The sequence below is a fragment of the Brassica napus genome, chromosome C6 (assembly GCF_020379485.1).
Source record: "Brassica napus cultivar Da-Ae chromosome C6, Da-Ae, whole genome shotgun sequence".
In the NCBI taxonomy this organism is placed as follows: Eukaryota; Viridiplantae; Streptophyta; class Magnoliopsida; order Brassicales; family Brassicaceae; genus Brassica; species Brassica napus.
The window spans coordinates 19,337,979-19,409,116 of record NC_063449.1 but is presented as its reverse complement, the minus strand read 5'-3'; the positions used below and the strand labels follow the sequence as shown (position 1 = coordinate 19,409,116).

Sequence of the window (71,138 nt, the reverse complement as noted above, 5' to 3'; positions counted from 1 at the left end):
CCAGCAGTCTAGAAGCTATCAAATGTATTTTCCGGTGCCGGTACATCAATTGAAGACAAATAAGGAACAAAGCATATGAAGAAAAGCCACACTCCCAATTAACTCCAAAGATAGAGACTTGGAGGGGGGGGGGGACGGGGTATCTCCAAGATCAATCCCAAAAAAATACCAAACCCAATAACTGAAAAAAAATCTGAATGAGAAACTTACTCTTTAGGACGAGGCATGACGGTGGTTGTGTATTCTTTTTGTTTTCCTGTCCAAAAAAAAAGAAATATCACAATTTTTAGGATGAGGTAGGATGGTGGTTGTGTATTGTTGTTGTTCTCTATTTTTGGATGAGCCGACTGCAATTTCAAAGTACAAGGATAGAAAATAGAGAGGATAGGAGAGATGAGAGAAAAATATAGATGAAGATTTAAATTTTGAAGATATTACGATAGAAAACACAATATTCGCGTATCTAACTTCAAGATTTTGACAACACTTCAAATCAATAATGGCTTGTTGTAATATAGGGGTAACATGGTCATATATGATTGTGTACGGTGAAAAAATAGTGAAATTTTGGTAGATTGTTAAAATAGGGTAAAATTCTTCGGTAAGGAACACTAATTTCTCTATAAATTACCACTAAAAAAAGTTTGAAAATAATGAAAGTAATCAAAGTATTAATGCAACATCGAAAGTTCACAACATAATTTATTATATTTTGTTTATTTTAGACGTCGAAAATCTTTACTCACCCACCCACTCACTTTCTCAATCATTTGGAATTTGACTTCCGTTCCTCTCATCTTCATCTCCCAAGCATCATCATCACTCTTTCAATCTTCGTAAGCCCTTTTTCTCTGCGCTGTTTGTCTCTCGATCTGTGTCTTTTGGTTCTGTGTTATCACGATAGGTTTCTTCTATTTGATGGTTTTCAATTGTAAAGTTTCATTCATTGATCGGTTTCTGTATGTTCTTCTGTTCAATCGACAATTGATCCAAATGATGTCTGATTGTATGTTGGTCGGTTTTAAAACTATGGATGATGAATATGATTGATTACTGGAACTGTTTTGCAATCATTAGAGATTTTTATATGTTTCAGTTGCAAAAGGTTGGATTACAAGATCAGTTAACCATGGATTCTTATGGAACTGACACGGTTAAGGACTTAGACCAAACTAGCGAGGAAGAGTATGCAACACAGTCCAAGTTAATCAAAGAGTTTATTACTATTCCCAGCATTGACAAAGCTTGGATCTTCAACTCTGGTTCTGGTAATGAATGGACCACCTTTCACATATCAAACTTCTTTGGAATAAATCTTTTTCACTTCTATACTGCAGGTCCTCAGGCTATGGTTGCCATGAGTCAAGCAAACCTTTTGGCTAATAAGAGGAGGAAGTTTATGTTATCGGGACATATCTCAAAAGAGAGTAGTAACCTGTCTGTAAACTTTCACTGGGCGCCATTTCCTGTAGAGATGACCGGCGCATCTGCTTTTGCCCCCTCTCCATCGGGTCTGAAGCTCCTTGTAGTCCGGAATCCTGATGATAAAGAATCTCCTACAAAGTTTGAGATATGGAGTTCATCTCAGCTAGAGAAGGAGTTTCATATTCCACAGAAAGTTCATGGCTCTGTATACGTTGATGGATGGTACTCTACTTTTCTTTTTGGCTTATTTCAAATTCAATGCCTTGGAGAAGTAGAAAGAAAAATTGAGTGAGGCTTGTGTGATGCAGGTTTGAAGGAATCTCTTGGAACTCAGATGAGACTTGTGTTGCTTATGTTGCTGAGGAACCATCTCTTCCCAAACCTACATTTGACCATCTAGGCTATTACACGAAAGACAATGTTGGTTTGGACAAGGCTATTGGAAGCTGGAAAGGTCAAGGAGATTGGGAAGAGGAATGGGGAGAAGCTTATGCCGGAAAAAGGCAGCCTGCCCTGTTTGTTATCAATGTTGACAGGTTTCATAAAAATAAATAAAAATAATAACAAGAATAATTAATTACTCTTTACATTTTCTAATTCTTGTCTCTCTAGCAGTGGAGAGGTCGAGCATATCAAAGGAGTTCCAAGATCGATAAGTGTTGGACAGGTTGTTTGGAGTCCAAGCAGTAAAGGCGTAGCTGAGTATTTAGTTTTTGCCGGATGGTTAGGAGATAAAAGAAAGTTTGGTATTAAGTACTGCTACAACAGACCATGTTCCATATACGCAATAAAGTTTAGAGATGCTTCGTCTGGATCGGATGAGCCAAAGTGAGTTTGTGGTTACTATAACTCACTAGAAGACAAGTTGATAGTTCCGATAAATCTTACAGAGTTTGCGTTTACCTGTGTTCCAGAGATGATGCAAAGGAAGCATTCCCTATTCATAATTTGACCAAGAGCATAAGCAGCGGTTTTTCCCCACTGTTCAGGTTTACATGTTATGAAATTTTTGAATTATTTATTTACCAAAAGCATTTGTTCTCCTTGCTACTCTGTTTACAACTGAGCCATCTTACACAGCATATGCTAAACATTGTCCTTACTTGTAGCAGTGTTAACGTGCAATGTTCGTTTTAGTTATGACCAGTTAAGAACTTACTCTCATCTTTTTCCTTCTCTCACAGCAAAGATGGCAAGTTTCTTCTGTTTTTATCCGCAAAGACTGCTGTTGATTCGGGGGCGCATTGGGGAACCGAGTCACTTCATAAGATTAACTGGCCAAGTGATGGGAAACTTTCTGAGTCAACTGATATTGTTGATCTGGTGAGATTATACGTACCTTTTTCTCCCTATAGAAGCTTCAAACTTTCTATGAGCTGGACACTTTTTGTTTCTTAACAACTTATAACTACTCTCTCTACACCAATAAATCTGTCTTTATAGTGGCAATTAAACTAAAAAAATCACTAACTGTTATTTGATATATTCAAATACATCTTGTAATGCAGATTCCAGTTGTGAATTGTCCTGATGATGGTTGTTTCCCTGGACTCTATGTTACTGGCCTGCTGAGTGATCCGTGGCTGTCAGATGGACATACTCTTATGTTGTCTTCCTACTGGCACAGTTGTAGAGTAATACTCAGCCTAAATATGCTAAGGTGACTGATGAATAGATATGATAAGTTTCCAAGTTATCTTCTTTTGCTGCTACGCTAACTGATGATAGAAAAATTACTACAGTGGTGAACTGTCACGTGCCAGCCCTAATGATTCAGATTGTTCATGGAGCGTTCTTGCGCTAGATGGTGATGATATTGTTGCCGGTAACATCTTTAACCAAGCTCTTAATCTCAGTTACTAACTGTGACAATGTCACCTTAAACTTAAAACACACACCAGGTTCTGAACAACTGTAAGTTTTCTTTTCTTCCTTTTTTTCCTGAGTAGTGTGTAGCAGTCCAGTGAGTGTTCCTGAAATTAAATATGGAAAGAAAGTTGTTGATCCAGCCGGGAGGCCTTCATGGCAGTGGTTAGATATCCAAAACCCAATATTTAAAAGCTCTGAGAAGGTTAAATCAGATTAGCCAAATCCTCTAGATTCGAATGATGTTAATCTTTTTTCTGTACTAATCTTTTTCTGTTTACACCGCTTCAGGTCACGTCTGGGCTTTCATCTCTGGAGTTTAAAATTCTCAAAGTTCCAATCAGTAATGTTTCTGAATGTCTTACCAAAGGTACTTTTAACTCTCAATCTTATTTGTTGTTTTCGTTTTTGGTTGATAAACTTTCTGACTAATTAATTTCCATATGATCAAGGGGCCAAAAAACCAATTGAAGCTATATATGTATCGTCTTCAAAGTCCAAGGAGAATGGGATATGTGATCCTTTAGCTGTTATTGTCCATGGAGGCCCTCATTCGATCGCACCTTGCAGCTTCTCCAAGACTTTGGCATATCTCTCCTCAATTGGATACAGTCTGCTGATTGTAAATTACAGGTTCACAGACAGCTCCATCTCCATTAGTTAATCAACAACCTTCTGGAGATCCTAACTTGTTTTTTTGGTGATTCATTTGGGTTGAAAGGGGTTCGTTGGGGTTTGGGGAAGATGCTTTGCAGTCTCTACCTGGAAAAGTTGGATCACAAGACGTGAATGATGTGCTCTCGGCTGTAGACCACGCTGTTGAAATGGGACTTGCAGACCCGTCTAGAATAACCGTACTAGGTGGCTCTCATGGTGGGTTTCTCACTACACACTTGATTGGCCAGGTAATGTAGTTCACTCACCTTTGTAAGTTATGGCACCGGAATAGAAATCATCCAAATTCTTATACCAAAGTTTTGCAATAGGCCCCGAATAAATTTGTGGCAGCAGCTGCAAGAAATCCTGTATGCAACCTTGCATCAATGGTTGGGATTACGGATATACCTGATTGGTGTTTCTTTGAAGCCTATGGTGACCGGACTCGCTATACAGAAGCCCCATCACCTGAAGATATGTCTCGGTTTCATCAAATGTCTCCTATATCACACATCTCAAAGGTCAAAACCACACCACTTCCGTTCTTCTTCGATAAGTTTGAAGACATTCATTTAATGATCCTTCTTGTGCAGGTGAAAACACCCACTTTGTTTCTCTTGGGAACTATGGATCTCCGTGTTCCCATTTCAAACGGAATTCAAGTAAGATCAATCTGCAACTCGTTCAACTTTGCAGATCCAAAACATTATTGGTAATATTGTTTGTTCATGTATTCTTGATTTGTATAGTACGTGAGAGCCTTAAAGGAGAAAGGAATTGAGGTTAAAGTGTTAGTCTTTCCCAATGACAATCATCCCCTAGACAGGTAGACCAACACAAACAAACAAATGCTGTCATCTTTTATATTGTTTATAGCTGTAGCATCTCTATGAGAACGTTTGTTCATAGCTAAATCATCTTGTGATTGTTTTATTATGCAGACCGCAGACGGATTATGAAAGCTTTCTCAACATTGCTGTATGGTTCAACAAGTACTGCAAGCTGTGAACACCTCGTTTCTTTTCTATTTTCTGAATATTGAGTTTATTAACTGAAGTGAAAATAAAAAGAACTTTTAGATTAAAGAGACTTTGGTCCAGTGCGTTTATATAGCCTGGCTTTTCTTCGATTGCTTGCAACAAAGACGTGACTTCCGATTTGGACTTTAGAACAAGGGTACTTTCAGCTCATACCATAAATATTTGAAGATAATGTAGCTTGGGAGGTGTGTCTGCAAATGGAAAACTTGAATGGGGAAATTAAGGTTTTTAAACCCAACCCGGATAACTTCCCGGGTTATTGGGTCAACCGGACGAACCATACGTTAATAAATAAACTAATTTTGTTATATAATAATATATTAGCTATTGAAAAATATAAAAAATATTTTATTTTAAAAAATATATATAGAAAATCAAAATGCTAAAAATACAAACAAAATATCAAAAAAATATTTAGACTATTTAACATTTTTTTGGTAACAAATTAGGAGTTATGACATATAATAAAAAAATCAAGACTTAAAATTCATAAGTATTAAAATGTCTAATGTGAATAATAAAATTTAAATTTAAATCCAAAATAAAATAAAAATAAAAATCAAATAGTAATAGATTATCGATAACAAAAATACACACTAATATCAAATCTCATCAACTAATTTTTGTTATCTCTAACATCAATCACTTCATTTTCTATAAGTAGCATACTGAAATTTCATCAAAATCTAAAAAGGAAAATAAAAATCAAAACTATAAAGAGCGTGTCTTAAGTAAGATTTACAATAAACAAAAAATCAAAAACATAAAAAGAGTCAAAGAACATACAAAGTTGACAACAAAGGAAGACGATATTAAAGAAAACTAAAAACCTAACTTCCTATTTAGAATACAAATTAGATTCTAATAACGTAATTAAAAATCTACAAAAAGGTAAAAGTTACCTATTGGGTCAATCATTGGTTCAACTAGTAGCCGGGTTTCGGGTTTTAACTATTTAGATTTTATTGGATTTTTAAATAATGGGTTTTTCTAAAACCCACATCTCAGAAGTCACGGTTTTGCGTCTTTCTTTTGCATTAAGTATTTCAATGCAACATAGTCTGTGTGGACAACTACTTTCGAACCGACTAGGTAGGAGCAAAACTTAAAAACTACGGCTAGTAATTCTTTTTCTGTTATCGCATAATTTCTTTGCGCATGGTCGAGAGTCTTACTAGCGTAATAGAGCATGTAGCTTCTTATCCTTTTTCTGGCAAGAACTGCGTCTATAGCGCAATCGCTCGCATCACACATTATCTCGAAAGGCAAACTCCATTCTGGAGCTTGCACGATGGGGACAGTTACTAAAGCTGTCTTCTTCAAAAGCTTTTAAACATTATAGCGTGAAGTCGAATTTAACTTCTTTGCACATGAGGGCTGTGAAGGGTCTAGCTATTCTGTTAAAATCTTTTATGAATCTCCTGTAAAACCCAACGTGTCTGAGAAAACTACTTACATCTTTCACGGTGGTGGGTGATGGTAAACTAGTCATTATCTCGATTTTGACTTGATCTACTTCTATACCACAATTGTTAAGACAGTACCCCATTGTATACCTTGAATCTCAACTTGTCGAATCGATGCTTCATATATCGATAATGGCAATATTAGTGGTCTAGGGTGGAGTCTTAAGGATCAAATGAATATTAAATCATTCGGACTAAGTCTCGTGCTACAGAAGCCTCTTGGCCTTAAACCCGGAGATGGAAAGATTAATTTGGGCAACTTCATGTATGAGAGACCATTTGCTCGATCCGTTTTGAGATGGTCAACTTAGACTGATGGATTTGGCGACCTTTGCATCAGAGCATTTCAAAGTCTACTGGATAATTTTAAGAACGTGAACATGCTTCATATCCCACGGAGTATGAATCATCGGACTAGTTAGAAAAAAAAAAAAAGAAGCTAACCCGCAAATCAGGCTTACTTCTTCTCTCTGGAATGGGATAATGGAAAACGAAAACCTCTTGGCCGCGTCGAAACTGATTCGCGTTGCCCTGCACGAAGTCGAGAGCCAGCTCGAACTCTCACTCCGCCAAGCCAATGAGTCTCTCAAACCGAAACTACGTCCACCGTTTTCACTAGAAATCCCAGACCCACAAGAGCCATCGTCTACGGCGTCTTATGCGATTCCAGTTCCTCGACAACTCACATGAAGCATTTACATGCTCTCGTCACTGATGGCTATGGGTTTTTCACTAGTTTGCTTGTTGGTATCGTTGTTGAACTGTACGGTAAGCTCGTTGATTCCGCTAAGATCCAGTTGATGTGGTTGACGAAGGAGATGATCTCTGTTTCGAGTGTGGGTCTTGAGGATTTGCTTCGACGAATTGGAAGTGGTGATCAGAATGTCTGGCTTTGTTCTGAACTGGTGAGCTTGTTTCTTGACAAGTGGGATTGCTTGCTTGAAGATTTTCCTTTGGTTTTTGACTAGTGCTCTGTATAGCTTTCTACGTTTATTAGCGGAGGATCATTGTAAAGTTTCAGGCGACAATGTGAAGAGGCTAGAGATGAAGTTCTGTGTCAAGATGTTTAGAGAGGAGATGGATTTGAGTTTGAAGATTGGAAGAGATCTTGTCCGGTTGTTGCAGGACTTGGCTCATGTCTCTGAGTTCAGAGAGATAGGAACAATTTGGTCTCAAGTATTTATTACATGTCCAAGACTTCAACTAGATATATATTTCTTTCTACGAATCAGTCCTGAGATGGAAACCCAGTTAAGGTTTTTGCTTGGGAATGTGAAACTAGGAAGCCATAAGAGGCATCAGATTTGGTTCTTGAACAACTTCCTCGTGGGTAATGGAAAACAAGTGCTTTTGACCGACAAAGTCCGGTTCATCTGCTGTGTTATTCACCCGACTAACGAAATTATCAGGTCAGAGATTATGCCAAGGTGGGCTGTGATAGGTTGGTTTTTGGAACTGTCTAGACAAAACCAAGGAAGTGTTAAGCTGGCTCTGTTTTACGACTGGCTCTTCTTCGACGAAACAATTTGTAATATAATAATGAATGTCAAACCTGCTGCTCTTGATGGTATGGTCAATACCGCAATATCCACACATCACTCACTCTTTACTTGACTACTTCATCTTGTGGACACTCATGAAATAACCCATAGAGATATGTTTGCGAGAGGTGTGGCATCAGCATTCAGAGCTATCGAGCGAAAAGGAGTCATTCGGTCATTGGATATATTCCTATCGAGTCCTGCACTTGCACCAGACCAGAAGAAGAAGCTTGCAAATTTGTTGTCATGTCATCAAGAGAAGGTTCCTCCTCTGAATCTCCTGCAACCTAGTGTCGGGCCGCTAATTCGAGTCGTCGAGCCGGCGAAAGCTGACCACAAGCTGGACAATTCTGTTGTTTATTCGAGTCGAGTCCTGCACTTGCACCAGACCAGGTGTCGGGCCGCTAATTCGAGTCGTCGAGCCGGCGACTTCCGGTCGCTTGCTTTGTCGGCTAAGAGCAGTCTAGAGTCGAGCCGGTCACTCGGCTCGCGAGTCAACGAGCCGAGTCTCTTTGTTGTGATCATGTGTTTGGACAATTGTCTTGTGGGCCTTTTGGGAGGGTCAAACCCATGCCCAACAGTAAGTCCCCCCAGTTCGCTGGTGAGTAGCGTAGCCGAGTCCACGAATTTGGAAGTAGGGTTTGCAAGACAATTGTTCTAGACTCGTGATCTCACTCGACTCCTCGACTAAGTGGGCGGCTTTCTTGCTCGCAATTTGTTATCTCGCCGGTTTGATCTGAACCGGCGGTTTTCTTCGGTCTTAATCATGACCACTGGTCTCGATCTTAACCGGTCTTGGTTTACCTCAAGAAGTCGAAACGTCGCGAGACGTGGTGAACTTCACGCGCCTAGATGGGCCTATATGGGCCCATCTAGGTCTAATAATGACGCCTCGGGGTGCGATGCGCTCCTCCCCTCATAAATACCCCTCTCACCTCTCATTTTCTTCATTCTTCATCCGACTCAGGTATTTTCTCTCTCTTCCTCTTCTGCTTCTCACTCTAGCTTCTTAGTCTTAGATTTTGAAAATGTCGTGGCGAAAGCGACCGAATCGAAGGCGGTGGCGAAAGCGACCGAATCGAGTCCTGCACGAGTCGTCGAGTCGAACTCTCCTTCTGATATCGAGTAAATTCATCGCGAAGCCATGATGGACACAACAAATATGAATACGCCTCAGCGAGTCCTTGTTGCTGAGTCAGCGCGCCAACTTCGCGAAGAGAGAGAGACTGCTGCGTCAGTCGTGAGAGACGGTCAAGGTGGAGCGAGTGAAGGAGAAACTTCTCCCCCTGACTTCGTTCCGTGTTGTTATCATCCCGGGGGATTTTCGAGGACCTCCCGGCATTGGCGCCAGAGCTGATACATTCTCCTATCGCTGAGGGTCAAACATGGGAGAACGTTAAGGAGACTCGTTCGACTTCTAGCAGCGTGAAAAGTCTGCTGAGAGCGTGCGGAGGAGCCGGAGTGACTTTTCTGATCCATACGAAAGACCAGAGGCCATGGTCTCCTCCGGTGGGATTTCAGTGTGTATACGAGTCTTACTTTCAGAACGAGACTAAGCTCTGGTTTCCGATTCCTCAACTCGTCGCATCCTATGCGAGGCGTCGCGACGCGGCGATAAGCTAGTTTTTAAACGGTGCGTTCCGTATCTCGGTAGCATTGATGGTGGCGGCGGCGGAGATCGATGTGTCGATGAGCGTGCGGACTTGGAAGAGCTGACATACCTTAAGTCGATGGGGGATGGATTGTACTCGATCCAGATGAGGCCTAATTACAACGTGATCGTTGATCATCCCAGCAGGACGAATAACTGGCATCGCTTCTACTTTTACGTTACATCTGATGGTTTTGCCTTCGAAGAGCCGCCCGGCGATTCCTTTCGATTTTTATGGAATGATGGACTTGGTAGAGTGTTGCTGATAGTTTATCGATAGCCTCTTTCTTTCCTTTTCTGCCGAGTCTTCGTTTGATTGCAGTTGATCACCCAGACACAGCCTCCTATCCCGAAGAGTTCATAGCTAACGCTCGTGCCATCGCGTCGCTTGCTCAAGTAAGTTGGAAGGGTATCACTGTCGAGAGGATCCGACGAGCCGTTGACAGGATCTCAAAGAGTAGGTTTCCTTAACGCGATTATACATTTTTCTTTGACTGCATCTGTTCGCTCGAGACACTTGTCTGGATTTGACTCGTCGGTCTTTCGTAGGGGACTGGAGATCTGATTTACCACTTTTGATTACCGGCAACAAGCGGCGGTTCTCAATATTCACTCGCGCCGAGCAGAAGGTGATCAACGCAGCTAGGGAAATGAAAGAATTTCCAGACTTGAGCGCGCTAATCAAGAAGAAGTTGAGCAGAGCGAAAAGGACGCCTTATGCGACTCCTGGTGAGACGACTCCTTTCGGGCCTCCGTCTCTCGTAGTTCCGCCGGAGTCGTCTGTAGGCCCGGTAAATATCGAATCCTCGAGGGAAAAACTTGTGCAGTCTTCCGATCGAGAGACCGCTAAACCGTCGGTGACTGACGATAATAAGAAGAAAAGGCCTGCTCCGGGTTCATCTGCTTCAATCGAGGCTCGCACGAGGACCGAATCTGATGAACCTCCGAGGAAGAAGAAGAAGAAAGAGAAGAAAAAGAGGAAGAAGTCTGTTGAGGAGCAGTCGGAACCTATCGGGGATGTGGAGGGTCATGACGGCTCTTCTCGTGAGGGTGCGGCTCAGGCTGATGTTGAGTTGAACGATTCTCCGAACGTTCCGTTGGAAAGGAGGAAAAGACCTTCCCGTGAGCAAGACGCACCAGTTTCCGCCGCGAGGACTCCTTTGGTGACCAGGGATAGTGGTTCGGCCTTAGAGGAACGTCGAGTCAAATTCCCCGATCGCGTGGAATTCAAGTATGACGGCTACACTCCACTCGCTTATGCTCCGTCAGAATGTGCTGAACTGGTTCGACAGATTCGAGGTGGCGCTAAGGATATGCCGCCGGTTAAGGACCTCATCTTCAAAGATCCATATGTCGATGCAGCGAAGACTAAGGTTCTTGTAAGGATTGCTTTCTTCGTCTCGTCTTCTCTATACTTCTAGTTCTGACCCTTTCCTTTGTTTGCGCAGAGTGATGGGAGTATGAATTACATCGTCGCCATGTATGACACGGCCCTTAAAGAGACCATCTCCAAGCTGAAGCAAGCCGACAAACTCGTGCGAGCGAAGGACGCAGCTCTCAATCGCAAAACGAGTGAGTTCAAAGCGATGATTGACAAGGCTGCAGCGGAGAAAAGTCGGTTGCTCGAAGAGAAGAAGGCTCAGAAGGAGAAGTTTGTTGATAAGTTCAGGGACCTAAAGGGGAAGTTCAAGGCTGCCGGCGAGAAGATTCGAGGACTCGCGCGCGAGAAAGCTGCCCTGGAGGAAGAGAAAGCTGCCTGGGAGAGAGAGAAGGTTGCTACGTCCTTAAGGCACCTGAAGGAAATCAACCGGCTGAGGGACTCTCGGAGTTACGAGGTTACGCATGAGCGAGTTCGCGTTCAATCGGCCATGATCGTAAAATGCAATAAGCGTTTTACCGAGATTCGAGACCTCGAAACGCGTCGCAGCGACTTCGAAACGGCGAGATCCTTGCAGAACCAAGCTTTCAGGACGAAGAAGTGCCTCGAAGAGCTTAAGGAAAGTGGGATCGACAACCTGGAGGAGACGATCGACTTGTTTGCTGAACAGGAGAAAGAGTTCGAGGAGGAGGCTAATCGCTTAACTGTCGGCGGGATTCCCGAAGAGCTTCTTTGCTTATCTCCACTTCATCTTCCGTCTCCTTTCTTGAATGAGAACGTTTTGGCGGCGATTGACCCATACGGGTCGAATGCAAACATTATTGACGCTGGAACCGTTGCCATTCTCCAAACTCCCACGAGTTCTCAGGGTGACCACGCGATCGAAAGATCGAGCGAACCGACTGGAAGAGATCTCGAGGGGTTACCCGTTCAAGAACAAGGCAATGTCAGCAAGGTTGAGGGGACCAAAGATACTTCTGGACCGACGACTGCTCCAGCCGTTCCGAATTCGGCCTCCACCCCAGTCAACCTTACAGTGAGGGAAGAGTCATCGGCTCCGACACTTGGAGTTAGCGACGAGGACCCGGCTCTTCCTCTGGGGGGAGGATGGGGCAGGATTAGATCCTGAGGATCTGGTCGAACCTTCCGTTTCTTCAGCTGAGGAAGATGGTGGGGATAAGTCAAATGAATAGGCTCCCGCAAGCAAGCCACAAGGAGCGGAGGAGGATCTCGAGGAGTCCTCGGCCCAGGAACAAGGCAACGTCGATGAAGTTGAGAACCCGACTGACTCGACAGCAGATGGGACCGGAGGTGTCTCCGATCCGCTTGGAGCTCAAGTCATCGGAGAAGACCTTGATCGCGCCGAAGACTGATCTTATGTGTTGTTGTTGTTCCTCTTAAGCTTTCTGTTTTTTTAGCCCTATGGGGCTTTTGTTGTTGTAGCTTTGAAACTCTTCGGTTTTATTTTGTGGCTTTGTCTTGAAACTCTTGGACTCGGAACTACCAAAAGCTTTTCGATGAGTCGTCGAATTTTGTTTCTGACTTTAGATTTTAACGATTTTGATCTGGCAACATGGTTAGTATCTCGAAGTAAACCTGAAGGCTGATTAGACGGTTTATCGAGTTTTGACGCGTTGCGCCGACAGTTCCAGTCATCGAAGCGTTTAAACTTTTGACTTCAAAGAAAATCTTCTGATTTTCGAGCGACAGTGGTTTTCAGTCGATCTTAAAGTAATCCCAGAGTACTTGGTCGGCCAAACCTGACTTTATAGGATTAAAAGACTGTTGAAAGCTATCGTCTCGATCGTATCGGCTGGAGCCGTGACACGACCGAAAGTCCCCCGAGCACGTGTCTAATCAGGATATGCTCACTAGTGGGTGCGAGTGCTAGTACGTTCGTTCGAGAGACAGGTCATGCTCGTGCGTAAGAATCGCAAAACAATTCGTACTTCCTCTCGTTGAGGGGATTGGTTTTGTTTTTTGGTTATAGCTGGACCGGTTAAGGCTGCCTACGTACCTCTGGGAGGGAATTTGTTTTGTTTTTCTTTTTTTTTTTTTTGCTAGTGAAAGTGAATGAATGTCATTCACTTGTTGATTTCGAGGTTTGATCGAGTAAAACTGGCAGTTACTCGATCGTTAGATACGTTCTCAAGAGTAGTATCTTCGGAGATGCATGGAGTTCCATGCTCTGGGAACAGGCTCGCCAGTCGATGTCTCGAGTCGGTGGACTCCCAGTTTAATGACTTCGCAATCTGCGTTCATCGTTGGCCAGTAAAAGCCAAGGCTTTTGACTTTTAGGGCGAGTGCTAGTCCTCCCGAGTGATTTCCTGCAGCGCCTTCGTGCGTTTAGGCCATGACAAGGTAAGTTTCCTCGCCGTGGATGCATTTCAAGAGCACTTTGGTCGCGGTCCATCGGTGGAGCTCTCTGTCTGGGACGACGTAGTGAGCACTTCGTGTTTTGAGTCGTCTCGCAATCCATTTCTCGGGAGGTAGCTTCCCATCGACAAGATAGTTGATGAAGTCGGTCCTCCAGTCGGCGGCTTCGGTTTGTTCTGCTGCAGGGTCTTCATCCATTGCGACAGCTTTGGTTATGGGTGCTACCATGGTCGTTTCGCTAGGTGGGAGCTCGATGCTTGGTTTGTCGATCTTGTGGGTGGGAATGGTTCGTTTCACTTGATCGCGCAACCTGCTGCCTAAGGCAACGAGAGCGTCGGCGCACACGTTCTCACCTCTGGGGACTTTGGTGAGTTCGAAGAATTCAAAGTCCTTACTGAGTGCTTGAACGACTTTAAGGTACGCGTCCATTCGTTTGTTGCGGGCATCGTAGTCCCCACTAAACTGACTGGTAACAAGTTGCGAGTCACAGAATGCATTGAGCTGCTTTGCTTTGACCGCCTTAGCGAGTCGTAGTCCTGCGATCAATGAATCGTATTCCGCTTCGTTGTTCGAAGTGGTAAAGCCGAAACTGAACGACTATCTGATTAACTCTCCCGTCGGTTGTTGGGGTCAAAAACCGTTATGACAAAGTTAATGTCCAAATCTCCGCAATGAATCGGCGTGAACATTTTTACCGAATATACTCATCGTAAAAAGAATCCCTACAAGGAATCTCGCAGTAAAAACTTGTTCAAATCTCGATTGAATCAAATACCGGCTGTCCCAAGGCAACAGACACATATCCAAACAAGCCACGGACAAGCTCAAGTATGGCAATCGGACCACAGACAAGCCAATCACGATCGCTACGCAGCGACCAAGCATGTACACTGCTCGGTCGCTACGTAGCGACCGAGCACGGGCACCGCTCGGTCGCTACGTAGCGACCAAGCACGTTCACGGCTCGGTCGCTATGTAGCAACCGAGCTCTCACCGAAGCTCGGCCGGTACGTAGCGACCGAGCATGCATACGACTCGGTCGCTACGTAGCAACTGTGCTTTCTTAAAACGTCGATACGACACGAATCCATGCATTCTCGTCTACTCTTTAATGCTATCTCCCGAAGACCGTGGCAAGCCCATTTCATGTTTCTTGCCATTTGAAGTCATCAATCGAACTTTACGATAAGAACCGCGGAAAGTTAATTTTTATCGAAAGAAGACGTAATAAATGTTTCGAGTCAAAAGACAGCCCAAAGAGACCTAAGACGTGACTCGAAGCCCACTTATGATTTCTTAACCAAAAGCCCATAAATCGTAGGATGGTTTATGCTTGGTTCGCAAAGAAAGATAAATGTCAAGTTTCCGCGGATAAATACGTAGTTTTCGAAGATAATTACGAAGATCGGGAAAAATGAAATATCTCCATTTTTAAGCTATGACGGCTTAAGGGCAGAAGAGGAAAAGCGTAAACCGACCTAGGAGCGAGTATATAAGGAGTCCTAGGCGAGAGGCACAAGGGAGAACTTTTATACAGCAAACTTAGCACTTAGAGCAATTAGGCAACTTTCCGTTTTTGTTATTTAGAGCTGCGACTCAACTAGGTTTTGCAGTCTCAGGTTGTTAGAACTAGGGATCTCGCCGAAAGCTCTCATTACCGAGGCTTCTATCTTGTTGTAACGCTCATACGCGAATTCAGAATAAGACACCTTTTGCTCTTTTTACGATTTCTTATATTTTTATTGTTGTTATCTCGTGTTCTGATTGCTTGGCGTGTGGTATTAGCAGACATCCGGGACCTCTGGGAAACTGTGGTTCTCCTACTTTACTAATTTAAACGGAAATCGACAATGCGAATTTGATTCTTGCTCCCGATCCTTTGTTTGTTGACGATTCGTCGACATGGAGTATCCAGTTTTGACTTGGAAGGATCATGTCTTGTTCTAGCTCCGGCGCGAGCTCGATTAGGAAATTGGCGAGACCTTGAGATTTTGCTGCCGTTCGATTTTTCAACACGATGTCGTGCTCACTGAGCTCGATAGCCCACTTCGATAGCCGTCCGGACTGATTGGACCGTTGAATTACGGTGCGGAAGGGCTGATTCGTCAGTACTTCGATAGTGTGCCATTGGAAGTAAGGACGTAGTTTTCTTGCTGACGTGATAACGGCAAGAGCCATTTTCTCAAGGGTGGGGTATCGAGTCTCTGGGTCAGTCATTCGCTTGCTTGTGTAAAAGATGGGTTTCTGCTCGCCTCGATCTTCTCGGATGAGGACGCTGCTGACCGCGGTAGAGGACATTGCGATATAGAGAGAGAGTGTATCACCGGCTTCTGGTTTGGAAAGTACGTGAGGAGTCGTTAGATATTGCTTGAGCTGTCCGAATGCTTCTTCGCATTTTTTGTCCCAGACGAAACGCTTGTTCCCGCGCAATAGCTTGTAAAAGGGGAGGCATTTGTCCGTAGATCTTGAGATGAAGAGGTTTAACTCTGCGATTCTCCCATTAAGTCGCTGGACTTCTCAGCCGTTCTTTGGGCTGGGAAGGTCGAGTATCGCAGTGATCTGTTTAGGATTTGCTTCGATTCCTCTTTGGGTGACGACGTAACCCAAAAATTCGTCTGAAGTAACGCCGAAGGTACATTTTTCCGGGTTGAGTTTCATTCTGTACTCGTTCAGCGTCTTGAAGTACTCCTTCAGATGACTCAGGTGGTCGATCGCGCGGAGCGACTTAACCAGCATGTCATCGATGTAGACCTCCATCGTGTTCTCCAATTTATCGGCGAATATTCGATTGACGAGTCGTTGGTAAGTCGCGCCGGCGTTCTTTAGGCCGAATGGCATTACTTTGTAGCAGTAGGTCCCCTATCGGTGATGAATGTTGTCTTCTCTCGATCGTCCGGATGCATCATGATCTGATTGTATCCTGAGAAGGCATCCATGAAATTCAGGAGCTCGTTTCCAGCAGTCGACTCGACCAGTCGATCGATATGCGGAAGCGGGTAACTGTCTTTGGGGCATGCCTTGTTTAGATCGGTAAAATCGACGCAGAAGCGCCATTTTCCATTTTTCTTCTTGACGACAACTGGGTTGGCTAACCATTCCGGGTATCACACTTCCGCGATCGAACCGGCTGCGAGCAGTCGTTCTACTTCTTCATTGACGGCCTTGCTTCGGTCGGGGCCAAGCTTGCGTCTTTTCTAGTGAATGGGCTTGATGGTTGGATCACCGTTCCACTCGTGGGACGTTATGGCGGGATCTATTCCCTTCATGTCTGAGGTTGTCCAAGCGAAGGTCGACGCATTCTGCTTCAAGAAGTATATGATCGCGCGTTGCATTTCTTCGGAGAGGAATGCGCCGACTCGAACTACTTTGCTTTGGTCGGAGTCATCAATTGCGACTTCTAGAATCTTGTCCTTTTGGGGCTGAATCTGTTTTGATATTGCATTAATGCGAGGAGTCGATTATTGCATCTTCACCGTTGCAATCAGTAGGTCGCGTGCGGCCTGCTGGTCTCCTCGTAGTGTCTGCACCTGCCCATTTGGTCCCGGGAACTTCACGCATTGATGATGGGTTGATGATATCGCCTTCATTGAATGCAACCAAGGGGTTCCGAGGATCGCGTTATATGGAGCCTCTGTTTGGATGATGGAGAATTTGACTGTGCGAGTTACCCCGCATGCGTAGACTGGGAGCTTGATTGTTCCGATCATTGTCTCGGAAGCTCCGTTGAATCCCGTGAGGGAGCGAGACGACGGCTTCATATCGCGCAAGTCGACTCCCATCTTATCGAGTGTATCTCGAAAGATGAGGTCGACTGAACTGCCAGTATCGATCAGGATTTTGGCGATGTCGCACTTAGCGATTCCTACTTCGACCAGTAGAGGGTCGTTATGAGGTAGGTGGACACCGATGGCATCGCCAGGTGAGAAAGTGATCTGGGGATCATTCTTAGGTTTCGATGGACATTTCTTCGAGGTTACTGCATGTCCTCGATGATCTTTGACCGACCGGACCGAGTCTCCACAAGGAGGCGAGCCTCCCATAATCACGTTCAAGAAGGGAGCGCGCTCGACTCGTTTGCTCTGCAATTGGACCCTCGAATCGCTGGACAAGTCTTCGACGATAGGCTCGTGTTTGTCGCCGGTCTTGGCTTTTGTTTCTTCCAGCTTTTGTCGTAAGTCGGAACGTTTGGGTCGATTGAGCTTGATCCTGAGGTCTTCGGATTTCGAGTTGAGCTTATCGTGGAGATCGACGACTCGGGGCTTGAGGTAGGGTCGAATACTGGAGTTTTCGACTCTTTTAGCTTTGGAATCTTCGATGATTGAGCAAAGGTCGTCTTTAGAGTTGTGCACGCAGTCGATTGTCTGCGACTTTCGCCTGAGCTTGCTTATCAAATCATACGACCCCGCCGGTCCGCTGTTCTCACTTGGTCGCTTGCTAGAGTGTTCGTGTGAGTCATGGACTTTGTTGTCCTCCTCCTCGTCTGAGTAGGAACTCGGTCGTGTGATATCTTGTGAATTTACATGTTTTTAACTTCTTATTCTTGCATGGTTTGGTCATTTAGAGTATCATTTAGGCACATTTAGGTTGCATATCATTGCATTTGTACATATCAGGTGTTGGAGAGCACCATGGATGAGTTAGAAGACCATTGGAGGGATTTTGAGTCCAAAGAGTGAAAGATGAACACGGATGAAGGCCTTAAAGATCTCTTCTGAAGCTCAAAATTTGTGGAGACACTGGAAATTGAGTTAGCTTTACAATGGAGGTGGTTTCAAGTCGTTTGGAGCTGTATTGAGGGATTTATGATCAAAATACTACACACATATCAATATGACATTCCTAGCGGCCAGGCGTAGCGGCAAAAGATGGTCGCTACAGAAGATAGAGCTGAGGCGCCTAAGTACCGTAGCGGGAGTGTGTAGCGGGTTAGAGAGACCGCTATAGTTGAAGCGCTTTCTGTAGCGGTCTTACGTAGCGGCATAATGAGGTCGCTATGAGTTCAAGAATGCGAAAAAATCGTCTAAGTGTCCTAGCGGCCACCCGTAGCGGGCATTTCAGGTCGCTACAGGCGTAGTGACCTCTTGTAGCGACCTTTTATGGTCACTACGGAGAAAAATATCTGTTTTTATGGGTCAACTCCAGCTCGAGTTTTAGTAATATATAACTACTTTTCAGACAATAATTGGGGATCTATCTACTTTTTTATGAAGAACACAAGAACTCTTGAGAGAGAAAGCTTGAATCTTTAGTTTCTTTTCTTCTTATTCTCTTGAATTTGCTTGTTTAATCCTTGTTTATATTTATTCTCTGTTGTATCTACTTGAATATGCTTCAATCTATTATGAGATTAAGTGTTTTCATGGAGATTAGTGAGTAGTTTCCTTAAGAATTCATGGGTTAGGGAGATTAGAGTAACTTAGTGAAGATCTATGGTGTTATTGTATTAGATCCTTGTATGAACTTGCTTGTTGAGTATTTTTAATGCTTGTTTAGTCTTGATCACTCTAAACCTGATTTCTAAACACTTCTCATCAGACATGATTAGATGAAGTGTTTGAATCAACTCAACTAAGCTCTAGTGAGATTAGCCAAGGACACTTGATGTTAAAATTGCTAGATAGTTATTAAACTTGAACTTAAAGATTGCTTGATTGAATTAAGCCAAAGACATTTGATGTTTAATGATTTCTAAGCAAATGGACATTTACCTAGACATAGGACTTGTCTAAAATTGTGTTTAGACTTAAGAGATTACTTTGATTGAAAGCTTGTCACCTAGATTTGATCTTAATTACTTGAAGTCAATTCCCTTAGCCCATGGATTCACTTGTTTATATTTCTAGGATATTAGTTTGTTACAAATCATCTATCTTCTTGTTTGCTTAGATTAGGAAGGTTTGTGTATTCTTGGTGTTATAAGTCTCTAGTTCTCTGTGGATTCGATCCTAAAATGCTACAATGACATACCATTCGATTGTGGTATTGTTGGCACATTAGGTTAATTGTTGGCACATTAGGTTAATTGGTCTGAGTAGGAACTCGGTCGTGCGAGGATGACTTGGACACGTCGAAGATTACGAGGTTGCTCTTCTTCGACTTGTGCTTCCCCCTCGTCTTCGTCTTGCTCTTCTAGCTTGTCATCTTCTGCGCATTTGGGTCGGGCTTTGGCCTTGTCTTGATTCTTCTGAGCTCTCTTTTCTTTGTTCTTGTTCCAGCTCTTGGTGTTTTTTGGCCTAGGCTTGGGAAGCTCGACGTTTGCTGTTCCGTTTTCGTAGGATGAGAAGAGGGCATCAACTAGATGCCTGCAATTTCTCGTATCGTGCACTTTGGACTTATGGTAGCTGCACCATATGTTTGGTTCGGTCGTGCCAGGATTCAAAGTCGAAGGTGCCGATGGGGTTTGCGACTTCTCGTCGTTCTCCCAGACGTTCCAATCCTTCTCGCGCACGACGACAGTCGATCCCGGGGGATTTTTATCTTCGACGACATAGACGAAGTTTTTCTGCTGGTTGGATTTGTTGCCTGTGGCGTGTTGTCGAGGCTCTTAGCGTGCCTCAGGAGCTTTTGGAGCTGTCGGTTTAGCGGTCGCATTCATTTTCTTGAGTATCGCTGTTGTGTCTTCTGCCATTCGGATGAAGTTGTTCGATCTGGCGATAGCATCCTGAAGCGACTTGGTGGGGTTTCTGTAGAGATCCTCGCAAAATAGGGACTTGGAGTAGAGGGTGTTCATCAGCGCATCAACGGCGATGCTGTCGGGGACATGCACCTTTGAAGCGACAGCTTTGAGCTTTTCCATGTAGTCGTGGAGGCTCTGGTTTGCTTCCTGAGATAGATTCCACAAGTCGGATAGGGTCGCTCCTTGTCTCGTGAACATGATGTACTGCTTGAGGAAAGCGGCCGACAGGTCGTAAAAATCGTTGATGGAATCTCGTTCCAATCCAGTGAGCCACCCGAGGGCTGGTCCTTGAAGACTCTCGACGAAGAGCCGGCAATAGCCAGCGTCTCTTTCCTCATCGGAAAAGTTAGTTCGACCCATCGCGATATTGAAAGCGGTGATATGGTCAGTCGGGTCTGCCTTTCCGGTGAAGGTCAGAAGGCGGATTTTCTCTGCTGGTCGATACCGTACGTCGGTGATTCGCCGAGAGAACGAGGTTTTTAGGGCACGTTCGATTAACGGCGCCGAGGTGGGTCCTTCGAGCATCCTATCTTTCATGTCCAGGAACGACTGCTTAAGCTCGGCGAGTTCCTGGACTGTTACAAGATCTACCCCGCTGGGTGTTTGGGCCTGGACGGCGTTTGTATTGGTCGTGGTCTCGACGCCGGCTGTTCGATAGGTGTCGAACAGCTGTTTCCGAACCGTCGTGGCTGGATCTGCTGAGTTCCCGGCCAAGGGAGCTAAGATTGCGGCGATAGCGGCTAGTTGCTCGTTTGTCGCATTCTAAATGACGTCTTGCTGCGCCATCCTCTCGAGTATGGTATCTGCGAAGGTTGCCGCTGTCAGGGCGCCTTCGGTTGTAGGTGACTCGACGTCGGACGGCGAGTCAGATCGAGCCATGATCTTCTTACTTGCGCTACTTTGTCTGCCCCACGGTGGGCGCCAACTGTTTGAACCGAGACTGTCGATAAGCTAGTAAAGAGATAGGGACGAGTTCTCGTCGGTGGGTTAAGACAAAGACGTGTTTTATTAGATCAAGAGAGTGCTCATTCGTATTACAAGGAGGGGAAAACAAGGAGGTGAACTGGCGAAAGCTGGTTCGCCGGAGAATACAAGTCGACCAGAATAGAGATATGAAACCCTAGTTTCTAGCCGAAAGTAAGTAATGTAGAAATTTGCTGATCCTTTGATTGTTGTCTCCTCTCCTCTTTTTATAGACGCGTGCTTATTAACCTAACTCGCCTTGACCTAATGGGCCTCCTCGACGATTGGGCAGAGGTGTCGGGCCGCTAATTCGAGTCGTCGAGCCGGAGACTTCCGGTCGCTCGCTTTGTCGGCTAAAAGCAGTCTAGAGTCAAGTGCGATTTGTTGTGCGCTTTTTTAGTTAGAGCAATAAGAGTATTTCCAACCCACCTCTATATTTGTTTTTATAATAGCATTTCAAGATAAAATCAGTTCAATCCTACTTTATTTTTTCCTCTAAAATATAGATTGCTATTTTCACCTCTATATTTAGAAATATCATTCCTCTATAATAGAGGCATATTTTTTTTTCAAAAAAATGATCCTTTAACTTTTTACTTTAACAATTATAACCAAAATAAATATTTTTAGTGAAAATGTATTGTTTATATAAATATATAATCATATTTTTATTTATATAATAGTTTCTATAAAAATATTTAGTGTAAATAATATCATAATTTTATGAATGTTAAACTAAATTAGGTTGGTTTTCAACTTTTACAAATAAAAAAATACTATTTGTAAAATTAGAAAAGAATATATAAAGAATATTTCTTTTTAAAAGAAGAAATAGATGAATACATTACAGATAAATCCATCTGTATTATAGAATTTTTCTATTTTAAAAGAAAAAATAGAGAAATAAGTGATCTAGTTGTAACGGGCGAAGTGACAAAACCAAATCAAAATATTTATTTATAAGAGTTATGTTAACACTTTAACTAGAACCAATAAATCAAACTGAGTTCAGTTCATTGTTTTTGTGGGCTGCTGATAAATATCACACTGATGGGCCTCTGTTTTGCATTGAGAGACATGCTTTTCTCTCACACACCTGAATTTTCATGTAGATGCAGCTTGAGATGGAGTTTTACATAGTGGTGGGCTTGGCTGGACAATAAGGACTCTAAGAATGGTATCATCAGATACAACTCAGGAGATCGTCTAATTGCTTCAGCTTTAGCAGCAGAGACACTCGCTGTAAAAGCTGCTCTTCTTGATGCAATTTCTCTAGAGTTGAGTTTTAAAAGAAACTTTTACGCTTTAAGACATATTGTCGCTTACAAATTGCACATAGGGACATTTGTTTCTAGATGCACACTTTCTTCATGTACAGTGTCCGACATGCTCTTATATAAGGTTCAACTACATTCTCTAACTCTAACTCCTCTAACTAACCGGTCACTTTCAAAACTCTAACTAACTGAAAAAATAATTTTTTAAAAAAAATTCAAAAATCACTTTCCTATTTTTCGAAAAGTCCCTTATATTCTCTCTCCAATTCTCTTATCCTAATTTCGTGAACCCTCTTCTTTTCCTTCATCAATTATCGAAGAACACCATGAATCCAGAGGTATCATGTTTGACGGATCCAAGATTTTAGTATTCGTATTCGAATTCAAGCAGCCTGGATATCCTATTTTCGGAGCGGATCCAGAGAGAATCTCGGATCGATTCCGGATCCAGGATAATAAATCTCATGCCTAATATTCAACATCGAATAATGGTATATCGATTTAGCGCGTATTTGTTTCAGATTTTTGTCGTCCATTGATTTGCTTCGTTTTTTTTTTTTTATCGTGCTTATGAACTTATAATGCAAGCGATAAAGTCAATTCAATTCAACGTAGCTAACCAAACAATAATACATGCATTTTCCCTATTGTGGGAATACCAGATTCAATGTCTGTCTCTACTAAAATCTTTCTTAGCAATAGATGTTCTGATTACGATCTTTTAGCAGACATATTCTTATTAATAATGATCTATGACGTGTAAAACCTTTTTATCAAATTTATCAAAAGCAAACAAAAATATTATGTAGAAAAAAGAAACTAGTTGTGTGTTTTGCAAAACTTATAATTTCCTGAAAAATGAAAACTCTCTTGGCTCATGGATCTTTTTTTGGGTGCACTAAATTTTTAATTAATAGGTTCAAGCAATTACAAGAATAATAGCAACATCATACAAGCTACGATGTACGAACCAAGGCTAACTTCTAAACATATAAAAGAAGATAAAATAAAGATAGAAACACAAACTTATAAAAATTTGATAAAGAGTTATGTAAAATATCAAAAATGCCACTTGCGATCAAATCTATGAGAGACTCTCATCGCACTTGAACCTCTGGAAACGAACGATTAATCACAATAACATGTGACATCGCAACATCATCTAAAAACTCAACTCTCATTGGAACGAAGATCGTTGCATCTACCGGTCCCATGTAGATATTTACATACAATAACATACAGTTAAAATATTGGTAATTTTCCCCAGTTTTGGAAGTTTGTGTCTGCTTTATAAGTTTAGCAAACAGTTAAGATATTGGTAAATTTTCTCAGTTTTCAGGCTGGGATAATGGATCTTATCATAGTTTAATAGACGCTTTTCTATTTCTAATCCAATGTATTTATTATCATTTTAATCATCTTTTTTTGAACTAATGTAAAAATATTAAACAAAAACTTACAAGTTAATTTTTAATTGATATGAAGTGCAATTTTTTAATTGAGAGAGAGAGAGAAAGAGAGAGTGAGAGCATGACGACTCTTAGGCCTGGGCATAAAATCCGCAACCCAAAATCCGAACCGAACTCGAACCAAAAAACCCGACCCGTTATCCAATCCGAAATGTAAAAATATCCGAATGGATCTTGTAGGGTGGTACAGAAATATCCGAACCCGAAATGTCATTAACCGAACCCGAACGGGTAACCCGAAAAGTCTGAAATTAATAGTCAATATATATATTTTGAAATATATATAAGTATTTCAATTATCAAATTCAATATTTGTGGTAATATGATATATAATAATAAATATTAAAATTTTAATATATGCTTTAAGTACACAATTAGCTATAAATAAGTATTTTATAATTTTTTCATTAAAATAAAAAGTCTACTCTCTATAAGGCAATACATATTGTTTACTAATGATATTTGTTTTCATGCTTGATTTAATATTTTATTGTTATTTTATCAATTTTATGTGTGACAGATTAATTTTTTATTTAATTTAGATGTTTTTTTTATGTTTTGCTTCAAAGTTTTTGTTTTTTACTTCGGTTATATCTGAACCGAATCGATATAAACCGAATCTGTACGATATATGATTACTTTATGGGTTTTAGGACGCAATATAATTTTGAACCGAACCCGAAGTGTTATTATCCGAACCCGACCCATACTAATAAAATTTTAGTAGGGGACTTAGGAGCATAAACCTGAAAACCCGAAAACCCGAAAAACCCGACCCGAATGCCAACGGTACCCGAACACCCAGGCCTAACGACTCTCTTGATCTCTGCAGGGCTTCGTTATGAATTTGTGACGGAAGAAAATAGAGGTGGTAAAGATTTATTTATAAAAAAGAGGAAAAACCGTAGGTTTAACCCTAACAGACTATGTACTTAAAAGCTTTCGCTTTAAAATCCAAACAATTTTAGATTTGAAATTTTGAGATGTTACAAGTATCAAATTTTGAGATGTTACAAGTATCCCTAGCTTTCCCAAAGTAAAAACAAGATTTCTATGAACCATGTCTGCCTTATCTCATATCAGTGATTCATATTCATGGAAATATAAGTATTTGACCTTATACCATTAATATGAATGATATCCATGGTCTATTATAATTTGATTCCCTAGACCTGAAAGCGACATCTAGTTTCTTAAATGTTTGCAAGTAGTATCTGGTATCTTACTTATTTGTTCCTATTTTGTTAGCGCAGTTGTTGTTTTTATTGTTTCTTCGTGTTTTGATAATAAAAAAAGAATTAAAAAATTTAGTACAAGAGTTCTAAAAAAAAATGAATAAATAAAATTTCCTTTTTAACATTTTTTCTGTTCAAATAACTTAAAATGATTTGAAGTTTAATTTAAAAAATAGTTGAAAAAGTACATGAGTCCAGAGAAGAAAGTTTTTGGTGCAAAAAAGAAGAAAGAAAGTTCTTGTAACGACTCTACAAATAGACCACAAATCAGAGATTCATCAAAACCTCTCTCTCTCTCTCTATCTCTCTCTCTCTCTCTCTCTCTCTCTCTCTCTCTCTCTCTCTCTCTCTCCTCGAGAGATCTCTCGAGAGATCGAGATCTCTCTAGAGCTCTCGCTCTCTCTCTCTCTCTCTCTCTCTCTCTCTCTCTCTCTCTCTCTCTCTCTCTCTCTCTCTCTCTCTCTCTCTCTCTCTCTCTCTCTCTCTCTCTCTCTCTCTCTCAAAAAAAAAATTCCCAAAAAACAATGGAAAAGATAGCACTGACAAAAGATGAGATCATTGGGTTCAAAGAGGCTTTTTGTCTCTTCGACAAAGACGGCGACGGTTCTGTCTTGCTTCCTCTAGATGATTATATAGATAAAATTTGGAAAATTGATATGTGGTGTGACATCTATATTGTTGTTTTGGAATATAATCAAATAATAGGTTGTATAACGGTGGAAGACCTTGCAATAGTCATTCGTTCCTTAGATCAGCATCCGACAGAACAAGAATTTCAAGATATCATCACTGAGATCGACTCTGATGGCAATGGCACCATTGAATTTGCTGAGTTTCTGAACCTCATGGCCAAGAAACTTCAGGTTCCTCTCTCTTTATCTCTCCATATATTAATTACGTTCATTTCTGATTCTTTGTGAAGAATGGAGCTATCTCTTTTTTTTTTTTGACAAAAAATGGAGCTATCTCATTCATTATACTTCTGCATATTAGTTTCTTATATTTTTAAACATTTGATCACATCAAGTATTTTCTCATCTTTCTATGCATTTACTTGTTCTCTACTCATCATAACAAGTAACAAATTTTGTACCAAAAAAACAAGTAACAACTCTGATTTGAGAAGATCTCTGTTTTTATATTCTAAAAAGAGACTATATATTTTATAACAATTTTATTTGTTAATTTGTTGTTGTGGTGATGGTATAGGAAAGTGACGCAGAAGAGGAGCTTAAAGAAGTTTTCAAAGTCTTTGACAAAGACCAAAATGGTTATATATCTGCCAGTGAGGTCCGTGACTCTTATTTTTCTCTTTATTTTAAAATTTTAAAACTTGAGTATTATTTTTTTTGAGAAAAATAATTTTAAAACTTGATGCCGTCTTTTTTATACATATGTGCTTGATTTATTTTAAGTAGAGTATACAAACAATAAACAATTAGTTCAATGCACTGGATTGCGTTTTTGTACAACGTTCTCCAATAATAGCATGTACGGTCTAACTGTATTTTTGTTATAAATGATTAGAGACATAATTATTTAGATCCTTATCTAAATTGAGTTTTTGTCGATTTTGATTGCGTTCATGAACCAATTTCATAAAATGTTGTAGCTGCTTAAGTGGTACATGCTCTATATTTTCATGTTGTCAAATCCGGCTAACCATCATAAGTTTATAGACCCATTTGTTCAATTAATTTTGCATTATAAACGCAGACAGATGAAAAATACAGCTAAATTAAACAGACTTGGACATATTTAATAACAATAACAAAAATCAGACAACAAGGCCAGACAATCTTTGAATTTAAAGAGATCCATATTTGTCTCTTTTTTTCAGAAAAAGAGATCCATATTTGTCTCATTTATGATCTTAACATTTTTTGATAAAATAACAATAGTAGCTATTTAGTTATTTGATATTATATTTTCGAAATTCTGTTTTACATCGTGAAGACTTACAGCTAGCTGGCATTGTGAATCTTTGCAGAAGAACGAGGGAAAAATAATTAATGGGAAATAGTTACATGTAGATAGTAGAATGCGTTTGAATCGATTGGTTTGTTGGAACAGGAAAGCACATGTTTCACCTAGTTTAATTAAAATTAAATATGTGTTTGTTTGACCAAAAAAAAGTGGTTGCTTACATCCCTAAAAGTTACATAATACGTATTTTTTTTTATATTTGCACATTTTGCATGCACTCCTAAAATATGTTATACACATAGATTAATAAGCCATTAATTGTTATATATTTTTAAACAAAACTATTAATTATTCACCTAACAATAAATTAACTCATAACGAAATAGACTGCAGAATTTAAATGGTTATATAACACAAAATAATAATATATTTCATGTTTAAAATTGAAAACATCATCTAATTTAAAACAAAATATTTTTCTAAAACGTCAATTATAAAAAAATGGAGGAAGTATATACAAATTTCTTAATAACAGGGTTTGCAATTTAAATAGCATTCTTTTAAGTAGAAGCTAATAGTTCATTTCACCTGAGCATGTCTAACAACTTTTTACAAAATTACAAAATAATAAGCTGGAGTTCATGCAGCAATTTTTTTCTAGTATTATATAGGCTGGACTGATCAAATTTCACGTTTATTCGAAGCTTATGGTCAAGCTTAGGCCAAAACAAGTTATGTTGTTTAAGAACTATATATATTTAACAAAGCATTATGTTCACGATGTTTTTAAAGATCATATTTGACCAACTGTTATTTGTAGCAGAAAGACTATTATAGTCTCTATAAGACGCTCAATTTCATTTATACGTCGTCCGTGGTCGATCAGTGGTGAAACACCCAATACAAAGCACACTTAGCCATGGATAAACAAAACTCAAATCCGAAGAGAGATAATTGTTTTTGGGGAAAGAACTTTCGGAAACGTTGGACGGGCCTTCAGATTGAGCTTATTTACAACTAAGAAAATGTCGTGATTTATTTTATTAATGTAACAAGCTTTGTTATTGCAGTTGAGTCATGTAATGATAAATCTAGGGGAAAAGCTAACCGATGAAGAAGCTGAACAAATGATTAAGGAGGCAGATCTGGATGGTGATGGTCAAGTCAATTATGATGAATTTGTCAAGATGATGATCAACATTGGATAAATTCCTTTTTTTACTATTATAAAGGCTATATATATCCTTTATTACTTTTGTTAGTTTTTACTCCTTTAAATTCTGTTCACACCATCTCAATAAATACATTAATTTCATATCTTATTCTACCTTTTAAATCCTGTTTTTTTTTCAACACTGGATAATACATATCACGTATAATTTCATAACTCTATTTAGTTCTGATGATCAACTACATGTTACAAAAGCAATATTGATGAACAACTCTACGAATAATGATTCTATTATGAATCTCTTCCGAAACACTTAGATCGACAGATAGTTCTACATGTTCGACATCCTCAATAGACAAGATCTCTCCGCAGAAGATGACCACAACAAACAGTTCTGCATTTAGTAGTCTTGAACCTCCGATAAGCTTCGTATCATATAATCTGCAAGAAATTGCATAGTGTGGGATTCAAACCCCGGACCTACGTGTAAAAAAACCTTTAAACCTTAATCAGTTGGCTAAGGGTGCTTCCACGTCAAATCTTGTTTAATCTATAATTTTTTTATTACAGTTTTGAAACCGTTTGTATTTTTTTGTCATTCTCTAAGGCTTTGAATATGTTTGACAAGTTATTACCAAAAAAGCAAAAGATAATCGTTCTTTATTTGTTTTTCTGTAATCAGATAGTTTTGAATTGAAATAAAGACTAATGTCTAAAACTTTTGGAGATAAAATCTTACTTTGAAAATACGAAAGTAACTAAAGTAATATATAAAAGATTTGGGCCAATCTAGTTATCGCTTGGTTTAAAGTCCGAAACCCTTGAATTTTCAAATGATATCAAAGCGGGCCTACATCCGGACCTATTAATTCTACTCGGAAAGTGGCTCGATCATCAACTAATTGATGGTCTAAGGAAGACTCAATTTCGTCGAAATAGCTAGTAAAAAAGAAACTTTATTTCGAAGAAGGTATGATAGATTATGTCGAGACTAATTGCTATACACATAATTATTTCAAGGAAAAAAGTTAAAAAACATCAATTAGTTTTATTGGTTTATATATTGTGATTGATTTAAAAATTCATGTAGTATTTATAAATTCAAGTAAAATATACAGATTTTTAAATTTTTTCGGATTAGTATTTACAAATCCGGAGGTTTTCACTCGGATTTGAGTCTTTTTAATTTTAACAAAAAAATCTAAAAAAATCCATTCAAATCAATTATAAAATCAAATTTATTAGTAAATATGTACGATCGAATAACACTTGATTTGATATAGAATTTATGAATCATTAAATCAATAACACATGATTTTAATACAGATTTGAAAATCATAGAACTAATAACACTAGATTTAGTTCGGATTTTCAAATCAATTAAAATACAACAACCAATAACCCCTACTAAAATTGCAAGCTCAAAATCTTAACAAAAATCTATAGTAACTAAGTATTATTTCTTTTCAAAGTGTATATATACAGTCAAGTCTGGATATTGGGTAGCTACAAAATATACAGACAGATGACGGAGAAAAAGAAGTTCTAGAGCCCAGTATAACCAAACTTCAAGTCTTTACTTGGAAGGTGAATGCACCACAAAATAATTGTCATTTTATTTGGCAATTAATTTCAGGGCAGGTAGCGGTCACAAGAAATCTGGTACGCCGCAATATGCGATGTGATAACTACTGCCCAAGATATGGAGAACCAGAAGAATCTGTTACTCATGCGATCTTCGAATGCCCACCGGCCTTACAAGCATGGGCATTATCATCAATACCGTCAAGCTCTCAAACTTTCCCTATCTCGGGTATCTATGCCAATTTAGACTATCTTTTTGGAGGAGGAATAGTATTATGGAGCCAGAAGATGATAGAGACCCTTATCCTTGGATAATCTGGTACATTTGGAAGGCTAAGAATGATAAGATATTCATAGGTATAGACAGGATCCGTTGGAGCTAGTCAGGTATGCAGAGAGTGAGTGCCAGACATTGTAAAATGCAAAGGATACTATAATTTCTCCTCCACAAGCACAAATTGCTGAAGAAACACAAGCCTTAAGCTTGGGTAATTTTTGTACGGTGGATGGCTCATGGACCTCCACATATCAATTTAGTGGAATTGGATGGGTTTGAAAGGATAGCATGGGAAAGATCCAACTTATGGGGAAACGAAACTTAAGGAGGCGTGAGACAACATTACACTCGGAACTGGAATCGCTAAGATGGGCAATGGAGAGCATGCTACAATATTCGACCTGTCAGAGATTTGAGACAGATTGCAAGGACCTGATTGCAATGATAACGGATCCACAAGCTTGGCCAAACTTCTAAACTGAGCTGGAGGTCATTCAAATTCTCCAGATGTGTTTTCCGGACTTCAAGATCAGCTACTTCACAAGGATGCAAAATGAAATTGTGATTTTCTAACTAGGAATGTTTGTTCTTTTTATAAATCTCTTTGCTTTATTGGTTGTTCTATTCTGGTCTGGTTACCCAGACCACCTTAAGTTTGAGTAATAAAATAACCGTTTGTTGAAAAAAAAAAAAAAAAGCATATATATAAGCAGCCAAGAACGTGTAACTAAGTGGAGGTTATCGGTTGTTGTATTTTAATAGATTTGAAAATCCGAACTAAATCTAGTGTTATTGGTTCTATGATTTTCAAATATGTATTAAAATCATGTATTATTGGTTTAATGATTCATAAATTCTAATCAAATCAAGTGTTATTCAATCGTATGGATTTACTAATAAATTTGATTTATAATGGATTTGAATGGATTTGTTTGGATTTTTTTGTTAAAAATACAAAGACTGAGCAGGTGTTATTGGTTTATATATTTTGATTGATTTAGAAATCCATGTAGTATTTATAAATTCAAGTAAAATATGTGGATTTTTAAATTTTTTCGGATTAGTATTTACAAATCCGGAGGTTTTCCCTCAAATTTGAGTCTTTGTATTTTTAACAAAAAAATCCATTAAAATCCATTATAAAATCAAATTTATTAGTAATTCCGTAAGATTGAATAACACTTGATTTGATATAGAATTTATGAATCATTAAACCAATAACATATGATTTGAATACAGATTTAAAAATTATTGAACCAATAACACTAGATTTGGTTCGGATTTTCAAATCCATTAAAATACAACAACTAATAACCCATACTCAAATCCGAGGGAAGACCTCCAGATTTGTAATATTAATCCGAAAAAATTTAAAAATCTGTATATTTTACTTGGATTTATAAATAATACATAGATTTTTAAATCAATCAAAATATATAAACCAATAACCCCTCTTAAGTATTCTTGCCATTTAAGGCATATATATAAGTAGGCAGATAAGAACATGAATAATAGTTGGTGGATTAATACTTACTCTTCACGAAATTATAAAGTTGTTTATATTTTTGTAAAATAACTTGATTGATATGTCAGAAGAATGGTATAAAAGTAACGGAAAAATTTATCTTTATTCATAACACTGAGGTTCCTTATATAGGAGATTACACCGTTATAGATAAATGGAAAGATTACAAATCATAATCTCTTGGTTATGAGCCATCCACAATCTGGTTCATAACACTCCCCCTTGGATGCCATAACCATTTAGAGCTTGTAATGTGCTTTAATGTTGCCTCATTAAAACCTTACCAGGAAAACCCAATTGGGACAAAACCATGGCGAAGGAAAAAGAGTACAACACATATTACTCCCCTTGATTTGGACATTACTGAAGGTCCCTTAGACCTCTCCAATTTTCTGCAATCCGTGGGTGATGAAGATCTTAGGCAGAATATGCTTCGTTCTCGAACATGATAGTTGGTTCTTCTTTACCATCGGCCATGCCACAATCTGATCGAACATATTGAGTCATCGACCTCAAATACGCACACAAAATCTTGGATGATGTTACTGTGATATGCGTGTACCACCATGTGTAAAACATGACCTGTCTGAAAACAAATCAACAAAACCAAATAACCCCTCTTTGGACTGGTTAGTATAACATAAACCAAAATCAAAGGCTTCTTCATCGTCCTTCTTATGGACCGAATGGACTTCTTTATCTTCCACCTTTGGATTGAATGAATCAGTGTCCAAAACAAGTGATCTCACGCCCATGTACTAGATAATTGGTGAGACTGGTCCATATTAAATCTCTTGAGTACCATTTCTGTATATACTATTTGATGCACAAGGATTTCATTGTTAATGTACTCAAGCTGTAACCCCAAACAAAACTTTGTTTTCCAAGATCTTTCATCTCAAACTCTTTCTTGAGACATCCAACTGTTTGGGAAATTGTATCCAGAGGTTCCTAGGATATTCAGATCATATACTTTGATGATTATCAATATTGTTCTCGAGAACTTGCTGTACTTTCAGCTCAATACCTTGTAGTACTTTCATTATCCAGTGGACCATATAAATATGCAGTCACTACATCAACTTGCTGCAAGTCTAATTTTCTCTCTTATATAGCCAGACTTATGAGAAATCTAAAAGTAGTTGCATCCACCACATGAGAGTATGTCTCCTCATAATCTATTATTGGTCTTTGTGAGAATCTTTGTGCAACATCAGCTTTATATCTCACGATTTCTATTACTCACAAGACCCATTTATATCCACTGATTTAACATCATATGGCGTCTTAATCATATGGCCAAATACGTCTTTCTTCCTTAAACTATTTAACCCCACGTTTCCATTCAATCCAATCTGTTCTATGAGTGCACACTCTTATTTTGATGTGGGTTCATGATCCTCGCCTATATTCATAAATTCAAGTGCTACCTTGTATGCAAATAAATCATCTTATGTCGATATTCCTTATTGGTTCCACTATGTTCCAGACATGATATAATCGATTGAGATTCATTATTATCAGGACCTTTAATACTTTGCAGCTTGGCGTCCCTAGCTACATTGTTTGGTACCTATACCTTAGAGCCGGCCGGCCTTATCTCCATGTATAGGATGATTTCCTTAGTAACCTCGGATTTGGATTTTGATTATCATTCTCTGCACCTTTCTTTTGTTTCCGAGGATTCTTATCTTTTGGAACCTATTTGGTCTACCAAGTTTCATACGTTGTCTTGACTCTGTAGGAACTTGACTGTGTCTCTTCTTGGACATCAAATTTGTTGGTGCTTTACAAGCTGGTTTATATATGACTTAGTCATTCTTTTTCGGGTCCGCAAATGTGTTTGGCATTTGATTAGCTAGCTTTGTAAATGTATAATCTTTGGACGTCTATTTCACATTCTTTAGTCCGAGGATCTTGCCAAGACATTGATGGTTGATTCCATTCTATTTCTTTTACCATTCTTTTACCAGCTTTATTATTTTTTTTTCCTCCTGGTCTTAAACTAATCAGTGTACCTGGCCTCAAATATAATCACCAATAGTTGGCTCAAATTACTTTATTATTGTGGGAGAATAATATCCAACATATATCTCCATCCACTTTTTGAGGTCCCATCTTAGTTCTCTGTGGTGGAGAAATTAGTACAATGATAGCACATCCAAATGTCTTATGATGGGGTATGTCTGGCTCTTGGCCCGTTAATAATTGTGATAGGGGATATCTATGCTCACTAAATGGCCTGATGCGTATTAACTTAGGTGTATGTAAATTTCGTGTGGTCCAAGCTATGAATGGGAGTTTTGACCTCATAAGTTATGGTCTATCAATCAGCTATTTGCGTTTTAAAAGATTTCGGCCAAGCTGTTCTTGGTATGGACATGTATCACAGAATTGTCCACACTTACCCCCCATAGACATACCATAATCATTTAAACGCTTGGGACATGTATTCACCAGTATTATCTAGACTGATAGTCTTTATTATGAAAAAGGGGCTCGTAGCCGTTTTACTGGTGATGGCCTAATGAGTTTCCCTTGTGTACATGCTACACACGTGAGATTTTTTGGGATAACTCTTCTTATCTTTTAATGTGTGCCTTTTGAATATCAATTTTTGCATCATGTTTGGACCAGGATGGCCAATCAGGTCGTGCCATAAAGTGTATATTTTCGCAGGCTTTTAGCCTCTATCATACTGATCTATGCATAGTCTAGGTCAGTAGAGAATGCAGGTATAGTCTTTAGGACTTATTATGGCCTTGAGCGATTTTATACATATATCTGAAGGAACTCTTTGTTTCCTTCGCCCATTGTTTCAATATGGAAACCATTCATTCTTATATCTTTAAAACTCAATAGGCTGCTCTTGCTCTTAGAGCTGGGTGAATATAAGGCATCACTGATTTCTAGATGCATATCTTAGGCAATAATATATTAGCATAGCCATAGTCTTCTTTCAGACTGGCGATACCTGCTTTAGTACTTATATTGGCGTTTTTCAGTGTACTCATATAGAAAAATCATTCATTCATTTAATCTAAGCAGACAATGTAATAGAAATAAATTCAAGGAGATAAAAATCAGAGAAAGCATACAAGCAAAGCAATCACACAAGTTTGATGTCGAAATCAGATTATCAACTTGGTTCTTTTAGGCAATCATAAGTTTCATATTCCGTAGGATCATCTCTTTCATGATCAAAAATCATCTTTACCATCTTTATATACCAAGTGGGCTTCAAGATACTTCCCTTTCAGACTCTCTTGATAGAGGTCACAAAGATGTTTGGGACTCCTTCATATCTTAGCCCAATGGTTCTTCCATTCCACATCTATGACACACTGATTTGGTCGAGCATTGTGGTTTAAAGGATATACCACGGCCACTGCCTTGACCATGGCTCAAATTGGGTTAATACCCACGGCCTCTGCCATAGTGATTCCCACGGCCAAATGTGGTATAGTGGCCATGGCCACGTCCTTTCCACCCTCCACGGCCATGACCGTGTGGTCTATCATTCTGGACGTGGTTACCTTCTTTTCTTTTTTTTTCTTCTGCAGCCTTATTGGTATCAGGTAATGGGGCTAATACAGGAGGTCTCAATTCACTGTTTCTTATCAGTAATCCATTATGTTTGCCCAGCTATTAATAGACTCATCCACGGACTTATAGTCCTGGATTCTGGGATACCTCCAATCAAATAGGGTCTTTGGTAATAACAGCGTTTTTTGGTGATCATATCTCGATTTTTAACTCTGTCCAAAGGTCTAGAGGATTCTCTATAGTCAGATACTGATCTTTGGAACTCTTAATAAGATTATGGCTGATAATTAATATTGCCATGTATCAATCTTTCTCATAGGCATTATTGCCTTCTATGATACATTCACCAAGTCTTTTTGACTTTAGGATAATCTTTGTATCCAATGCCCACCGTAATTATCTCCAGAGAGATTTAGGACAGCAAAATCCAGGTTGATTTTCAACATCTCAAATCATATATCACTCAATATTTAGGTATAATTTTCATGCGGCTTTACTCTTAAAAACATTCAATCTTGTGAGGACAATGAGACTATCAATCTTAAAGGCATTTAATCAATCATTCAATTTCTAACAAGTCTCAGCAATACTATTTCTATGTGCTCATAATATTATGGTTTATCAAGACTAGCAAAAACAGATTCAATTAATCATGCAATTAGGGTTTAACAATCAATGGAAGCAAGACTAGTAAAAAGATTTATAAATCACTCAATCAGTTTCAAAGCTGATTTTAGCAATACTAAAATATAGATTTCAAGCATGAATTTCAATGAATCAGTTTCAAGGCTGATTTTAGCAATACTAGAATATAGATTTCAAGTATGAAGGCTGATTGGTATTTAGCATAAACCATGTGTAAATAATTTATCTAGTATCCAAATTTATCAAACCTCAAAAACATATAATCAGATCAATCAATTTAATCGAACTTAGCATACAATGTTAAACCTCAAGACATTAGATTTTATCATGAATCTATCAACCTAGCATACGGATTCTCAATTCTCAAAGACATCCAAATCATACCAATATAACCTATCATACGGATTATTTAGGGTTTCTATTTAAAACAGATCAGATTACAAAACTATCAATCCTAACAGATGTTATTAAACCTCAAGAATCATGCAATCAGATCATTCAGATTTTAAACAAGTAAACCTCAATCAATCTATCAACCTATCGGATTATATAAGCAAAGCAAGTTAGCAACCTATCAGATTCAATCAATGTTTTAACAGGCTGGTCAGTTTAAACAATTTTAAATCAGATGAACAATTAACCAAGCAGGATGAGAAAATAAATCCAATCAATGTTTTAACAGGCTGGTCAGTTTAAACAATTTTAAATCAGATGAACAATTAACCAATTAGGATGAGAAAATAAATCTATCAATTTAACGGTCAAACAATTCTAGCAACATAGCATCACATTCAATCAGATTTAAAACTTCAATGATGAAAACCGAAAACAGTTTTGATTTCAAAATATTCGATTAGGGTTTTAATATGTGATTTGATAATTATAGTATAATTAATTATTATTTAGGGTTTATAGATATATGGTTAGGGTTTATCGGATTTTAACTTGTAAAAATTGATTTGGGGTTTAATCATGTAGGAACATGATTTAGGGTTTGGGGTATCGAACTTTTAGAGCTTCGATTTACTCAATTAGGATTTTTGATCTATTACCCTATGGTTTTGATTCATAAAGATTAGGGTTTTATGGTTTCATTCTTTATCAATCAATCCATGTTCGATTATGGGTTATTAAGTTTTGAATTACCTTTTAACCTTAGATGATTGTTGAATCGGACCACCAAAGAAGTTGAGCCGCGAGCTGGACACGAACGGGACGCGAGCAGGAATGGATCGAGTCGCTTCTATCGGGTCGCGGACGTCCTTTGTTGGTTGATCGGGAACGTCTTGATCGTCAGACGCGAGCTGTCTGATGTTGCCGCGAACGAGGAAGAGGTCGCGTGCTGGAGCTGCTCTCGGGTCGCGAACGTTCTAAGTTAGGATCAGGAACGCCTTGGGCTGAAGCTGATCGGGGACGCGAGCTGGAACAGATGCGGGAACAAGAGACGCGATCGTGGTTTAGGGTTCGTCGGATCGCCGGCTAGGGTTAGGGTTTTAGGGTTTTTCGATTTGGGTATTAGCTTAGGGATTTAGAGTTTCGTGCGATAACGTGTTATAAAAGTAATGGAAAAGTCTATCTTTATTCATAACATAGAGGTTCCTTATATAGGAGATTATACCGTCATAGATAAATGGAAAGATTACAAATCATAATCTCTTGGTTATGAGTCATCCACAATCTGGTTCATAACAAAGAATAATATATTATGGATTAACCGAATAATGAATAGTAGACTGATTGGAGAAAAAAAAACACTAAATAAACTTTAAACGCCCAAAATTAAAATTCTTTAAACTTAGTTTCACTACGTTCGACCAAAAAAAAAAAGTTTCACTACGTATTTAGGTAGTGGTATTGGCACTTTTACGCTTGCACAAATTTCGTCGTTGCCCCTGCAGAAGCTCCACTGCTAGTCTGACACACTGAGCTTCTACATCTAGGCTATGAGTTGTAATTATTACCCTACTGAACTCTTTTTTTGTCATCATTTGACATCTTAAACTGAACATATATTCACTTTTGAAATTATTTCATCTCACCTATTATCTCTTTTCCGTAGCAAAATCCAGTTTGAGATCCAACTCCCCAAACTACACTCGTCTCCCTATCATCAGATCTGCCATGACTCGTTTCAAATATGAAGAAACCGTAGACTCCGTCAACTCCCACCTCGAGAAATGCCACCTCCTTGCCGCCATCAAATACAAAAGGCCTCACCGTCAAGTAGTTCCAAGAACTTTAAACCTTGGTTTTGTTCTATCCACACACACAAACATTAGATTACCCTTTGTCTGTATCCTCTCTTTCTTTCTCAGATATGGGCAACAATAACGCGTATTTTCCATGGGGCGGGTTGTTACAATAAAAGTCGACTTTTATGTGACAACTCGTTCCACTCACTCGGAACCCAGCTCACAGTCCTGCAGAGCACCGACCCTAACCCCTCATAGTGGGAGGAAACGCCTCCACATCCACCGGTAGGTTATTGGTGCGCTTGACGTTACTCGAACCCAAGACCTCATCCTTTAACAGCACTCCCACATGACGAATTGTCACCACTTGTAACGCCCCGACCCGCCCACGGCTAATGGGCCATCCACGCCCGCTCACTCGTCCCGCGGGCCCCATCCCGTTCCGTTAATTTTCCCAAGGCCCAAAATCATTGTTTACTGACCTTGCAATCACCACCCGACCTTTTCCAATGTTTTTGCCTCACTCACACGGTATCGCGAATCACTTCCCAATAAGCCACCCATCCTTTCACTACTCCAACTCAAGCACGCTTAATTCTGGAGTTCTAAACGGATGTGTGACGGAAAAGATAAGTCAACTTTGGTGACATAGGTAGCCAAATCAATCCTCTTAAACCTTTCCATATATCACAATTCAGGATGTTACAGTTCACCCTCTCTCAAAGAACGCAACGTCCTCCTTGCACCCCAGGACAAGTCTCAAGACGCCTCACAAGTCAGAACCGAGATGGCAACCAGCTCTGATACCACTTATAACGCCCCGACCGCACACAGCTAATGGGTCACCCACACCCGCTCTCTCGGCCTGTGGGCCCCATCCCATTTGACGGTCGGTGCGTTAATTTTTTCAAGGTCCCAAAGTCTTGTTTACTGACCCTGCAATCACCACCCGACTTTTCCCCGTATTTTGGCCTTACTCACACGGTATCGCGAATCACTTCCCGATAGATCACCCATCCTTTCACTACTCCAGCTCAAGCACGCTTAACTCTGGAGTTCTAAACGGATGTGTGACGGAAAAGGTAAGTCAGCTTTGGTGACATAAGTAGCCAAATCAATCCTCTTAAGCCTTTCCATATATCACAATTCAGGATGTTACAATCTCATCTCCGCTTTGAAACAATGATTGTGATGAAATTAACTCTCGTCAACAACTCATATCTTCTTCTTCCTCTGCACCTCCTCCTGAGCGCATGGGGGCGCATGGGTCAATACTAAATATCCTCCTCAAACCCTTGTGCTACTCAATCTTCTCTCATGTTTGTTCCTCAGGTTCTCTCTCCCAGGTTCACCTTTCTTAAAGACATATCTAAAAAGGGTTTAGAGTTTGTATCTGTCTTTATTGTTATGTAGGTGTGTTTTTTTTTCGATTTATGATGGGCCTTGTGGTTGTTTAGCTGCAGATTTTGCTAAGAAGCATCTTCGCCTTAACGTTCTTTCAGCTGGTTTACCACGTGAGTTGGCATGTTTTACTTTGTTCAGATTCATAATGATTTTTTTTGCAAAGCAAGACTGTTTTGGTGTCATTTAGCAGGGCTCCCTTCACAACCTTTCTCGTCCTTTTCTTCATCTAATGGGGTGTTATTCAATAGGTGATTTAAAATTATTTGTCAAATTTTGTAATCAATTATAATTTTAAATTTAAACATAGTTTTTAGTTAATGAATCCTAAATCTTTGCAATGTACCTTGGATTTTTGATTTCAATTATTTGTTCATGAGAATCCACCACAAATGATTTGAAATCAATTTTAAATACAAAGAATTTTTAAACCTTTAAAATTGAATAACACTAGATTTTAAAAACTAGATTGAAAGCATTCATTGAATAACACCAGATTTTAAATTAGATTTATAAATACCATATCCAACAACATTAGATTTTAAAATAGAATTTAGAATCATCATTTCAATAACGGTGGATTTTACTAAGATTAAAATTCTATTAAAATAAATGATAGAATAACACCACCTAAATGTTTTATTGTTTCTTCAGCTGGGTGGCAAAATTGGTAGGAAAGCCATATTTGGAAAATTTGCTAGAAATCCATACTTGGAAAAAGTTGCTAGAAAGCCATACTTTAAGGGCTATTTTATTTACTTTTCTCTTTCCTCATTACTCTCCTCCGATTGCAAATTAAGATCTTTCTCTTTCTCTGAAGCTACAGCAAGGTGGGTTCTTGTTTTGAAAAAGCTCTAGCCTTATTCTTCAATATGATTGAGTTGTTCTTGGGAATCCGTAGATTTGCTAAAGTCTTAACCTTTTGTGGTTTTGTGTGAACAACAGAACAACTATATGATTGGGAAGGACAACCTTTTCGAGGTCTCTCAAACTAGAAATGACAGCTCAACTTTTTTACCAAAATTCAAAGGCTTACACAAATGCTTCGAAACTTTTAGAAAGATACACAAAGGGAAAAACATGAAAATTGTGTTTTGGTGATTGTGTATGCGAACTGTATCCGGTTACAATATTTAATATCAGATTCTAATAACTAAGTGGCTATGTAGTTGTTATCCGGTTATCATTGACTATATTCTTCTGCTTTCTAAACATCGAGATACTATTATTAATATTCGATCTAAGTAAACATACCTTAAATAACTTATAGGCTTATGTTATAGATTATCCAAATAACAACCACATAATTATGCAACAAAACACTGACAGATCAATCATATTCCAAGTGGCAATAATTTTTTTAGCCTAATGAGTACTATATAACTTTTTTTTTTAACGCTGATTTATTATGATATTACAATTATGAGAAAAATTACATAGACGATTCGACAACCGACAATACTACCTGCCTTATGAGGATCTACGCCTAACTGCATCAGCTGAACCATCCTATGATGATCCACGCCTGGCCGGATTTTACTTGCACCAAGTTGAAGATCCCTTGTAAGTCTTTCTTCCGTCTTTCGTAGTTTGCATAATTGTTTAATAAATCGATTTTTCCGGTAATTGAAACATGGACCTCCTATAATGTGCAATCTACAAGAACTTGCATAGTCTGAGATTCGAACCCCATACCTGAGTGTAGAAGCTTTTAAATCTTAATCACTAGGCTATGGTGTTTCGATACTGATTTAAAAAACTTTATCCGGAATATAAACATCATAACCGTTTTATATGTAATATCCGGTTATAATGTGTTTTTTTGTCTGATGTGTACTATATAACTTAGTTAATCATTTTAAATAGATACCGGTTTAAAAACAATTATCCAGAATATAAACGTCATAACCGGTATATATGTAATACTAAGCATTATTCAAAGGTGTATAGATGCTTCCTATATTAAAATGTGTACGGGAGAGATTGCAATATAATAAGGTTGTCTGTCTGATATTATACCTGGCCAATCTCCTTCACTCGCCGGTTCGATATCATATCAGTGAGTTTTATCTGTTTTTCATTTTTCTAATGAATGGAATTTTTGTAATTCCATCTTCGTCTTTCTTTATGTTCTTTATGGTTTTCTGCTACTCCTTTTACGGCCGTCTTTCAATTTTTCCTATGAATCTCTCGTTTTATGTGTTGTCTTCCTATTTAATGTCTTGAACATGTATATTTCTCAAGAAACCTTTGATTTTAAATCTTCGAAACCAAAAACTTGAGATTTCCGATATAATGGCCGAGAATGTAATCGACACAGCTGAAAAACGCTAAGCACTTTGATGGCGAATAACCAGCTGTCACGGCCACGTTTTCGAATCATCTTAACACTCCATTGATTTGAGTTAATTCCACCAATGTTTCAACATAGATATTTTGTTTGTCAACTCAACGATATCATAAACTCGAAATTGTGAAAAGATTCATTAACATAGTGTCTACTGAAAATACACTGACACCAAACCCTGCAACCTGACCTGCCTACACAACTACAAGCCCAGTTTTCGAAAAACTTAGCCCCAAACAGTTGTCCTTAGTAATATCAACTACTGACACTGTCAATCTACCTAATTACACAAAGTTTATGCACAATCACCTAATTACTTTCCTTTTCTTGGTTATTAACCTAAATAGGCCTAAAATAATTGAAGTTTTTTTTTAACATTTAAAGATCATTTTACTACTCAAACTTGAAATAGTCTATGAAACCATATAAGAAGAGAACAACCAACAAAATAAAGTTTTCTACAAAAATCTCTATCAGTCCTAACTGAAGATTCAACAATATTGTCATGTCCTCTAGAGATGTAGAAAATCTTGAAAGTGTGAAATCTTTTTTTGTAGTACTTCTATCTCTTTCAGCTGTTGAGAAATTTGGCAATGCAAAATATTCCCTAATCATGGCAATCAAGTCTTTGCTGTCCATTCTGAAGTCCTCGCAAGTTGAGTGACAAACATGTTTTGAGCTGCCCAAACAAATGCTTGTAGCTCAGAGTGCAAAGAGGACTTGCGTCTTCTTTGGTTTCTTGTATCCATTAGTTGTTTTTTTCCGGTCATGTTTTTACAAACTCATCCACAACCACTAAATTGCGCTGTAGAAGTCTAAGAACCATCCACCAAACGTATGTTATGTAAGCATATGACTTGGAAAACAATAGTATTTGGTATCATTGCCTATGTAGATGCAGTTGCATTTGCCGAATACCAAGCTTCACATTCTCCTTCTGCATGTCTTACTAGCCCTCTAGAGCCCTGTCAATTCCTCTAAATAATTGACCACTTCAGATTTTTCAGAGATACTAGATTATCAATGGATAATGATCTTTATCCCATTCCGGGTCTTCAATATTGTTTTTTCTCTAGAATGGATAATCTATATTTGTGTAAATACTCAGAGACTAGAAAAATGTTAGGATTGGAGGGTGTGGCTGATAAGGCCCAAGCTTGGAATGCTGGAGGAAATTTGAAATAGCATGATTGACATACTCGTTTAGTTTTCACTCTTAGGACAAAGGTTATTACATCGCATATAACAATGTGTAAGATTCCTTGTTACAACTACATATTATGTTACCAATTGTCATACAAGATGTCTCATCTTTTTGGGCGTTAATGTTCCATTGGAAGGCCTGAAACTTAGTTATGTTGGATTCTGAATATTGTACTTATGTCTCTTGTCTTAAAATGTTTCGTGCAACCCAATATCTTGATTTAATGGTATACCGACTGCTCTTCATAAAGGTTTAACAATGAATCTCTATGATTTGTTTGACTAATGGTCAAACTCCTAATTAAAGGGATGTCATTTTGGGTATACAAAGTTTTCAACCATCTCTACATCTCATTCTTTTGAGACGTCGTCAATAAAGTCTCTAACGGTCATTTTAGGATGAACATTGGAACTCTGGGCCTGGCAAACCTCGTTGGTGTAACTTCATAGATCATTCCAACCTCATATCCGAATGGATCTTCTGTCTAAGCAGTGGCGAACCCAAAAATTTTGTTTTTAGGGGTCAAAACATAACAAAAATGCAACAAGAGGAATTGAACCTGGGTTTTGTGGGTTCAATGGTAACCTTAAACACCAAATACGCCACTTTTTATTTATTGAACAAGGTTTACAAATATTTATTTTAACATATTTGTGGTGTCAACTGACACCTATAGCTTCCACGTGGGTCCGCTCCTGTGTCTAAGTCCATGTGTTAACAAAAGCATTGTAGCTGATGTGTTTGTCCACATGTTTACGATATCTTCCACGCAACATCCTAACTAACATAGAGTCCGGAAATTGAACTAATTGCCATAATTGTTTTGCTAACAAAACCATGTTAAACTTGTGAATCATACAGAATCACGATCTTCCCTCTTTTTTTTGGTAAGCATTCTCATTTTTTCCAATGAGAAGTTTTTAAGTAGTTATAAATTTAAACATATAGAATGCGGAATGAACTGAAAATCAACTCGTCAATTTTTCATTTTATATCACTTTGTGCATAATAATTTGAATATTAAATTTCAAAATAATAATGTGAATAGTACGTACTTGACATAATTACGTTTCAAACCGTGCGTGAACATGAGAACCAAGGTGTTTTGAAGCTAATAACATATCGATAAGTTTTAAAATGTAGCAATAGAAGAATTTTAACAATTATAAACGTTTAAAATCGATATAAAATAAAAAGAAAATTTGCAAACATTTAAAAAGTGGATAAGTTGAGAATAAGTCATAGCAGAGAACCAAGAGGGTGCTGAGAAGAAAGGATATACACAAAGTTCAACCCCGAACCAGAGCATACGCTGAACCATAATGTCACTGTTTAGTTTGCATATTTTAGACGAAAATTCCAAAATTAAAATGTCTCTAGAGAGAATGCTACACAAAAGATTTTTTTCTTTGGTCAACTACTTAAACTCCATCGTTGAACAAAATGGGTTTGCAAAAGTCTAACAAAATGGGTTTGCAAAAGTCTCTGATCCCATTTCTTGATCCTAAACTTGATTATGAGTTGAGGATTTTGTTGATTCCAGATATCTTCTCCCCTGTTAGTTCCAACATCACATTATCAGAGACCACGAACCAAAGTACACAACCAATAAATTAAAAAAAGAAAGACAGATTACGTACCTAACACGTCAACTTCATGCAGCGAAGCTACTAGGTTATCTTCCTTTTTCTTGATCTCAGATCTGAACTGTTGTACACTGTTTAAAGTGTCTACAATTCTCTGTTCCTTTGTCTCGAGCTCAGAGCGAAACTGTTTTACACTGGTTAACATGTCAACAATGCTCTGTTCCTTTGTTTCCAGCTGAGAGCCAAACTGTCTCACACTGGTTAACATGTCAGCAATAGTCTGTTCCTTTGTTTCGACCTCAGAGCCAAACTTTCTTACAGTGGTTATCGTGTCTGTGATGCTCTGTTTGACCTTACCCAACTGATGTGTGATAGAGCAAGTTTGAGAGTGTCCAAGCTCAGAACCAGATCTGCGATGGTGGCAAGAGGGTTCTCCTTCTGCAGTGGGCTTCTCCATCTCACCATGAGATTTATGGAGGCTGTGGCTTTGGACTCGAGATCGCTTGCGTGCCTGAGTCTCAGCTTCTGCAGGATCCTCTTCATGAGGAAGTGAGAGGTTCAGCCTCCTCTTAGGTGCACCTGTTTGCTCACGGTTGGAAACTTCTGCGGCCTTCTGTTTATCCTTGTGCTGATAGGGAAGATCAAATGACAGTTAACCATCTTACTCCCAACATCAAGAAGAAGAGACAAGTCAGACACAAACCTTTGACGATTTTGATGCCTCCACAAGATACCAGTTATGATTTTTTAAGTCTAAAGTTTCTTGATCTCCATCCTCATAGACAACCTGTTAACCAGCATACAACAATAAAATAAAAAACAAACAAGATATATATTTATATAGAAGCCTGATATAATTTGGCCTCTTACCATATGTCTCTTTCTGGAAGGATCATATGAAGTAACTTCACCTCTATAATACCTGCAGTAAAAATGTGATATAGCTCATTTACAATATAAAATGCAACCAGATTCAGCACATAGCAGAGAGAAAAGAACGCTTACCTTTTATCAAGTGGCCACCAGACTCTGATTCTTGATCCAACTAAAGTTTTATCATACTTTCGGTCATCAAATGCCTGCCAGTGAATTAAATCAGAACGAAGATTTAAAATAGAAAGAACTCGATCAGAGAACGTGAAAGTAGTACGGATAGAGGGAAAAAAAGAAGAAGAAAATACATAAGCATCACAGAAAGGGAACATGTACAGTGATAGGAAGCTGCAACCATGCATAGCTACCTAACTATTTTCATATGGCAATTGTAAAACATTATTGTTTTCCGCATTTCTTTATATGACCAACAACAGCCAACAGTTACTATATGTGAGTGAAACTAAGAAAAAAACATACTTTCTCTGTGTCTAGACTGTGTTTTCTCTTTCCGTTTGTATTAGCAAGAGTTTTCTCTGATGGTTGTTGCTTCACTTCTGTCTTTGACTTTGAGACTGACTTTCCAGAGGAAAGGATTGTCTGAAACACAATTAAAGTACACTCGTAACCAGCACAAGGACAGGGAAGACAGCCATGTAAATTACTCAAATACAGGTCAGGGAACATCTTACCTTTTTATTATCACCCAAAGAAGTGGGTTTCTCTGACTGCTTCGTTGCTTTTATCTCAGAGGTGCTTCTCTTTGTAGGAGGAACACTAGGTTTGGCATTACTAGCAGAAGCTATCTTCTTTCCAGACTCCTTTGTCAGTTTAGCAGTAGCAGCAGATGGTTTGGCCTCCATCGAGCTTTCCTTTTTCTTCTGGTTCACAGCACGACCAGTTTTCTCATCCAGACCACTGTTGATAGCATTGCTGTCAAGTTGTTGAGGCTCATCATCATCTTGCTTCTTTGGTTTATCCTGCCGATTAGAAAATATACTTAACAAGGCATGTAAAAAAAACTGACAGAGAAACAAACAGGTAAGAGAGAGAGAGAGAGAGAGAGTGAGCTTACACTGGATGCACCTTCGCATATGAAAGCCACCACATTACTATACTTATCTAAAGAAACGCCTGATGATTTCACTGCTTCAGCAAGATATGTTTGGCACTTGCTAGTACAGTTTATCAGAACTTTTTCTGCCAACCTCCGTGATATTGAGGGAACCTAAGGGAAAAGAAGCAAAAGATGCATACATATATTGGTTGCTGAAATAAAAAAGAAAAGAGTAAGAAGCTATCCATTCATCACCTCATCAGTCTTGTTAAGATACTGCAGAATTGGTGCAAGCAACTTTGGAGGCAAATCATCGCTTTCTTTTAAAACATGGGTCATAATGTTCTCCATATCCGAAAATACTTCCACTGGATGATCATCTCTGGGAATGAAATGAAATATAAGCAACACTCAAGATGTGAAGCAGCAGTGTAGCCAGTTATGAGCTTTTTTACCTTAGGGCCTTGAGAAAATGGTGGAACATCTCAATACAGAGTGCACCATACACAGGATCCAACATCAGATAAGAGACTTCGTACTTAGCCACAGTGTTAAGGATGGAAGTGCTTTTGGTATAGGAGAGACTATTTTTGTCATCTAGATGTTCAAATGATGATACAACTAACTTCAATACTTCCTGCCCCCAAATGGTTACAAAAGAAAGCTGTCAGTGACCAAAGCTTTTCAACTACAAAAAAACAAGAATGTAACTTACCCTCATCTGTTCTTCGTCAACGTATGGAGCAGCCGGAGCATTTATTCTCGTGACCTGGATGATGCAGGAAGCGACATGGACTCTCACATGGACATTCCAATGCTTGAGGAGTCTTTCATCGACTAATGCTTTCTTCAACGGAGAGAGTGCATCCTGAATCGAGCTAGGAGGTGACTGTTCCACCTCTAACAAGCAGATGAAAAGTTTCTGCATACAAAAGGAACGAGCTTTGAGAAGAGAACTCAACAAAATCGAAGCAGAATTCAACAAAAGATGTTCCAAATTTTTTATTTTTTATTTTTTATTTTACTTGATCCTCCTAGTTATAGTAATGACAAATTCTACTAAAGTTGTCTTCTTTGGCCGGAAAGAGTATAAAAGTTGGGTTCTTTGGAGAGAATGTAACAAAAGGAGCTCACGTCGAGAAGGTGAAGAAGCGTATCAACTGAAGAAGGTAGAAGAAGAAGAGCTTTGCCAGCTTCCAGAAGGCGCTTCTCGAGCTCTTTTGAAGAAGTCGACATGAATGCTAGCTCCTCCTTGACTCTCTCGAAACCCTAAACCGGAGAAGAAGGGACGAGAGTTTCGAACGGTCGCTGAACAGCAATGAGGAAAGGTGGAAACTTTCTCGGTCCTCAGCCTTTGTTTTAATGTAATAAAGACTCCAACTTTTCACGACAATATAAAAGCATACATTTGTCTTTATATGCAGATATTAGTAACGTTTGTTGATTTGTTCGCGACTCGTGAGGATTAACGACGTCTTAGTGCGATCTAATCAATGATTTGGATGTTTGTTTGTTTTGCAGTAGAAAGTGTTACTAACGCTTTATAGTTAATCATTTTCAGTATCACATGTAATAAAATACTGAATAAACTAAAGAGTACTTTTTTTTCTAAATCAGAATTCATTAATTATTTTCACAACTTAAAGATTACTTTACTAAACATAGACTTAGAATTGGCGAATTGCTGCGATTCTTCTTGAATAGTCTGGATACTCCCGAAGAGTCACTTTGAAAGTCGCAATGACTTTGGGGTCAAACTAGGACACGATGAAATCAAAGGTTAAAATCTTCCGAAAAATAATGTTTTGAGCAAATACGAACCAGAAATTTCGAAGAAACTACGCCGCATAAGCCGAGCATGTTTAAATAAAATTACGAGAACAAACTTCGTATATATCATTTCGGGAAAGGAATGATAGAGATTCAATCCAAACATGAAATGATCGGAAAAAGGTTCTTGCGGAATTTTTTTTGCGAGAAATAACAAGTGTTACAAAACAATCTTCAGAAAACAAAGGATTAGAAAGTCTACGCGGAAGAACCTTATAAGAAATATATAAGATAATCTTCCGCAAACAAACTTTTGGAAAAAATCTTTACGAAAAAACTTGTGTAAAAAGAACGAAATAGTTCTGAAAGTCAGAATCCAAAGCGATCAACAGAGGGGATGGGAACAGGAGAAAGGCCTCACCACTCATGGGACCCACTTCTCTCTCCTCTCTCCGTGCCTCATCGCCCTTATAGTATGCCCTCGTAGCCCAATGGCCTCTCTCCTTGCCTCATTGCCCATCTAGCATGCCCTTGTTGCCCAATGGCTTCTCTCCTTGCCTCATCGCCCATCTAGCATGCCCTCGTAGCCCAATGAGGATCCTTGTTTCCCTTCAAGCTTCTTCATTGGTCATGAAGCTCCCATCATGTTCTCCTTTGAGTCTCGTTCGAAATGTCCTTTGTTTCATCGCAATCAGAGTTTCCGTTGAGATTTTACAAAGATAACAAGCAAGATGTCGTTTTCTCGTAAAAGTTAAAGTCAAACATCGAGTCGAGAATGGTTAAACTAAACACCATCGAATTTTTGACTAAATGACTAACGAAATAAAAAACGTACCGCAGATAAATCGACGATTCTCCGAGAAAAATCATAAAAACGCATAAGTCGTAAAACGGTCTGAAACAACCTAAAACACGATGAAAGCTCACTTATGGTATAAAATGAGAACTAGCCCGGAATGCGAGGACGTTTTACTCGACTTGGATGAAGACAAAATGAAAGATGGATAAATGTGAAGTTTCCAAAATAAATACAAATTCTGGAAAGATAAGGAAAGATATCCACAAAATGATAAACTCGAATCAAGACGGAAAATGAAAGTCAGCTGACCTTGGATGCATATATAAAGAGGACCTAGACGAAGAACGCAAAGGAGACAGAAAAAATTCTTAGGAACTTAGCACTTAGAGCAATTTCACGCAATTTCACGCAATTTCGTTTTTGTTATCGAGCTGCGACTCAACTAGAATTAAGGTTTTAGGTAGTTAGAACTAAAGAGCTGCTGAAAGTTCTTGCGGCCAAACCTTTTGCAACCTGTTGTAACAAACGCAACGCTCCTACACAAATTCGAAAGAAGATCAACTTTCTCTTTGCTCTCTGTTTCGTATTGTTTACTTTGTTTTTCATTCATAGTTTGATAATTTGTCATTGGCTTCGAAAAAATCCAGATCCTCAAGGAAAGTTGATAATTCTTTACTTTCCTCCGTTTACTAAAATTGGCATTGTAAACTATGGTTCCCACAGTTTGGCGCTAGAAGGAGGGGGCTTGGATCAATCTTACATACAGCCGAAAAAACGCTTGGTCAAATATGACGGGAAACACACAAGACGATCAACCAGATCACGATGACAACATCAAAGTTGACAACATTGATAACACAACTCCAGTAGCGTACGCTCCTGCGGCCAACGGGATGCACACGCCACAGCAATCGATCAAAAACCTGGTCTCAACTCTTGTACAAAAGTCAAACGATCAAGATAAGCTTACGAGTTCTCTGTCTAAACACGTCGAAACCCTAACGACGAGAACTAGGGATTTTTTCCCATGCAGAGCTATGAGAATCCGCAGTGGAAGGAGACTCAACTTCAAGAATTCACAAGACGGGCCCGCCAACACGTACAAAAATCCATCAGGTCAAAACCCCGATTGTAGAACCTAAAATCTACACTAGGTATTTGATAGTGATCGGGGTTTGATCTAGGGAAGACAAATGATGTAGGCAACGATATCTCTAGAATACAACGATGTTAAACAGTTTCCAGTAAGTAAAAATGGACTTTATTGATGAATAAGATCGAGTACAATGAGTTGAACTAGATCGAGTGATACAAATGAGATCCGTAAAGAAAGAATCTAAGATTGGGATGAGAACAAGGTCGATGTAAGTGTGTAGCTCTCTCTAGGGTTTTCAACGTGTCCTTCTTTATGTCCGTTCTCCTTCCTTTATAGTAAGTCGACCTCGTGATCTTCGTAACTGCTCCACGATCTCTGGGACTGCTCCGCGATCTCCGGGACCTCAGAGTCTTCATTTTCGAGCTTGATTGCTTGCTATGGGCTTCAGTTCCTTACGGCCCATATCTTTGATCGCGGCCCATTAATGTACTGACCGAAATTGGGTCCAACACCGATGAAGTCACTCTTTTCGTAACGTGGCAAAACATGAAAAAATCCCCCACCTCTCAATTAAAATACGGGAGAAAACAAAGTCGAGCGTGTCAACTTAGACGCCAGCGTTCAGTCAGACTCTTGGGAAGAAGACGCTGATGTACACCCAAGGAGAACAAGAAGCCAGCCGACTCAGGAAACTCATCGTTCGAAAAAACCATAACAGAAGAAGAGGACAACATCTTCTGGGTAGAACAAGAAAAACTTGCCGAAGAATAAGAACAGAGCACTCGCAGAAAACGTCGACAAGCTCGGAAAACGTCGACAAGCTCGGAAAACTACAGGCGATGATCTTGATGAGATGTACGATCTCTGCAAATATATCTCAAAAACTACTGCAGGTAAAAGCCGTGAAATCGCAGATTCAACATGCTACCAGCGCTGCACCCGAGATCGACAAATTGCTCGAAGAGGCTTAAAAAGGCCCTTCACCTCCTGTATCACGAGAAAATAATCTCATATCTTGGAAGAATAAGATCCTTACGTACAACAGAACCACCGATCACAAAACGCATATGCAATTCTCTCAGATCGCGATGGGAAGGGACATACTTTGGGAGCGCAAAAGAGACACGCGTTATTGTCTCCTCTTTGTCGAAAATCTCCAGTGAGCAGCGCTCTAATGGTTTTCTCGCTTAAAGCGAAATTCCATCGGAAAATTCTGCCAACTCTTCTCGGCTTTTCTCAAACATTACTTCATGTTCATGGATAGAGAAACGTACGACGTTGAACTTTTGAACCTAACTCAAAGAAGAAGAAAAATATTTACGAAATTTCATGAATATGTTCAATGCCGCAATGTCAATAGTTAGCGGGATCAGAGACAAAGTGGCTTTGCATGCACTAAAGAAATCGCTCTGGTACAAGTCGGAGTTCAGAAGCTAGGTCGCTCTCGAAAAACCACGCACAATCCAAGACACAACATCAGAACCGAAGCCCAAAAAAAAGACTCCTCGTAACGACAAGTATGTCCATCATGAAAGTGAAGATGTCCAAGGAGCGCATTACTACGCCATCGACTCCACATCCAAACCAGGAAGAACCTCAGGAAATATTTGGACCCGAACATGTCTTTCGAAAAGAACGCCTTCTGCGAGTTTCATCAAACTAAAAGCCACTCTACTACAAACTGCACAGTTGTCGGAGCTAGGTTGATGACAAAATTACTCGAATGAAAAATCTCCGATGTACAAGCATAAATGATCTCGTTCGTGATTGTGATCGTCCGGCAAATTCCAACCAATTACCTCTAATGGGAAACACATCTCAAGGTAATAGAACATGCGAGAACGGTAAACGCGGAAGAAAGCCGGACGACGGGAGAAATAATAACAGCCGTCGCAGAATTAACATGATCATCGGAGGATCACAATATTGCCACGACACCATTTCATCGATAAAAGCTTACCAGCAAAAAGCCAAATCAAGCACGAACTGGTCTCCGCATCTCAATCTCTCGAACGATGTAATGGCCTTCGAAGATCAACTAAATTTATCCTAAATATAGGTAAACATAACAAAATCATAGTTCCTTTTAAACATAATCATGAACTATCTATTTATATATATTTTCTTCTTCACAACCTGTTCATTTTTTTCATTAATCAACTAAATTTATCTTAAATATCATTGATAGATTGTTTGTTAAAAATTGTTCATTCGTGGTAATGGTTTAGGGATTGAATATACGTTTCAATTATTCCCTATATATTAATCATGGTCCATATAAATATATATTATACTTTTTATTAAGCTAACTATCAAATTGATTAGTAGTTTACAAAATAATATTTTTTCTTTCCTTAAATAAAAGCTAAAGAATTACCAAATATGATTAACATATATATTAAAATTAATGATTATGAATAATACATATTTTATAACAATTTTTGTATCTTTTTTCTTTTTTTTTGTTTAATTTTATATTATTGAAATAAATTAAACGATCACATTAAGCATATAGTAATAAACATTTATATTTTTTCTTATATGTTATATTTTAAATTTTTTAAAACAGCTATAAATGATTAAAAATGGTAAAAGTTCCAGATTAAAAAAAATTGTGATTAATGGTTTAACTTTTTTTTGTTCAAAAAAGATACAAATGATCATAAATCGTATGAATATGCAGTCTCACTAATATATATTCTTATTATATATATATATATTAATATCATTTAAATTAAATTATGTACTATATAAAAAATATAAAAATGTTAATTTCAAAATTTACAGTGAAACATTATTGAGATGTTAGTATTTTAATTTTGAAAGTTTTATTGAAAAATCTCACATTAAAATTTTTGTGATTAACAATTTAAATATTTGTTACATCAAATATACAAATATTAATAAAATCATATGAGTAGGAATTGTCAACTATAAATATTTATATTAAATATACTATATATATATATATATGTCAATATCACTAAAGTTTAATTTTATATCATATAAAGTAAATAAATTGATTGTTTTGATTTATGTGCTTACTCTAATCTATATTTTTATGTATACAAATTACTTTTAAATGTGAGAAGGAAACAGATACACTAAAGAAGAGGTCATGTAGATAATGAATAAAGCCATGACTGACCATGTACGCCAAGATTCACCGAACGATGGACAGACTCTTCTACTCTCTCCACAACAGCATTGCTTGGATAAGCAAAACAATGGAGGAGCTGCAGCATAAATTGGAATATACTAAATGGATTATTCAGAGGCAGCAAGATTACATAAAGAGGTGAAGAAGCAATCAAGAGCTTTGTTGGTACCTGGTTCAAGATGAGCAGAGAAGATGTAGACATTTGTTTCCCAACAAGTAGTCACCTACCTCCATACTAGTCAAACAACCTCCAAAACATCAAGCTAAATGACAATAACAAAGCGCTTAATTGGAGGCAACCCATTGGTAAGTTTTATTTAAGTTTTCATTGTCAGTTTTACTTATTTTCGTGTTTCCTTTGTTTCAGAAAAAAGTATCCAAGGAGACGATTGCTCTGAGCATCGACCGATGAGACGAGTCGATATTGATCAACAGTACACCACCGCCAGCGTCTCCTCGGAGTGACATCTGTGAGTGTCTTGACCAAACCTACATAAGCTTTGTTGATTGTATCAATCCATTGCACTCCAACCGCGCAATCATTACCAAGAAGTATTTGTCTCGAAGTCAGTTCTTTAAACATGTGAAACCAATCCTTCCTACACGTCATGTAGTAAGAACATCCAGAACCAATCACCCACTTATTATGACACTGTGTATCTTTTACCGATAGTGCATCATCCTCTCAATAAAGATCTATCACAACCGATGCTTTAGATTCTTCGCCATGCTTCTTCTTTGTAACATAACAGTCATTCCTGGTGTATGCCTGCTTCTTTCAGAACCAGCAGGTAATTCTAGACCCTGAGCTTGATCTAGAACCGACCCTAACATTCCTCACAAGATCTTTTTTCTCAGACTTGCCTCTAGCATAATATCATTCACCATCTCCATGTGAAACCCTAGAGGTTTAAAGATCTTGATCTTTAGACCTTGCAGAACCTGTCACCTCTTCCAAGGACAATGTTTCCTTGCCATACTTAAGCGTTTCCTTGAGAGAGCCGAAATGTGAAGGTAGCTAATTCAACAACAGAATCACCTTGCACCTCCCCTGACACAGTTACATTCACGCTTAACAGGTAAGACACAATCTTCAGAGCCATCGATATTCCCATCCATATCCTGAGTATCAACCTTCTTGAAGATATAGAATTTGTGCTCCAAGTGAATTCTATCCGGTAGAGTCTTGGAAAGGTAAAACATCTCCAGTGTAAACCATGAAGAACCAGCTGAAGTACACAACTCGATCTTCCTTAACACATGATCTCCCACACTGAGAATGATCAGATTCATCGCCGTCTCTGATATTTCAAGCCTTTCAGCTTCCTCTTTCACCAACCTCTCCCTGAATACATCTTTGTGTTGCTCCTTCTGAATCGCTAATACCGAAGGTGACGTAGACTCTTCTAATGCATCCTTTAAACCAAGGACAGACAAATGTGCTAGCATCCACTTCTTCCACAATGAGAAGTTTCCCTTCTCATCAAACCGCTCCACCTCAATTCTTGCATTCACCATTGACAACCACCAACCTGGCTCTGATACCGCTTTGTTGAAACCACAATGGCAAGAATAGTTTTGACCTTAAACCAGAACCAAACACACAAACTCGCGAGACACTCTCTGACATACTTGCTGACGTAAGTTAGAAAGTATAAGTTTGTAGAATTATGGAGATCAGAAGAAGAACGCGGAATAAACATAGAAGATAGACACAATAAATTGGTTACCCATGGTTCACCTAGAATGGCTACGTCTCTAGGGCCTAGCAAGGAGACAATTCACTATAATCTCAAGTACAAAGATATAGCACCTCTCACTCTCTCAAACCTAACGGCTTGCTTGGTGTGAAAACACACACAATAATAGAACACACTAGCTCCTCCAATAGAGAAGGAGTCTATTACATTAACCTATTTCAATTAGGGCATTCTCCCATTTCCATTAACCTATTAAGAATATTTCCAAAATACTTGTAACTTCCATAACTCCATGAAAATAATATTTTCAGGATCCTCTCAACTTCCATAACCATAAAAGTGACATTTCTCTTTCCTAATATGACGTCATTGTCTTGGTTTAAGTTACGCGATCTTGTTTGATTTCCATACCAAATCCTGACGAAGTCTCCGATGGATTCCTTGACGCAGTCTCTGACACAGTCCTCGACGAATCCCAACAAAAATGCCATTCCTTCATGTCGTTCATCGCCTAGTCGCTTCTGTACCCGAGTGTCCTCACCTTGAATCACTTTGAGGTACACATGTTCAAGCTTCGGGATTGGTTCCTGCATAAGTAGCGAGGAACAAACAGTTCCGAACACATTCTCATCAAGACACATCAGAAAGTCATGGACCTTGTCTTTCTCCCATTGTGCCCTTAGAGTTGCACTGAACTTGCATTTACATCCATTGCAAACACAGCTCAGCATTGGACGGTAACACGCCAAACTGTCCCAAATCTTTGAAAGTTTTCCAAAGTATGTCTCGATCATGAGACCAGCTTGATGGCAGTTTGCAAGTTCCTTCCTCAGATGTGTTCCAACAAGTCTATAGCAAGCGGTTTGTGTGAGATGTTCGATCGCAGCCTTTGATCAATCGTCAGCTTGATCACGAGACCAACAATGCATTGATGGTCTTCCAATCTTCATAGTCCGATGAGTCTTTAGCTGGCTGGGGAAGACTCCCATCTACAAATCCAAATTTCTTCATTGAGCTCAAAGCAGTCTCAAGGTTGATAGCCATCCTTGTAAAAAAGGATGTGAGATAACACTTCTGGGATTGTCTCCTGCGGTGAGATCATGCGGCGAGATCGTACGCCTTTGAATCTCCATCGTTGGTGCCGTGAGTCCAGATCAAGCAGCTTAGTTCTCAGTCATGTTGTTATCAACCATATCGCAGAACCAAGTTTTCAGTCGTTTAGAAATCGAAAAGGAATCGAGACTAAGAAAACATAAAAATCACAAAACTATTTGTGTCGGCTCTGATACCTTATGAAATAGTTGCAGAGAATAGAGAAGGTTTTCTTGTGTCTTATTCACATTAGAGATCAACTCTATATATACAACTTGTACAGAGTAATCCCCAACTAACCTAGCTATAGGAATATGTAAACATTTCTTACAAGGAAGATTTTGTATTAACTATCGTATATACTCCGATAGATACAGTGCCGATATCAGGAACTTGAACATCTCAGATTGCATTTAAGGTTCGTTGTGCATGCGTTGTTGTAGAGGAATATGGGATTGCATTTTCATCAAATTGGTGTCCACCACCTGCTGAGTTTCAAGCCAATCAAGCTTTAGTAGCAGCACTAGCCATCTGTTGCAGTATTAGTATTCTCGAGCACTGAGATAGTACCAAAATTATTATTACTTAAAATATGATACGCCCGACGATTTTGTTGGGTTTTCATAATATTTCTCACGTACCTGCCAAGATTCAAACAATTTTTTTTTTTGTTTTTTTTTTAGAAATAGATTCAAGCAAACATTTATATTAACAAAAAATATTACTTAAAATATGATACGCCCGACGAATTTGTTGGTTTATCATATTATTTCTCACATACCTGCCAAGAACAAAACAAACATTTTTTTTTTGTTTTTTGAGAAATAGATTCAAACAAATATTTATATTTAAAAATAGAAACTACCAATATTAGATTGTCATGATGGTATCTAATTTAAAATATTATCCCTGTTCCTATGAATTAGTTATTTCTTGCCGCATTGTCGAAATTAATTTTTTTATTTTTAAAAAAGTGCATATAGAAAGTACTATTGATGAAAAAATGCCAGTTTTAGAAAAAAATATCTACTTATATATTATCATTTTAAACTATGAAAATAATTTATACAAAAATAGTAAAAATAACTTTAAACATATTTTTTCTAACAAATATCTTTTTGTGTGAATACTACTATATTTATATTTTCAACTATTCAAAAAATAAAAAAACTTAATAATAAAATTATCATAAAGATGTATGTCACATTGTATTAATTTTAAATTTCAGTAATATATGCTGTTTTCAAATTTATTTTTATTATTTGTTAGAACAATATATATGTATAAAATGATTTTTAACATATATTCCGAACATTAAAAATTGAAAACAATATATATATATATATATATATATATATATATATATTATTTAAATTAAAAATATGCCATTAATTGAAGTCACTGCCACTTGAGGAAATATTTCTACACCACATTTATATGTAAATATTGTCTTATACTAAATGGTCTAGCAACTCTATTGTGGATGTTTTATCTGTAAAATCATGTAAACAAATGTCAAATGAACATAAAAATAATGATTATCACTTATTATCAAATCAAAATATTCAAACTAAAGTCGAACGTTAAACAAAAAACCGACCACTAGTGTAAATATGAATAAGGGTTTTCAACTTTAAAAATTTTCCAGTCATTATTATATAGAGAAATAACATAATTAGTGAGTCTGTTAAGAGCACCTCTAATAAAGAGTTTTATTGTGGGTTCTTATAATTAAAAAAATAATAATAATAATCGACAGAGAAGAGAGAATTTAGAGAGAAATTCTAGTATAAAGATATTTTAAAATTCTATTAGAACTCTATATGACACATGTATACTATATATTGGTTGAATTTTTATTTTATAATTAATTTCAGTTATCTAATTATATATTATTGAAATATTAATATTTTTTAAAAAAGAAATTCCTTAGAGTTCTTATTGATAAATATTGCTCTAAGGCCCAGAGAAAAGAGATACAGGGAAAATAGGCCCACGAAGTAACACCACGAATTATCTTTTGCTAAGTCTTTTATGATAAAATTAGGGTTTTCAACTTTTAACGTTTTGCCAAAGATGAGGAGAGATAGAGAAGATGGTTACACTGAAGTTTCTTCTCGAGGAGAAATGTTAGTCTCTTTCTCTCTTATCCAAATTTTTGATTCCTCTTTTCAAATTTATCTTTGACTTGTATAGATTGTGAGTTTGCTTTTGAGGCCTATCATTTTTAGGTTAAAGTTTTCTTTGACTAAGCTGTTTTTGATTCTTCAGTCTAGTAGATGCAACTTGATTCTTTGAAAAGTTAGTAACATGTGTTTACGGAATGCAGAAACGGGCAATCTCCAACCATTCGTGATGCACTGCATTATGTCAGTGCGGTGAGGAACACTTTTCATTACGACATAGGGAAATATGAGACATTCCTTGAGGTCATGAACGACTTTAAAGCTCAGAGGTATATTACCTACCGGCCTCTCGTCTCTTCCCATTTAGTTTGACTTTGTCCTTTTCAATACAGTTCAACAGAAGGTATTCGTGTATTGTTGATTTTACTGTGTTTATTCATGTTGGTTGCAGAGACGACCATAATGGTGTCATTAAAAGAATAAAAGTTTTGTTCAATGGTCACAACGACCTAATATTAGGTTTTAATACTTTCTTACCCAATGAGTATACAATAACCCTTCCGTTGGAGGAAGAGAAACCGAAGAGCGGGGTAGGTTTCCAAGATGCTTTCGGTTTCGTCACCAAGATTAAGGTATGTTATGTAATGTACGTAATGTGTAAATTACATACTGAAGTAATGTTTGATTTTCTCTTATCAGTTATGATTTACTTTAATTATTACCTTTGCAGGCAAGGTTCTCAAGTGATGAACATGCGTATAAAAGGTTTCTAGACATCCTGAAGATGTATCGAAAGGAAAGAAAGTCCATCATTGATGTCTACGAAGAGGTATATATGTTATGAGGGTTAAATTTATGAACTTTCTGCCTCCTATCTTATTTGTTAGAGCGCTAGTTGTAGTGCACTTCTCTGATTATCGTCTGCTGTGTAGGTTACTATTCTCTTCAAGGGTCATGAAGATCTGCTCGTGGAGTTCCTTAATTTCTTACCTAATTGTGCTGCAATTTCTGACATGCTTCCAAGGCATTCTGATAAGGTCAGTCTAGTGCATTTTGGCCATACATCCTTTTCGCTATGGAACTAAATGTCTCATTTTTCGATTGAGATATTGATACATACTCTTAATTTCTGTGTAAGGTGGAAAACGGTGATGAAAAGCTGGTTGTTTTCTCTGGTGGTAATTCTACTGGAAGTAGGTATTCTGATGGCTTGTTACATTCTACTGAATGTTCTATAAATACGCAATTGATATCTTTGTGATATGCACCCTTCATCTTGTATACTCCTGTTATGTATCTTAATCGTGTATACTATAATCATGGCCAGTCTTGTCTTTGTTAACGGCTTAAGTGGTCCCCCGTAGTTTAAACCTGGTTCTAAGTTAGTTAACTTTTGCAGAGTCCCTTGCTAAAGAAGATCAGTGAGGCTATTTGAACGTGGCAGAAAATGGGAGAATTCAAGATCATCAAAGTGGTCAAGATGGTGGAAGAGATACAGATAGAGCTGCCAAAACAGCTAGCAGTGTAAGCCAAATTATTGCCTCCTTCCAAAGGATGTGAGTGACTCTTTTTCCATAATAACATCGTTTTACTACACTGGAAATTACGGCGTTTTTCAGTTCTCTTATAAAATGGTTGGTGTTTGCCCATGCAATATCCATATGATAATTCTAAAAGTGGTCTTTATTAAGATACAATTTAACATGATGTTTTTTTTTGTTACCTAATCGTCGTGCAATCACAATGTTCTGAAAACTGGACCGTAGGATTAACCCCAAGAAAAACTCTACATCACGTGTTAATCCATTCTAGCCAGTTTAAGTGTTAACTAATTAAGTTTAGCACATATAATTTTAAAATTTTTAAACGTAACACATGTAAAATTTATGGGATTTAGTAGATCATTTTTTTTTTAAATAAGCTTTAAAGATCAAAATTTTGTTTCCATAAGATCCATGGCAATATATTATTTTTTTAATGAATGCCAAATTAGTCAAAGACCAAAAATATTTTACAAAGAAAAACTAAATTTGTAGTCCTTGCTTATGCTTTTCTTTTCCTATCGTTTGGATCAAGAGAAGCCAACATCTGCTTGGCAATTTGTTTCACCATTCAGGGCATCCGTGTTTGCGTCCCCATGCCTTCTTGCATTTCATTCCCGCCAAATGATATCAATTGAAATTTGGAAGACATCTCTGATGAGCATTGCCAGCGTGTTACTACAAGAGGAGTTTGAGATGTTATCGATGATATACAAATTAAACATCCCGAGTTGATATATGGAAAGACTTAAAAGAATTGATTTGCCTACCTATGTCACCAAAATTGACTTACTTTTTTTTATCACACATCCGTTTGGAACTCCAGAGTTAACCTCTGTTTTTCCATCTCATCCTCAATTGCATTGAGCAATTTTGTACGATGTCTAATCTTGCGTCGGTTTGTTAGCGTGGATGACACATTTTCATTTATTGGGATGCCCAGATCAATACATCCCTGGGATCCAATTATATCATGTAAGCAGCCAAGCTGGGACAAACATCGAACCCAAGAGATGTTTGCTCCCCGTTACTTTAGTAGCTTTCACACTTCCACGGACCACTCTGTGTGTCCCGAACCGCCCAAAATTAGCTCTTGCATATGAGATATGTTTGTATTCATTTTACCCAAAGAGAGGGTTGCAAATCTCCAAATAAGCTTAAGAAAACACACTCTACTAACTTCCTTGAGGCGTTTTAAACCAATTCCACCCTCTTCTTTTGGACAGCAAACATCAACCCAAGATAGTTTTTCCTTTCAGTTACTCAATGTTGGCCCTGACAACAAGAACGCTGAACATAAGTTGTCAATCTCTTGAAGAAATTTCCTAGGTAACATGAAAGCAATGAGCCAGAATGTGTCATACTTCCAATAACCGAGCTAAGAAGTTTGCATTCTCCGTCGAATTCTCTCCAACAAAGGCATGTAATCCATCAGACTCATTTGCTTTGTGCATATGGGAGTCCTAGGTACCTTATTGGGAGATCACCCATTGCAAAAGGACTTTTTGCCTCCATTCGATGCCTCACAACATCTTGAATTCAAGCCCAATATATACTTGATTTCTACATGCTAGTATTCAGACTAACGATCTTTACAAAATGGTCAAACACTTCCAAAATGATATCTAACGATTTTATTTTTCCATCAGTAAAGACCATAGTATCATTGCAAATCTCAAAAAGTTAGACCAAGATTTATACAACTGGAATGATAACCGAAACTGTGATCATAGCTGCCATATCAAGTAACTTTGATACTACATTTACACTGATCACAAAAGTATGGGGGATAAAGCATTGTTGAATCCTAAATCCGGTAACAGCGATTAGAACGTAAATTAAGTAATCAAAGAGATTTGGGACCAAAAGTTTGGCCAATATGAAGTGTAAGCTACAAGCCAAAAAGAGATACAAAGAACAATGAACTCGTCGTCCTAAGGACTAACTCTTCGTCAAGGCTCTCTCTCTCTCTCCCTCCCTCCCTCCATGTTTATGCAACTGGGTAAATCCTGAGAAATTGAGTGTTCATAAAAAATCGAAAATAATAACCTTACTCATTTCGGGAGGAAGATCAATAACTGGTTTTGTTATTGATAAAAAGAACGCTGTTACTGATTTAATTAAAATAGATACAGTTATAAAATAATCAGTTTTTTTTAAATAGGTCCAGTGGCACAAATAAATAATATTCAATGGTATACTGAAGGGAAAAAATAGGAGTGATTCTGTATTAATAATATTGATTTTTAGTGGCGAAAAGAAAAGGTTGTAACCAAATACTCCTAATAAATTCAAACTTGATTGAACTTCTCTTTTATTATTATCATCTCTTAGGAACAACGTAACACACCAATAATGGCAGAACAAGATCGCAATAACAGGAGCAACACGATACCAATCATAGGATCTGAGTTTGTTCGTCCTCAGCCTTCAGATCTAACCATCATCAGAGACACGGTGAAGCACGCCAACAGAAACAAAGTATTCAAAGTCAAAACGCCTCTCTCGGTCTCCACAACAAGAGGATTTTGCTTGATCCTAATGACTCTCCTATCGTCACCATGAAAATGAAAGTTTTATTTAGTTTCTTTCACCACCCTTATTTACATTTTCTTTTTTTTGTTTACCGGTAGATTTTTTTGAGTTTGGTTATGTTTTGGGATTTGAATTTTATGTAAAAGGTGACTAGTAAGCACGATCGATGGCAAGTGTATAGAGGAAGTAATTTAGATGATAAGATATTCACGGTTAAAAGATCATCATCGGTCCAACTAAAAACAAGAGTTGAAGTATTCTTGAAACAACCAGACAAAAGAAGTGTCTTGTGATTTCAATATTAAAGGTCGGCTTACGAAGCGTGCATGAACAATCTGTAACATCCCGCTCCTTTGGGCGTCCGACCGGGGTTGTCGAACGGTAGTTATGGACACGTGTATACTCATTTTAGACAACCCTACGTGTCCCGTTACTGGTCCCAAGAGTTGAAGGATGCATTCCTTCTTTGAAATACCGTCCACCCATATCCACATACTTCTACTTACAGTCCTGCGCACAGGAGAAATAGAAATGAAGGGATGAGCAATTGAGATTACTCAGTGAAGTGACTCTAAACCAGCCTCCCCGCATGACACTCTACACTACTCTATGCAGGAAAGAGGGATGGCTAAACACTACAATCATCAATGCAACTTATTCATTTCTATCATCAACATTTTATATGCATTTCTACCAACCTAACGATCAATCACACAATGAACTTAGTCATTGCTACACATAAACTCAACCGACTCAACGACTCGACTCCAGGCAACCTAGACGTAAGGACCTATGGCCGTTTACGGACGTCCCACCTCGTGCTGGCCTGTCCTAGGGTACCTCTTGTTAGGGTACTATATCCCTAGCTTCTTAAATGACTATTCGAGTTGCAGCTCATTGGCCCACCGGCTCTGTCTGCCACCCCGGTCTTAATAGTCAAAATTATGCCACGACTCAGCATTGTCTCGATCTTATGGCGCCTTGCACATTTTCTATCCTGCATTTTGCGGTCACCAAATTTACACGGCCTTTCTCATCACTTTCTGTGGGTACCTCTTGTTAGGCTACTGTCCCACGGGTCACTCCCAAAGGTACCTCTTGTTAGGCTACTGTCCCACAGGTCACTCTCACGGGTACCTCTTGTTAGGGTACTGTCCCGCGGGTCACACCCTATATTAGACGGACCTGTTTTTGGTGTCTCAAGCAATACAAAACGATAACATTTCATTAACTCATCTCATTCTCATTCTCATCAACTCATTCATTAGACGCCACCAGTTCTCGGTGTCACAACAATACACCTTACATGCATACATACATGTACAAATCGACATTCATGATACCATCATATATATCATTCAACTTCATCCATCATTCACATCTGATACCATTTGTAATATTTATCCCTTAAGCGTTCATTTGTTTCTAACAATTTAGCTTTCACTCAACAATCATCTCATAGAATCATAGCAAACAATCACACAAGCAATCATCGTAAACATTCATCCACTTCAACACAAGGCAGTCCATTAAGTCCTTTTAAATAGTGTAAGGGTTCTTATGCAACATGATCCATTCATCTATCAACCTAACTTTCATTATGATCTATCAACCTAGCTCTCAAACAGGGTCTAATCAGACCTAGATCCAACATAGAGGAGTATACCGAACATGAGAAGAGACTGGGTTCGGGTCACCTCACCTTAGCCTAGATTTGGATCTGGAACAAGAGACATAAGAACGACGAGATTTGATCACCACCACACCACACGGCCACCACCACCACCCGCGGCTGCTCGGCAAGGAGAGATAAGGCGGACGGCGAGGAGAGAGGCGTCAGAGAGGAAGAGAGAAAAGAAAAGAGAAGCTTGACGGCTAGAGTTTCCTAGTCTCTCCAAATATCTGCAAGGCTTCGATTCTATTTTATCTGCCGAGAAATAGAGGAGGAGGCACCTCATTTTATAGGAAAATAGAAGGGAACTCTAGGGTTTTTCGCTTTTGGGCCGTTTTGCAAGTGGGCTTCCCTTTTAAAACAAAAGAAATTTATGGGCCAGGTTTGGGGATGTTACAATTCTCACCCATTTAATGAGAATTCGTCCTCGAATTCCGCATCTCGAAACTTCAAAAAGCAAACATCTCAAACCCGGACATGTCCATTGTTTTCCCATAAACAACTTGGCACTTCCAATTCACTGGTCCTCATAACCAAATAGGCCCCTGACATTCCTAGAGATCCAAATGTATTTTTTGATCTCATCCCTTCCCATTAAACCAACATCTTCCATTTCTTTTCACTGCTTTAGTGCGGTATACAACGTCAAATGCCTGATGTACACTGGCACACGATGACACATAACAACCCATGACTTCTGAAGGATTAACTCACATCCTTTATCAACTCTGCACAAACCCAGCACATTAGCATTTGGCAAAATGAGTCCTCCATTGTGGCACTCCAACCAACACGCTACTGATATTAAGAGTTTTCAAGGCTCCTAAGACAAATGTTGTAGTATAGTGATTGTCGAACCAGTTCTGAGGGATATCAAAGCAATGAGAATGCAAGTACTCACTTAATCTAAGTGCAACCGATAATTTAAGAGGTTTCTAAACTAATGATTAATGATAAATGAAATGACTTTCTTTACTAAGGGAAAAGAGAACTCATGGGCATAGGGATTAGACCTTGGGTGATCAAGTTTCGAACTAAGGATGGCAAACGATCAATCAAACTATCAACCTTAAGCTTAGACACAATCCTAAACAAACTCTATGTCTCGATGAATGTTCATTTACTAACATATCTCAAACATCAAATGTCTTTGGTTGAATAACATGAAAGCAATCATTACTAACAGGTCTATTGGCTATCTTAACACCTTTAACAACAAATGTCTTTGGTAAAGTATGTTAAAAGCTTAGGAGAGTTGTCTCAGACATTTCATCAAACACCTTGTGGGTGGGAAATGTCTAAATATCAACTTTTGAGTGGCCAACTCATAAGATGCATTATGAATACTTTACTAGCAAGGAACAAGAATGATCTACACTAAAACATCCTAGAACTAACCTAATCACCCTTGATCTCCCTAACCCATGAATTCAAAAGGTGATTACTCACTAATCTCCATGATTCCTCTTAAACCCATATTGGATTTCAGATTAATCATGTAGAGAAATATATAAGAAATCAACAAGAACACAAAATGAAAACAATCAAATCTGAATCAAAAGAAGTTTTTACTAGTTGTTCTTCAGAAAAAAGATTGTTTTTTCTCTGGTGGCTCCCCCAAGTACTTAACTTAGGTTTAGGCAATCTAAAAACAATAAAACAAATGACCAAAAGGCCCCTGAAATAACATAAAAATCGTCCAATCAAACACGCGGAGCGACATAGCATAGTGCTCCCAGGATGTCGCTCCCGACGCGTTTCTTCGTGTCTCCCCCCGTCAAAACGCGAGCGACTTGAACTGGTCGCTCTGGCTGGGAGTGACCTTGGTAGGTCGCTCTGAGGGGTCGCTCCAGGATGCTCGATTTTGGTGTCTCTGGACGAGAGGACGCGAGCGACCTTGGTGCATCGCTCCAACAAGTCGCTCCGGACTTCGGGAGCGAGCTCTGTGGGTCGCTCTGAGAGGTCGCTCCGGGCTTCATTTTGTGTTGTCTCGCCATGGAAACGCGAGCGACCTCGGAGCGTCGCTCTGGCAAGTCGCTCTGAGAGGGGTATCTCACGATAGAAACGCGAGCCACCTCTCCATGTCGCTCTGGCTGGTTCGCTCCGGGATGTGTGTCACAGCGACTTCACGGCGTCTCTCCGGTGAGGTCGCTCTGGTGCGCTGCTCGTCCGTTAATCGCTTTAAACACTTCTTTTGAGCTCCAAATGTACCCAAATGCCTCCAAGAACTCCATGTGGTACTTCAATACCTGATAAAGACTCATGTATGCAAAATGCAACCTAAACATGGCTAAATCCTAGTCTATATGATCAAAATGCACATGGGTGAATGGATAAAACAATGTAAATATGCAAGATATCAATTCCCCCAAACTTATTCTTTTACTTGTCCTCAAGTGAACTTTCTAGAACTCATAGGAAGAGAGGTTTGAAGGTGGGAACTCATAGCCAAAGGAAACACACAAAGCACTCAAATCAACATCTAAATTCAACATTAGTACACCCTCTCTTATTATACTCTAGCTTCTCTAGGCCTATTCAACTCTTTTCACCCCTACACTCATCATCATGCATTCACACATGCGAATCAGCCAACTCTCAAGTTCATTAAGCATAGCATCAAGTGAATTGTTGCAAATGGTCAATTGGTCCAAATCATTTGGTTGAGTAAGGGAAGACTTTTATTCAAGTGGGTCAAGAGGTTCAAAATCCATGATCTTTTATAGTGGTTTACTCTCAAAACAAATAGCCTTGACATTGCACATAATATATCTAAGAAAGAGACCAACTCATGCATACAATGCTCAATCTCTATTGTTCTACTCTTTTCCCAAACATACACGTTACACTATCACTTCCCAATGTCAAACCCAACTCCCATCTCTCACCAAAAGATCCCAAGAATACTTTACACATAAAACTCTTTTTCTTTGAAATCCATAAAGGATTTTCTCAACTTCTAAACAAATCTTAGCTCTAAACAACTTTGCTAGCCCCCTTTTCTTTCTTTTTCTCTTTTTTTTTTTTTATTTTTTTTTTTTTTTTTTTTAAATATTTTTTTTAATATTTTTATTTTTTTCGGGGGCCAAGACTTTTCATAAACTCGAGCTAGACGTTTATCTATTAATTCCAATAAAATTATCCATTTAAACACAAAGAGTCTATTCTTTTCCTTCGAACTTTTCATGCTTCCAAACCATAGTCACAACACTCACCCCCACCTATAGCTAGACAATAGAGTGCCTAATCTAGCAAGAATGAAGACCACACATTGTCGTTCCCGATACTCTCAACATTATGCACATGTAAGGCTTTCCGAAAAAGGCCTCACTCATCAAATAATGAAAGCTCAAAAGGAGGGAAGAGTTTTGGGAATGGTGTACCACTCGAGTTTGTCAAAAAGATTGGCATAAAGGATGTGACAACTCAAGTGTGTATATCCATGACTCAGTACACAAGGGACCATGAGCAAGATGCATTAAGTTCGTTCAGTTCAAATAAGGTTGTAGTTGGCTTCAAAGACTGAGTTTCAGCAATCAACAAGTTTCAAGAAGAGTCTTCAAGGCTCGAAGCATACAAGTGTTTTTGAGAGGCGCATAAGCTACTCAGGTGCAAAGTAATGTTCTTTACAAGGCATTTCAAATTATTGCTCCCAATGCAAGTAAATGCAACCTATATGCTCTAGACTCTCCTAGAAATGCAAATGATGCAAACTAAATGATTTTTTTTTTTTTTTCAAAGATATATGTATAATGCAATGCATGAGGCTCAAAATCATCAAAGCAAGCGTGATCAAATACTTGGTACCTCCCCCAAACTTAAATGACACAGTCTCTGTGCTGTCAAGGAGAGAGAGATACTCAAAATGAGAAAACTAATATGCAAAAACGAAATGGTATATACAACGGAAAGTAGTGGGTTACCTTCTACGGGGAATGAGTAGAGGGAGATGCTCCCTCCTCGTCGTCCTCAGGTGGTAACTCTTCAAGGTGCTCATCAGCAAGAGTGCCCATCTCTTCAATGTAGAAGACTTGCCCGAACACAGTTGATTTCTTCATTTTCTCATTGATGTCAAAGTGGAGAACATGCCCTTTACCCAAATGGAGATCAATCGTGCCCTCTTTCACCTTAACAATTGCTCCTGCTGTAGCTAAGAATGGCCTTCCGAGAATCAATGGGTCTTGAGCCTCCTCACCCATCTCAAGCACCACAAAATCTGTAGGTATCTCATACCTTCCAATCTTCACAGGGAGGTCCTCTAAGATGCCCACAGGGTACTTCACTGAACGATCAGCTAACACCAGAGAGAGTCTACACTTCTTGTACTGAGTGAATCCAAGCTTCTTTGCAACAGACAAAGGCATCACGCTGACACTAGCTCCCAAATCGCAGAGACATTTCTCAAATACCATAGGTCCAAGAGCACAAGGTAGTGTGAAGCATCCTGGATCCTCTAACTTCTCTGGAACATCAAGCCTCTGGATGATGGCACTGCACTCATGGGTAAGAATCATCATGCTTTCCATTTCCTTCTTCTTTGCAGCTACAACATCTTTCAGGAACTTGTTGTATTGAGGAATCAACATGAAAGCATCGATGATGGGCATTGCAACCTGAGCTTCACTCATTTGCTTCTCAAACAAAGCCTTGTACTTCTCTAGCAGCTGCCTCTTGAATCTACCAGGGAATGGTAGTTTGGGTTCATAGGGAGGAGGAACAAAAGAATTCTCACTTGCTGGAGTAAGAACTTCACCATCTTTCACTGTTTTCTTCTCTTCCCCAACCTTTCCTTTACCTTTGGCTTCCACAATTTTCTCCAAGATTTCATCATTGATTTTCTCATCAACAATCACCACTTCATCATCTAAGTTGATGGCCACCTCCTCACCTAGTTTCTCAGCATCCCTGGTGAGGGTTATAGGAGGTAACTGCATACCACTCCTAAGGGTGATAGCTTTGGCCTCCTTGGGGTTTTGGTCAGATTTTCCAGGTAGAGATCTTTGCTGGCGAGTCTGGTGGTTCATGGAAGCAAACTGATTCTCTAAATTCTTGACTGTAGAAGCAAGATGTGAGAACTTGTTGTTGAGCTCATTGTAGCTCCCATCAATCTTGGAATGAAGGTTCTTCAACTCATAACCAACATGCTTCTCACTTCTAGTCTGAGACTCCAAGATTTGTTTCAGCAGGGTGTCAGTGCTGCTCTCTTGAGGAGCAGAGGAACCAGACGAGGGGTTTTGCTGAGGCTGATAGCTGCCTTGCTGGTTGTTTCTAGGCGGATAACCACTCTGTTGGTTATTGGGATATGATTTCTGTTGGTAGTTGTTGTAGTGAAAGTTGGGCTCTTTTTTGTACCAGCTACCATTGTTGTTGATGAAACACAGCTCTTCCTGACCTTCCAAACCCTCAACCTCATGGACAACAGGTGGTATCTCTTGGCTTGGGTTACCAACAAAGTGCAGCTGCTCTTGGGTGGCTTTATCAGCAAGGAGGATGTCTATCTTATCCTGTAGAGCTTTCAACTTCTTCCTCGTCTGCTTATCATCTGTTCGACTGCCTTTGTCGTGGTCTCCACTGTTGACTGCATCACTCTTTACCATGTTGTCAACCAGCTCCTCTGCATCTTCCTCAGTTCTCCCCAAGAAGAACCCATTGCTAGCTGTATCCAGTCTGGCCCTTTACTTAGGAAGAGCACCACGGTAGAATGTGCTCAGCAAGCTCTCCTTAGAGAAACCATGGTGTGGGCATTGAGCTTGGTAGCCCTTGAATCTCTCCCAGGCTTCACTGAATCCTTCCAAGTTCTTCTGTTGAAAGCTGGAAATCTCATTTCTCAGCTTAGCAGTTTTTGAAGTAGAGAAGAACTTCTCCAAAAATGCTCTCTTGCAGTCATCCCAGGTGGTTATAGAGTCGCTGGGTAGAGACTTCTCCCACTGACGTGCCTTATCCCCCAAAGAGAAAGGGAATAGCTTGAGCTTTAAGGCATCTTCGGACACACCATTGGTCTTTGACAACCCACAGTAGCTGTCAAACCTGTCCAAGTGATCAAATGGGTCCTCTAGAGCCAAACCATGATAATTGTTGTTCTCGATCACGTTGAGGAGTCCTGACTTGACTTCAAAATTGTTGGCTGCCATAGCCGGTGCTCGGATTCCCAGTCTATGACCATGAATGTTGGGGCGATCATAAGTACCAATGGGTCGAGCTGCCCGCGGTTGGTGTTCTGCCCCTTTTGGTGGATCTGCCATATCAATATCTAATCTCTGCAAGTGGGCTTGTTGTTCTTCTTCTCTTCTAGCTCTAGCACACTCCCTCTCTAAAGCTCTGATGTCTGCTACTATTGGAACTAGGTTTGATGGACCCCTGCTCCTCAAGTTCGTACACCTGAAAGTTAAAGGTAGGTGAAGAAGAAGAATCAGTAACAAAAAAAAATTAAAATGACTTAGTCTCAAGCAAGTGACTAAATCTCAATGTTCAAATCTACTCAGAATTCGGCAACGGCGCCAACTTGATGTTAGGAGTTTTCAAGGCTCCTAAGACAAATGTTGCAGTATAGTGATTGTCGAACCAGTTCTGAGGGATATCAAAGCAATGAGAATGCAAGTACTCACTTAATCTAAGTGCAACCGATAATTTAAGAGGTTTCTAAACTAATGATTAATGATAAATGAAATGAATTTCTTTACTAAGGAAAAAGAGAACTCATGGGCATAGGGATTAGACCTTGGGTGATCAAGTTTCGAACTAAGGATGGCAAACGATCAATCAAACTATCAACCTTAAGCTTAGACACAATCCTAAACAAACTCTATGTCTAGATGAATGTTCATTTACTAACATATCTCAAACATCAAATGTCTTTGGTTGAATAACATGAAAGCAATCATTACTAACAGGTTTATTGGCTATCTTAACACCTTTAACAACAAATGTCTTTGGTAAAGTATGTTAAAAGCTTAGGAGAGTTGTCTCAGACATTTTATCAAACACCCTGTGGGTGGGAAATGTCTAAATATCAACTTTTGAGTGGCCAACTCATAAGATGCATTATGAATATTGTACTAGCAAGGAACAAGAATGATCTACACTAAAACATCCTAGAACTAACCTAATCACCCTTGATCTCCCTAACCAATGAATTCAAAAGGTGATTACTCACTAATCTCCATGATTCCTCTTAAACCCATATTGGATTTCAGATTAATCATGTAGAGAAATAGATAAGAAATCAACAAGAACACAAGATGAAAACAATCAAATCTGAATCAAAAGAAGTTTTTACTAGTTGTTCTTCAGAAA

The 71,138-nt window shown here is 38.7% G+C and overlaps 4 protein-coding genes, 1 long non-coding RNA gene, 1 other non-coding gene and 1 pseudogene across 11 annotated transcripts in view; 5 read left to right on the top strand and 2 right to left on the bottom strand.

Moving 5' to 3' along the window:
* The window catches only part of LOC106405021, a 781-nt gene extending 330 nt beyond the window's left edge, over positions 1-451 (bottom strand). Inside the window, exons 1-2 of the long non-coding RNA XR_001281223.3 lie at positions 211-451; positions 1-15 (exon numbers count right to left, since the gene is read on the bottom strand). The exon at positions 1-15 is cut by the window's left edge and continues 330 nt beyond it. This is a non-coding gene — a long non-coding RNA (uncharacterized LOC106405021). The remainder of the gene's footprint in view (positions 16-210) is intronic.
* Positions 452-676: 225 nt separating this feature from the next.
* Positions 677-5,138, top strand: LOC106406252 (acylamino-acid-releasing enzyme). 6 transcript variants are annotated; one of them, XM_013846876.3, is made up of 17 exons: positions 677-836; positions 1,097-1,268; positions 1,338-1,647; positions 1,734-1,961; positions 2,038-2,253; positions 2,340-2,414; positions 2,610-2,748; positions 2,934-3,085; positions 3,168-3,250; positions 3,375-3,496; positions 3,583-3,661; positions 3,744-3,924; positions 4,013-4,196; positions 4,278-4,469; positions 4,542-4,610; positions 4,698-4,774; positions 4,890-5,138. In XM_013846876.3, the coding sequence occupies exons 2-17, from the start codon at positions 1,130-1,132 to the stop codon at positions 4,954-4,956; spliced, it is 2,313 nt and encodes a 770-aa protein (XP_013702330.2). In that variant the 5' UTR covers positions 677-836; positions 1,097-1,129; the 3' UTR covers positions 4,957-5,138. The 6 variants fall into 6 exon arrangements, with proteins under 6 accessions (XP_013702330.2, XP_048616722.1, XP_013702331.2 ...); XM_048760765.1 differs by having other exon boundaries at positions 678-836; positions 2,041-2,253; XM_013846877.3 differs by lacking the exon at positions 677-836 and adding an exon at positions 860-1,006.
* A 1,799-nt stretch (positions 5,139-6,937) lies between these two features.
* On the top strand, positions 6,938-9,492 carry LOC125588395 (annotated as a pseudogene).
* Positions 9,493-25,469: 15,977 nt separating this feature from the next.
* Positions 25,470-28,268, top strand: LOC106405002 (calmodulin-like protein 8). The gene is made up of 4 exons (XM_013845631.3): positions 25,470-25,623; positions 25,726-25,883; positions 26,230-26,310; positions 28,017-28,268. Exons 1-4 carry the CDS (start codon positions 25,545-25,547, stop codon positions 28,152-28,154), a joined length of 456 nt encoding a protein of 151 aa, XP_013701085.1. The 5' UTR covers positions 25,470-25,544; the 3' UTR covers positions 28,155-28,268.
* A 15,812-nt stretch (positions 28,269-44,080) lies between these two features.
* LOC106404061 (sister chromatid cohesion protein PDS5 homolog C-like) lies at positions 44,081-47,740 on the bottom strand. The gene is made up of 12 exons (XM_048760763.1): positions 47,489-47,740; positions 47,070-47,276; positions 46,810-46,991; positions 46,610-46,736; positions 46,373-46,525; positions 45,990-46,277; positions 45,778-45,897; positions 45,430-45,503; positions 45,295-45,346; positions 45,128-45,211; positions 44,479-45,052; positions 44,081-44,393 (listed from the first exon to the last, which is right to left on the bottom strand). The coding sequence occupies exons 1-12, from the start codon at positions 47,588-47,590 to the stop codon at positions 44,353-44,355; spliced, it is 2,004 nt and encodes a 667-aa protein (XP_048616720.1). The 5' UTR covers positions 47,591-47,740; the 3' UTR covers positions 44,081-44,352.
* Positions 47,741-57,439: 9,699 nt separating this feature from the next.
* Positions 57,440-64,747, top strand: LOC106398400 (paired amphipathic helix protein Sin3-like 6). Its single transcript, XM_048760762.1, has 7 exons — positions 57,440-58,100; positions 58,301-58,426; positions 58,549-58,729; positions 58,828-58,926; positions 59,030-59,134; positions 59,236-59,290; positions 59,497-64,747. Exons 1-7 carry the CDS (start codon positions 58,006-58,008, stop codon positions 59,520-59,522), a joined length of 687 nt encoding a protein of 228 aa, XP_048616719.1. The 5' UTR covers positions 57,440-58,005; the 3' UTR covers positions 59,523-64,747.
* Positions 64,748-69,572: 4,825 nt separating this feature from the next.
* LOC125589319 lies at positions 69,573-69,679 on the top strand. The gene has a single exon (XR_007325507.1). It is a non-coding gene; the product is annotated as a small nucleolar RNA R71 (small nucleolar RNA).
* Positions 69,680-71,138: the final 1,459 nt, after the last annotated feature.

Excerpts from the sequence above, each read along its gene's own strand:
- LOC106398400 (XM_048760762.1), top strand. The coding sequence starts at position 58,006 with ATGATAAAATTAGGGTTTTCAACTTTTAACGTTTTGCCAAAGATGAGG. Across the intron at positions 58,101-58,300 it reads GTTTCTTCTCGAGGAGAAAT|AAACGGGCAATCTCCAACCA; the intron begins GTTAGTCTCTTT and ends TACGGAATGCAG. Across the intron at positions 59,135-59,235 it reads TTCCAAGGCATTCTGATAAG|GTGGAAAACGGTGATGAAAA; the intron begins GTCAGTCTAGTG and ends TTTCTGTGTAAG.
- LOC106404061 (XM_048760763.1), bottom strand. The coding sequence starts at position 47,590 with ATGTCGACTTCTTCAAAAGAGCTCGAGAAGCGCCTTCTGGAAGCTGGC. Across the intron at positions 46,278-46,372 it reads TATGCGAAGGTGCATCCAGT|GATAAACCAAAGAAGCAAGA; the intron begins GTAAGCTCACTC and ends TCTAATCGGCAG. Across the intron at positions 44,394-44,478 it reads GCATGAAGTTGACGTGTTAG|GGGAGAAGATATCTGGAATC; the intron begins GTACGTAATCTG and ends TGGAACTAACAG.
- LOC106406252 (XM_022704884.2), top strand. The coding sequence starts at position 919 with ATGGTTTTCAATTGTAAAGTTTCATTCATTGATCGGTTTCTGTATGTT. Across the intron at positions 3,251-3,374 it reads TGGTGATGATATTGTTGCCG|TGTGTAGCAGTCCAGTGAGT; the intron begins GTAACATCTTTA and ends TTTCCTGAGTAG. Across the intron at positions 4,197-4,277 it reads CTACACACTTGATTGGCCAG|GCCCCGAATAAATTTGTGGC; the intron begins GTAATGTAGTTC and ends GTTTTGCAATAG.
- LOC106405002 (XM_013845631.3), top strand. The coding sequence starts at position 25,545 with ATGGAAAAGATAGCACTGACAAAAGATGAGATCATTGGGTTCAAAGAG. Across the intron at positions 25,624-25,725 it reads CTTCGACAAAGACGGCGACG|GTTGTATAACGGTGGAAGAC; the intron begins GTTCTGTCTTGC and ends ATCAAATAATAG. Across the intron at positions 25,884-26,229 it reads TCATGGCCAAGAAACTTCAG|GAAAGTGACGCAGAAGAGGA; the intron begins GTTCCTCTCTCT and ends GTGATGGTATAG.